We start from the raw sequence: 67,337 nt of genomic DNA on the forward strand, positions 1-67,337 counted from the left end.
GTAGTCTAAGTAAGGAAATTCTCTTTCCCTCTCAAGCGTACCTTGCTCCACAAGGGCTAATATTCCACAAGTCTTCCCCCATCTTGTGAAACTTTTATTAAAGGAATTCAAATATTTTAATCTCCCCCACCTTGCAAAACTTTTAAGCAAATTTTTAATCTCTGCCACCTGGAACTCATTTGTTTCCACACAGGGTGATGTCCTAAGACAACCTACCCCCTTCCCCTTTTTCTTTCCGTCCTTTATTCACATTAAAAAAAAAAAAATAACTAGCCAATCTTGAAAGAGCGTGAGGTCAGAACCCAGTTAATGGGGAACCAACATCACAATCTGTGCTAAAATAAAAACCAAGTGAGGCTGGTATTGCACAGGCAAACCTTTAATCCCAGCCCTCTCTGCAGGTTATCTCTGAGTTTAGGGTTGCTACAGAGTGAGTTCCAGGTTAGCCAGACTGCTTAGGAAGGCATTTTATCAAAACAAACAAACAAACAAAACAACAACAACAAAAAAGCCCCCAAAACCAAACCAAACCAAAACTTAAACCTCCTGCCTCAGACTCTCAGACTTTCCTTTTGTTTGTGTGATTCTTTGTGTGATGCCAAGTGTATTTGCAACGCCTAGAAATTAAGCATAAGTCCTTAGCAGAACTTTTAGGTCTTGCGGTGAGATCACTCTCCTCCCCCACCACCCCGCCCCTCTGATGAGTTCCAGGTTGTTTTAAAGCCTTACTAGCATTCTGTAGATCACAATTAAAGACTGTCAATGAAAAAAAAAATAGTATATTTAATAAGTGCACATAGTTTAGAGGGCAGAGAAGAAACCTGTAGAAACCAGGTCTCTTCGCCCTGGGATTAAACTCCAGTTCTCGGGTTTGGAGGCAGTCACTGTCTGCCTTGAGGCGTGTCATCAACCATGTGGATTTAACCCGTTAAATATCTTCTAAAGTAAACGGAGCACACAGACATTTCCCATCCGTTTCCATTTAAATTTCCCCAGATTTCTGAAAGTGTCGGTCCGTGGTCGTCATCGTTGTTGTCCAGTCCCCCGCCACCACCAATAGCCAGCAGACACTACAGAGCATAGCTTTTTACAATGTATCCAAGACCTTGTTATAAAAGTCTCCTTTGTTCAAATGCTCTAATGGAGGAGGAAGACACAAGGCCAAGAGAGTAACAATGAGAAGTGCTTGTTCCTAATAGGGTAGGAGTAGGATTTGTGATAGAAAGTCAGAGAGAATTTAGGAGTGTATTTGAGACACAGAAAAAGAATGTACAAGTATGTTGTTGAATAATAGTTAGAGAAGATCTTTGTTTTAGACAAGGCCCTTACACTAGGCTCCAACAAACGAACCAAACCAGAGGCACTTCCTGCTAAAGGCCTGTGCCTCTAAAGGCCAGCTGTCTCTGTTTCCACCTCTATAAGGAAAGAAACTTTGAAATGGCCGCTTTCCCCACTTTCTATTCTTAGAAAACACTTTGGATCCTCCTGCCTCCACTTCCCAAGTACTGGGATTTACAGGCATGCACAACCACACCCAGCTTGTAGAAATGGCCTTTTTAAAAGTTTATGCATTCATTTATAGTCATTCAATTATCCAATAATAGTTGTTTTAGGTGCAAAGGATATAAAAATCAAAGATAATGTTCCTGGGGCAGAGGCAGAAGGATAGCTACAAGTTTGAGGTCAGCCTGGTTTACGTAGCTAAATTCCAGGGCATCCAGGCTACATAGTAAGACCCTGTATCCAAAACCACACACACACATACATACACACACACAAACTGTGCGTAGTGGTTCATCCTGCAGCCCTACAATTTAGTAGTCTGAGGTTGTTTCAACACAAACACAATACCCAGTTGTAGCAAACACCTGTTACCACAGACCCTGTAGAATCTAGCAAGTTTCTGGCCAGGACAGTGTGTCTTGTTATAAATTATTTTTGTCAAATGCTAAAGTTTATAATGATGATTTATATTCTTTAGAAACATCAACTAATCACATTGCTATTGCTCTCTCTCTCTCTCTCTCTCTCCCCCCCCTCTCTCTCTCTCTCTCTCTCTCTCTCTGTGTGTGTGTGTGTGTGTGTGTGTGTGTGTGTGTGTGTGTGTTGGGACTGAACTCAAGCCTCCTGCTTGCTAGATAACACCCTCGCCAGTAACACCCTGGGCAAACAGTGGTTACTGTGTACCCCTCTCTACAGGCCCAGTATACCCCTTCTCATAGACTGTGAATACTTTTACTTATTTTGATACAGTATCTTGTTATGTAGCCCCAGTTTGCCTCCAACTCCAAATCTTCCCATCTCCACTTCCAAGTGCTGGGATTACAGGTGTGTGCACCACCTTACCTCTCCACACTTCCAGCAATTTGCGGGTCAGGGAAATGAGGACTTTCCTCTCTCTATGACTGCAGCAAGTGGAGTAGAAGGTGGCGGGAACAGTCTTTATTGGGGAAACATATATGTGTGTGTGTGTGTGTTTGTGTATTCATACACACACACTTTATATATATATAGTTTTTTGTTTTGTTTTGTTTTGTTTTTTTCAAGACAGGGTTTCTCTGTGTAGCCCTGGCTATCCTGAAACTCACTCTGTAGACCAAACTGGTCTCTAACTCAAGAGATCTGCCTGCATCTGCCTCCCGAGTGCTAGGATTAAAAGGGGGCTATACCACCTCCCCACATTTTGGAAAATGAAAATATTTCTAATGAATTACCAGCATGGAACATCTTTCAGACTGTTTCTTGGAAGTAGTTCAGTCTTTAATTATAGGCATTCATTTGCTGTGCCTGAAATAACTTTCTGGAATTAAAACTTTGAAGTCTTTTAATAAAATCGGTTCCATCTAGAAGTCGAGTTATTTGTAAAACAGAAAATTTAAGATTCTAAATTCTAAATTAGCCTAGCCAATTCAAAATTCAAGCCTGGCATGGTGATGCATGCTGGTAATGTGAGCTTTTGGGAGGTGGCACTTGGAGGATAAGGAGTTCAGTGTGAGCCTTAACTACACTGCAAGGTTGCGGACAATCTGGGTTAGACTATACTCTGGTTAAAAAATAAAAAAAGAAAAGAAAGAGAAAAAAAGGGGGAGGGATGGAGGGAGGGAGGGGGGAAGGAGAGGGAGGGTGGGAGGGAGGGGGGAGGGAGGGAGAAAGGAAGAAAGCAAAGAAAATCAATAAAAAGAAAAAAGAAAGAAAAAACCTATCTCAGAAATTTACATGCTGCATTCGCCCATAAATTATGTGCTCTGTGCAATCCTGGTAGGTGTTAGACTTCATTATTAAGGAAATTTTACACTTAAGTTCACTTAAGGTACATATGTGGTGAGTGAGAGCCTGGATTGACTTTGTAAGCGACTGGCTTTTCCCTTGCAGACCACAGCTGTGTGGACTATCGCATGCCCAGGCTCCGTCCTGGAGATCTACCCCTTTCTCATCTTGCCACCACTGGTCAATTGGCACGTGGCTTCCGGACATCAACCACACGAGACAACTCTGAAATTAGTTGCTAATTAATGATGTGAGTCGGACGATTCCGGTTGCTCGGCGATTCTTTACCTCATCCATCACGCCCCAGTTGATTTCCGGCCAATAAAACCTGCTGCTCCTGGGTCACCAGCCCTGCCTAGGACCGCGCTGTGGGCCTCACGGCAGCCCGCGGAGAACCCGGGCAGGAGACCCAGAGGCGTGGCTTCGGGGAAAGCTCCGGGCTGCGCGCGCGGCGCGGGCCTCCGTGAGCGCGCGGGGCGGGGAGAGCGCGCCAGGGGAGGGGCGCGCGGGGCTCAGGGCGCGCGCGGCGGCCGCTGCGGCCTGTTGGCGCGGTCGCCGGCAGCCTCGAGCTAGTCGAGCTAGGGGCCGTGGCGGCAGTGACGGGCGGAGAGCGCGTGTCCGGATCCATTCCCTAGCGGCCCGCGATCATGTCCCTACTGCAGCGGCTGGCCCTGCTGGCTGTCCGTCTGCAGGAGCCGCAGCGGGTGGCGAGCTTCCAGCGTCTGTGTGGGGTGGAGGCGCCGCTCGGCAGCCCGGCGGAGGGCGAGGATGCGGAGAGCGAGGTTCGCGGGGCCGCGGGGAACCCTCGGCGACGGGGACAGCAGCCGGGCGCGGAGTGCAGCCCCAGCCCCGCCAAGCCCGACTGCTGCGGCGCCCCCAACGGCGTACGCAACGGGCTGGCTGCTGAGCCGGGCCCGGCCGGGCCCCGCCGCGCGGGCTCGCTGCGCCGCAACTCGCTGACGGGCGAGGAGGGCGAGCTGGTCAGGGTGAGCAACTGGCCGCTCTACTACCTGTTCAGCTTCGGCACCGAGCTGGGCAACGAGCTCTTCTACATCTTCTTCTTCCCCTTCTGGATCTGGAACCTCGATCCGTTCGTGGGCCGGAGGCTCGTGATCATCTGGGTGCTGGTCATGTACCTGGGCCAGTGCACCAAGGACATCATCCGCTGGCCGCGGCCGGCCTCGCCGCCGGTCGTCAAGCTGGAAATCTTCTACAACTCAGAGTACAGCATGCCCTCCACGCATGCCATGTCCGGCACCGCCATCCCCATCGCCATGGTCCTGCTCACCTACGGCCGCTGGCAGGTACGCTACGCCCCTTGGCTCTCTGCACTTGTTTTAATTTGGCTCTTCCAGTCCTAAACCCCTACCCACGAGTTCGCACAGGACCCACAAGCAGGCCCTGTCATAGTTCTAGAAAATTAAGCGATGGAGGAAATCTTGGGATTTAACCACTAAACTGTATTAGTACAGTTAAATATAGTTTCTTAGACACCCCCACCCCAGGAAACACTTTCTGTGTCGTCGTGCATTTCCTTCAGCTTGGTGTGAGTTTTTAAACTTAGTTCGTCTCATGTGTAATGGTGATGCTTTTTGCTTTAAATGAAACACTTGGTAACTAAGACCCAGTCTCACTGCGAAACACGGTGTTTCCGATGTGAAGTCGTTAACTTTCTTACTAGACAGTGTTTTCGGAACGGTAGTGTAATTCCGACACAGGCAGGTTCCAGCAGTCAAGCGTGAGGGTTCAAGGGAAGCCGAGAGGGAAGGGAGCAGAGTCTAGGTGAGTTCATTTTTAAAAGATTGGTTGTTGATTTGTTGGGAGACCGACTTCACTTCGCTCTCTGATCTGGAGAACCAGTTGTCAGTTGCTACACTGTTTCTGGGGTGGTAACTGTAACCGCGCACCGGTTTGAAGTCGGAGGAGGGAGCTGAATCGGTATATGGCAGCGGGAGGAACTTGCAAGGAGTTTTTTAATGGTAGTCATTTTTATTTTTCCTGCTTCCTTTGGCTTCCCCCATTTTGAGCTCCCTAGGGTGTGCAAATGATACTTGAATCTAAAATCTAATTATCTATTATCTTTCACATAGAAGCAAAATGTATTAGAATACTGGTCTTGCTTTATGTAGCTTCAATTGTATGGTTTGCTAGTCTTTCGGACCAGTCTCTTAAGAATAACGTACATAGTTTTGGAGAATCTGAGGAAATTCATTTCCTCTTTTAACCTTTCAACGCACAAAATTGGGAAATGCCAACTGTCTTGTTAAACTCCACTATACTTAGCCCACATTGAGTTTCAATATGGGTAAATCTTGCCTGTGAAATCCCCACCCCCTCTACCGCGCAGTGCACATCTTTTATAGTAACAGAAAGCACACATGCACCCAGGGAGAATGACAGAATTGGGAGGAAGACTAACATAGAAAGTTCTTTCCTGTGTAATCCCTGGTGATACGTAGTCATATTTAGATTGCAAAGCTGCCTGTTGGGTGAAAAAAAATCTAAAAATTCCCATCTGATGTAAATAGTCCAGAATGGGAGATTGTCAGTGTTTGTCAGACTGTTTACTGTGTGTGTGTGTGTGTGTGTGTGTGTACACGCCACTGTTTGTCCTAGTGCTCTGAGAACTTTCTGCCGCCTCCTCCCTGAGTACTTTTGCTGCTAATACTGCTATCAGAGAGAGAGAATAGCTGTGTTTTTATCTTCAGTTATTCAGGACACATGCTAACAGGAAGTCTGAGAATAGTGCTGCTGAATGGGGTGTAGCTATCAATATTCTAACATTTCAAGGCCATTTGAAAAATCAGGCTAAGATTCTAACCTAGCGTGTGTTTTTTAGGCAGGGTCTCACTGACTGGCCTGGAACTCACTATGTAGATAAGGCTGGCCTCAAGCTCACAGAGCTCTGCCTGTCTCTGTCTCTCTAGAGCAGGGATTATACACAACCTACTGTATTTAATTCAACATCTGGATATCATGCAGGCTCTGAAATCGCAGCTGCATGGGGTGATAGATATCATCTAGTCTCAAACACAGCTCTAGGCCACCTCCATCCCACTATACGTATATAGATTTTCCTAGAGCAAGCATTTCATACTAGTGGAAACATGCACTATGTGGCCTGTTGTGGCTGGGTTTTTATTTTTTTTCACTTAGCATTTTTAAGATTCTTTTAACAGCTTCATACATGAGTACACATGTTTTACAGTTCACCTCCCCAGGAACTTTATAAAGTTTCTATTATAGCGTGTATATTTTTATTGTGTTTCATTAGATGCATGTATTGCCTTTACTTATTCTTCCATCATTTGGAGGCCATTCAGATTTTTTTTTGTTCACTGAATGATTGGTTGATTGATTATGTAGACTGGCTAGCCTGGAACTCAGTATAAAGGAGGCCACTTTATACTATAATCTTATTAGCCACCCAAGTGCTTTGATTATAGATGAACGTGTCACTGTGCTGGGGTGGAGCTATTTTTATTTTTAAAATGATGTTTTTATGTGTGTGTATGTGTACATGTGTGTATGCAGGTGGCCATGGTGGTCAGAAAAGGGCATCAGATGCCCTGGAGTTGGAGTTATGGGCTTCTGTGAACCATGATTAAGATTCTGGGATCTAAACTCTGGCCCTCTGGTAGGGCAAGAAGTGCTCCTAACTGCTGAGCCATCTCCAGCGCCAGTTTTGGTTGTTTTGAGGAATGCCGCTTCTAATAAATTTACATAAGTTTTTGCGTGGATGTATATTTTCATTTCCTTGGTCTGTTTATTGGGGTTGTTGTGGTTTTGAGTTGGGATCTTGCTGTCTCTCAAGCTGATTCTGGACTAGACTTGAGCATCCTCAGTATCTGGGACACTGGGTACACACCACTGTGCCTGGAGATTTACTCACTTATTATTATTATCACTATTATTATTGTTTTCAGACAAGGTCTTGTAGTATAGCCCAGGCTGGCCTGGAATGCATGGCCCTACTATCTTAACCTGTTGGGTAAAGGCCCTCACTGTTCCCAGGGCCCACGTGGTGGAAGGGGAGAATCTCTGATGGCAGGTTGTTCTCTAACCTCTATATATGCTTTCAGCACTGTCTCCCCTCATAGATAAACATAGTACAGAAAATTAAAAACTAAAATTATCATCATTATTGTTATTATTGGTAGTAGAAACTGAGCTATTTAATTTACCTTTCACTGGTTTTATTTGAGAAAGGAATCTAGAACAATTTCTTCCACATAATTAACTGCGCTATTATCTATTTTGAGTAGTTTATCTTGTTTACACTTATCTGTATTGCCACATCCATTCCTAATGAAGTTTTATTGTTGTTTGTTTTTTGTTTTGTTTTGATTTTCAAGACAGGGTTTCTTTGTAGCTTTGGAGCCTGTCCTAGCTCTTGTAGACTAGGCTGGCCTCGAACTCACAGAGATCATCTGCCTCTGCCTCCCAATTGCTGGGATTAAAGGTGTGCACCACCACCACCAGGCTAATTAAAATATCTTCTCTATTTACCTACCTTTAAGTCTATTGTGTCTAATTTGAATTTTTGCTTTCCATTTATTTTGTTTGTTTCATGGTACTGAGTATTGAAGCCAGGACTTTTGGCTGGGTCTCTTTAGTGTTGCTTGTATATCTATGTTTTTAATTTTAAGGTCTAATCCTTTTTTGTTATGAGATAGGGTCTTGCTAAATTAGCCAGGTTAGCCTTGAACTCACTTTGTACCCCAGGCTGGTTCCCAACTAGTAATCCTCCTGACTTACCCTCCCAAGCAGCTGTGATTACAAGTCAGTGCCACTATCCCCAACTCTCAGTGTGTGTGTGTGTGTATAAAATATTTATTGAGCTCTACATTTTTCTCTGCTCCCCTCCCTGCTTCTCCCCTCCCCTCTTCAATTCTCCCCCAAGGTCCCCATGCTCCAAATTTACTCAGGAGATCTTGTCTTTTTATACTTTCTACTTCCCATGTAGATTAGATCTATGTAAGTCTCTCTTAGTGTCCTCATTGTTGTCTAAATTCTCTGGGATTATGGTTTGTAGGCTGACTTTCTTTGCTTTATGTTTAAAAACCACCTATGAGTGGGTACATGTGATAATTGTCTTTCTGTGTCTGGGTTACCTCACTCAAAATAATGTTTTGTAGCTCCATCCATTTTCCTGCAAAATTCAAGCTGTTGTTATTTTTTTTTTCTGCCTTGTAGTAGTTCATTGTGTAAATTTACCACATTTTCCTTATCCATTCTTCGATCGAGGGGCATTTAGGTTGTTTCCAGGTTCTGGCTATGACAAACAAAGCTGCTATGAATATAGTTGAGTACATGTTCTTGTGGCATGATTAAGCATCCTTTGGATATATACCCAAAAGTAGTATTACTGGGTCTTGAAGAAAGTTATTTCCTAATTTTCTGAGAAATCGCCACACTGACATCCAAAGGGGTTGTACCAGCTTGCATTCCCACCATCAATGCAGAAGTGTTCCCCCTTCCCCACAACCTCTCCAGCATAAGTTGTCATCAGTAATTTTGATCTTGGCCATTCTTTCAGGTGTAAGATGGAATCTCAGATGGATGTTTTGATTTGCATTTCTCTGATGACTAAGGATGTTGATCATTTCCTTAAGAGTCTTTCAGCCATTTTAGATTCCTCTGTTGAGAGTTCTCTGATTAGGTCTGTACTCCATTTTTTTTTATCGGATTATGTGATCTTTTGGTGTTCAATTTCTTGATTTCTTTGTATATTTTGGAGATCAGACCTCTGTCTGATGTGGGGTTAGTGAAGATCTTTTCCCATTCTGTAGGCTGTCGTTTTGTCTTGTTGACCGTGTTCTTTGCTTTACAGAAGCTTTTCAGTTTTAGGAGGTCCCATTTATTAATTGTTTCTCTCGGTGCCTGTGCTGCTGGGGTTTTATTTAGGAAGTGGTTCCCTGTGCCAATGCATTCAAGTGTACTTCCCACTTTCTCTTCTATAAGGTTCAGTGTGTCTGGCTTTATGTCGAGGTCTTAGATCCATCTGGACTTGAGTTTTGTGCATGGTGATAGATTTGGGTCTATTTTCATTCTTCTACATGTTCATATCCAGTTATGCCAGCACCATTTGTTAAATATGCTTTCTTTATTCCATTTGATATTTTTTGCTTCCTTGTCAAAGATCAGGTGTTCAAAGATGTGTAGATTGATATCCGGGTCTTCTATTCGGTTCCATTGGCCCTCCTGTCTGTTCTTATGCCAATACCAGGCTGTTTTCAGTACTGTAGCTCTGTAGTAGAGTTTGAAGTCAGAGATTGTGATGCCTCCAGTAGTTCTTTTATTGTACAGTCTCAATGTATAGTCAACTCTTGAATTGCCACAGAAACCTTTGAACTTTTTTGAAGTTGCAATGAGCTTGTAAGTTAAGTTGAAGTGTATTAATATGATAACCTTACAATAGTGAATCTTCTGAGCTACAAATAAGGCAGATAGAATCATTATTTGTTTTCTTTAATAGTTCCCAAGGAAACTTCATAGTTTTCGTCATATAAACACTGAGGTTTATTTCTAGTTACTTCACATTTTTGTTACTATCATGAATGAAACAAAATGCAATGTATTATATTGTGCATTAGTCTCACCTACGATATCCTTCTTGAACTTTCCATTAATGATTTGTACAGAGATTCCCATGTGTTCATTACAGAGAAAATCATATCAACTGAGAATGTTTTTCTTTCATTACAATTATATATATATATTTATTCTCCTGTTGAAGAAAGAGCTTTAATCAAGATAATGCTTGATTCAACAAATAAAAACTTTTCAGTTTGTCATAATTTCTTTTCTTTCTTTTTTTTCCCTTTGATTTTTTGAGACAGGGTTTCTCTGTGTTGCTTTGGAGTCTGTCCTGGAACTCACTCTGTAGTCCAGGCTGGCCTCAAACTCACAGAGATCCGCCTGCTTCTGCCTCCTGAGTGCTGGGATTAAAGGCGAACGCCACCACCGCCCGGCTTAATTTGTCATAATTTCTATGCAGTGTGTATGAATGTGAGAAAACAAATATGGTTGTTATACCAAGAGGAGTAGATTGGTATTTTGAGAAGAGTCTTCTGTCTCTAGCCCTGGGAAAGTTCTAGATCACTGGAGACAGGGAAAACAACTCTCAGAGAAAGCTGTTTCACCAGCTCCAGAGAGAGGGATGGGAACCTGTGTTACTGTCTGTCCTCCCAAGCAGACAGCGGCTGCGGCCTTTGTTCTCTTTCATTTGGCTTTGAATGGTATTGAAGATGGAGCCCAGAGCCCCAAGTGCTAAGCGTGAACTTTCTGCTGTGCCCAGTTCTGCTGTCTGTTTTTTTAAATAGCCCGTGAAATATGAATGGATTTTTATGTGTTAAAGAATTAAGGGACCAAAAGAATATTTTATGCCATGAAAATTGTATGAATCTCAAATTTTTCTTGTCTGTAGCTAAAACTTGTAGGAACTGGTCACATCCATTGTTGTCGTTGGGGTTTTTGTTGTTGTTGTTGTTCCTACTTGTGGTTGCTTCTTGATATAAAAATTCAATAGTTGTAACAAAATGGACTGTGTAATCTATGAAGTATAAATGATAGACTTTGACTACTGGGCTATCTCAAATTTAATAGATTTGCTTCTGAGATAAGGTCTCACTGTGTAGCAAAAACTGGTTTTGAAACTCTCTCAGAGACCTACCTGCCTCTGCTTTGCTGGGATTAAAGGCAAATACTACCTACCACGCCTAGTGAATCTGATAGATTTTAAAGGTAGAATTGACGAGATTTGACGAATTGGATCTGTCATTAAGGAGGAAAAAAAGAGAAAGGATTATGCCCAGATTTCCTATCTAAGAAGTATAATTTGTGAATAGGCAAAAACAATATAATAATAATAATAATAATAATAATAATGGCCTACAACAACAAACAACAGAAGTGTCTTGTTTGTATTGAAAGCGTGGGCTCACCAAGGAGCTGGTACCTTTGATATCTTCAAAACAGTTACCTGCAGTGACCAAGAGGCAGCTCTCTCCATCAGAGATGTGGACAGATTTGGTGCTAGCACAGAACTGCCAAGTAGAATCATGAGACTGGAATATTGTCCTGAAAGAGGATACACAATGGGAAGAATGCAGGGTCCTGCAAAATACCTCTTAAGATAACCAGTATTTAAGGGCTCCGTAAAGTATGTGTCAAATCTGGGTGCAAGGGCTGGGAAAAATGGCCCCCTAGTCAAGAGCTCATGCTTACTGCTCTTGAAGGGGACCCAACATTTCCCAGATCCTCCAATGGGTAGCTCACAACCACCTGTAACTCCAGCTCCAGGGGATCTAACGTCCTCTTCTGACTCAGGCAGACATGTAATTAAAAAATAAATCTTAAAAAAATAAACACCCTGTCGGGCATGGTGACACAAGCAGTGACCTCAACACCGGGAAGACAGGCGAGTAGAACTCTGGAACTCCCTGGCCAGCCTGTGGCACACTGGTGAGCGACAGGCCACTGAGAGCCGCATCTCAAGAAAATGTAGATGGTTCTTTTGAAAAACAACATCCAAGGTGTCTTCTGGGCCTCCACAGACAGAGGTACATGCACACATACATGCAGAGAGAGACACACATCAACATTTAAAGACTAGATAAAGAGCCGGGCGGTGGTGGCGCACGCCTTTAATCCCAGCACTCAGGAGGCAGAGGCAGGTGGATCTCTGTGAGTTTGAGGCCAGCCTGGTCTACAAGAGCTAGTTCCAGGACAGGCTCTAGAAACTACTGTCTCGAAAAACAAAAAAAAAAAAAAAAAAAAAAAAAAAAAAAAAAAAAAGACTAGATAAAGAAAAGAAGAATCTAAGTGGCCATCTGAGAGATAAAGAGATATCTTAGGGGTTGCAGAGTCGGCTCAGTGTTTAAGAGCACTTGCTGAATAAGCATGAAGACCACAGCTTGGCTCCTAGCACTCACATCCTGATCATACCTATGCAGGGTTCCCATGACAAATGCATCTGGACTAGGTTCAGCAAAAAGAGGAAATTGATTTGTAGAATATCTAGTGCATTTTGTGGAACCCAAGATCCAGGAAGTGCTGCTGGGCCACTTGAGGGGTTGGGGCCGGGCTGTGGAACAAGACTGCCTCAAAGCCCATCTATACCTTCCTTCCTGCTCTTCTTCGCTCTTTTGTGCCTGGGCTTGCACACGGCTGCCTCAGCCTGTTCTCTGTTCTTTACAGCTTCTGTCAGATCAGAGACTGTCTTCAGCTTCCAGCTCCACCTAGCCAGGGCCAAGCATCCACACTACACTCATAATGATGGTCAGAGGAGTGGTGTGAGCATGCCCCTAGGGCCACACTGTGGGTGTGCATGGCACAGTTGGATGAGACGGTACCACTGAGAGACTATACCACAGACAAAGCCAGAATTGAAAGTAGGAGCGTGTGTTCTGGAGGAGCCATGGCACTGGTCCATTCTGCACAGCACTGAAACTCACAGGCTGGCAAGACTAAGACAAGATGGCTGACTGCTGACATGCCTGTTTCCTTGGATGTGGAAATGGTTGGGACCTTATTGTATATAGCAAGTTCATTGTTCTGTGTTTAATATCATTAAGATCATGTTGTGTGTCGTGCTTACTGCTTTTGTCTAATATTATGTGTGATGCTCAGTTTCATGTGTCATTTTTGCTATGCCACCGTGTACGGATTTTTCAACAGTGATCTGAATGTTCCTATAAAGATATTTTTAGGTAAAATTAATATTTTTATTTGAAGTAAATTTTCACTAAAGCAGGTTACTTTTTATTATAATTAGTTATATTTTCTGACAAGGCTCACTTTGTAGCCCAGGCTAACCCCAGGTTTAGAGACCCACCCGCCTCTGCTTTCTGAGAGCTAGGGTTAAAGGTGGGCATCACCATGCCAAGCTTCAAATTGCATTCTACAGTCGGGCTGGCAAAAGACTTACTTTAAATTCTTATTTTATTTATTGTGGGATACACACACACACACACACACACACACACACATATATAGATATGGTTTCTCTATGTAAACAGTCTAGGCTGGCCTGGCATTCACTTTGTAGACCAGACAGCAGGCTAGCCTTGACCTTCACAACTCACAGAGATCCCCCTGCCTCTGCTTCTCAAATGCTGAGAATAAAGGCTTGTACAACCACTACCTGGGTACTGGGTATTTATTGTTGTTGTTCTTGTTTTTTAAGACTGTGTTTCTCGCTGGGCAGTGGTGGCACACACCTTTAATCCCAGCACTTGGAAGGAGGCAGGCGGATCTCTATGAGTTTGAGGCCAGCCTGGTCTACAAGAGCTAGTTCCAGGATAGGACATGCTCCAAAGCTACACAGAGAAACCCTGTCTCGAAAAACCAAAAAAAAGGAAAAAAAAAAAAAAAAGAAAGAAAAAAAAAAAGACTGTTTCTCTGTGTAGCCCTGGCTATCCTAGATAGATCTCTTAAATCAGGCTGGCTTCAAACATAAAGATCTGCCTGCCTATGCCTCTTGAGTACTAGGATTAAAGGTATGCACCACCACTGCCTGACTTATTTATTATTATTATTTTATTATTGTGATTTTTTTTGAGGCAGGGTCTTTCTACATACTTTGATGGTCTTGATATTCACTATGTAGACCAAACTGGCCTTGAACTCACAGAGATCCGATGGCCTTTGCCTCCTAGGTGCTGGGTTTAAAGGAATGTGCCAATACACCTAGCTAAAATTTTTAGCATATATTTGTTTGATTGTTTGTTGTGTGTGTTAGTGTGTTGATGTGTATCCTTGTGTCTGTGGGGGTCAGTTCTCTCCATCTGTGCGTTCCAGGTCTTGAACTCAGGAAGTCAGCCTTGCCCTATAAGAGAGAATTTTGCCACCAGATTCCTTCAGGTTTGAGCCACATCTCATTTCCTCGGACAGCCCCCCCCGCCCCGCCCATGGGTTTGGAGTGTGTGAGCCTCTGCAGTGGCTGGAACTAGCTCCTCGGTGTCCATTTCTTTCTAGATATAATGTGCAGACACGCTCTGTAGGCTAGTTATTTCTCTGGAGAACCGTGCCTAAAGCATGTCATAAAACTTTAATTTTATTTCATTTAATTCCTACAGAGTGCTGTAGAGTAAACCAGGCCTCACATGTGCTAGGCAAGTGCCCTACCACTGAGATACCTGTGGCCTTTTGTTGTTGCCGGGTTTCCTTTTTAGTTTAAGTTTTTTTTTTTTTTTTTCTTGTGAACTTGCTCAGTAGATCAGACTTGCTTTGACTGTGCAAACCTCCTGCACCGACTTCCCAAGGGAAATTTTTTTATATTCCTGGAAGATGGTTTTATACTGGAGGTTCATTACTGTGCTAAATATTAGTTACCTCCATTTAGACAGGAGGAGCCTGAGATGGGAGGGTATTATGTGGCTACCCCAAGGTCCCACAGCTGCAGACACAAACACAGTCAGCCTAGCTTGCAGGCCTGTAAAAAGCCCTTGACTATCAGTCAGGTAGACAGACCCGTTTTCTCCAGGCCAGCTCTCTCACCTGGGCAGGTAAAGACGTGTAAGATGGTCGCTGCACCCAGAAAGAGGCAAATTCAGAAGCACTCCTCTGCCACATGGACTGGAGAACCCAGAAGCCCGTCTCAGGAAGAAAAAGAAAATGCAGTGTTTACTTGGGAGGAGGAGACAGTCCTGGGCCGTGCAGTACGCAGCTGGTGTGCCTTTCAAGCTAGGGTTCTCTGGGATCCTCTGTGGCTTTGCTGAGGCTCCTTTGTCTCTTCCAATGCGGTTTAAGTTGGTTTTCCATGTTCACATTTAAGACTTGCAAATGCATTTGGTAAATGGCAGGCAGTAGCCTATGTCCGTGACCAGTGAGTGCTGAAGACGCTGTTCCACATACAGAGATAATGAGCCCTCTGTGTCCACCAACTCCGCAGCATTGGGTGGTGTAAATCATCTCGTGACAGTTTGGCGATGTGAACTTACCCGCATTTCTGTCCGTAGCGTAGACTCCTAGTGTTGCCCAGTCGTTGCATATGAACGTGTAGATTGTGTATGGTCTCACATCCTGACATGCTTTCCACAGACTACAGCTTTCGTTTCATTAGCAGGATACAAGAACAAGAGAAATGTGTCCTCAATGAGCCACCATTGCCCTGTTGTATGATAGGCTGTGTATTTACTAAAATTCAAAACTGATTTTTTTCTTGCTGTCTGTTTTTGCCCCATACTGCAATTATTCTGGACAAATTAAATTGTACTTAAAAGGGTCAGAGTGTAATTCATCGATAGAGAGCTCCCTGGCACTCAGCCATTGGTTCAATCCCTGGTGTCTCAAAAAAATTATTTTTAGAGACAGGTTTTGAAATGGCTTTAATTGCAAGTCATTTTATTGGCTCTTTTCGCTCCCTCCCACAGAAGGCGCAGTATAGCAGACAGATCTGATCGTGTGTGATAAGCAGTCAGGAAAGTATGCCAGGCTGAATAAAACCATTTTGTAGAATAACTGAAGGAAGTGTTATCAAGGCCGTGCAATGAACAGGCTAGCGGAGCTGTGAGATGAAGTACCTAAGCCATGCTAGTGGCCAGCGCCCCCAATCCCAGCGCTCTTATCAGTCCCTACACAGTGAGTAAGACCAGCCAGGTCTAAATGCGACCCTGTCTCAAGAAAACAAAACCAACTAGACAGAAAGTGCATCTGGGAGAGCAAGGCGTGATGGTACATGCCCTGGCCTGGGCAAGGCCCTGGGTCCATCCCTAGCACCATAAGAAAAATCACTTAGGGTATCATAGAATTTGTTGGGCATCCATTTGTGTGCACTTGGAAGTGGTATACAGTGCTTACTGATGTACTTTTGCCGTTTCCCCCCTTCCCTCCCGCCACCCTGTTTAAAGACAGGATCTCACTGTGTAGCCTAGGCTGACTTCAGACTTCAGCAGTCCTCCTGCCTCAGCCTTTTGAGCACTCAACCTGTTTGCATTCTACTTCAACACCTACTGTTTGTCTTCAGTTACATTTAGGAACTTGAGATCATCAGGCACACCCCACCCAAATATGCGCTGCCCGGGTTAACTGTGCCCCCATCGTCCTGTTTGCCTTCCCTCTAGCCACGGGAGCACTGCCAGCTCTTTCCACAGATGCCACCAATTCCAAGAGCATCCTGCTTGTACTATAGCCCTGGCTGACCTGCAACTCACTATGTAGACCAGGTTGGCCTCAAACTCATAGTGATCCTTCCGCCTCTGCCTCCCTGCTGCTAAAATTACAGGCATATTTCACCATGCTTGGTTCCCACTAAAATTTGTCTCAATGGGATTGCCATTTGAAATTTAATGGAGAGCACAGAAGTAGAAAATTAATTTCCAGTGGGAGGGAAAACACCACACTCGGACTGTGGATTACGAATGTCAGCCACTCCGGGTGGGAGAGACTGAGAATGCCAGCTCCCTCCCCGGGAAGACCGTCAGAGTGCTTAGTAGACCCGATTCGGGCGGTGCTCAGAGCTCCTGCACATTGGCTAAGGTGTCTCCCACTGTTCTCCTGGAGCATGGGCAGCTACCAGATCTGGACAGTCAACCAGAACTGCTTTTTCACTTCCCACAAAGAGGGATGGAGCAACAGGAGCCGTCATTGACGAAGTCACCCTTGCAAAAGCATTTTGTTAACGTCTGCCGTGTGCCAGGCCTAGTTAGGCACTGGGAAGATAGAGGGGAGCTCTTGATAGGGTGTTATAGCAGGGTGATGTTTTTATTTGTTTGTTTGTATCTGTCTAACTTAGTTTCTTTCTCTCCTTTAGTACCCTCTTATGTATGGGCTGATTCTCATTCCCTGCTGGAGTTCTCTGGTTTGCCTCAGTAGAATCTACATGGGAATGCATTCCATCCTGGTAAGAAAAGAGGGTGTCGTCCTTAAATAGTTCTTTGTTTCTGGCACTAGTAGAAACTTTGCAAACTTAAGTCACGTGGTTATATGATCTGTTGTCGTACAAAGGAACACAAAAGCAAAAGTAGCTTGGCAGGGCAATATCTTTTTGTAGAAAGGGTTGCCACAGAACTCAAACCGTCTGCCGAGTTCACTTGGGTTCATCTGACACAGGTGGTGCCGGAGCTTTCCCCACTGGCTGGGCACAAGCTGTCTTTCTGGATGGGCTAGTCTTCAAACTGACTCAAAGAAAAAGAAGGAAACGGGTGAAGGGGTCAGCCCCTTCAGGCCATCAAGTTCCAGGAATGGAAGGGGGGGGGGGGACGACTTTGTGTAAACAAGAATCTTACTGGGTGTGGGAGATTAAAAGATTTACAGGAAATTTTTACAAGGAGAGGGAGATTAGTGGAACATTGGCTCTTGACGACCAAGCTACTTTTGATAGATAGGCAGGGAAAAACGTTTCTCACAAAGCCCGAATGAGAAAATACAGTTTGTAAGTAGTCCTCATTTTGCAAGACTCTCCCCATAATGACCTGTGAGGTGCTAACATATTGACCTTGTGGTTCTCTTTGCCCTCTAATGCTGAGACTGCTTCAGAAGCTCCAGGAATGCCTACCTTGGTCAGATGCCTCTCCTCTCTCTTGCCTGGTTCACTGTCTCATGTTCTGTACCCTGCAGCTGGTTCCCATAGCCTTCTTACCTTTCCCTTCTCCTCAAAGTGCTCAGCTGCATCTTCTCACTGGGATCGCCTTCTGCCTTCCTGTCACCCAGCCGACAGTGGCCTGTCTGTTCTCCACCCTCAGCATCCCATAAGACAGTCTAGGATTCATTGTGTGTTAGCTTGTAAACAGAGGACCAAAAAAGATGGCAAAACTGAACTAATTTATGGAATCCTAAATTTTCTGATGGGTTATGTTGAATTTTGTTGCTATTGTTGTTATTATTTTTATAATGTTTTGTATTAGGGCTCTACTTGGTGTTGTGAACCTTGGAGAGCTGGGCCTAAAAAATGAGGCAGACTACCTGGGGTGGGGTACTGTGGTGCATGCCTTTAATCCCAGCACTCAGAAAGCAAAGGCAGGGGGACCTCTGAGTTCCAGGCCAGCCTGATCTACAAAGCGAATTCCAAGACAGCCAGGGCTGTTACACAGAGAAGGGCCATCTGAAAAAAACAAAAACAAAAGCGAAAAAGAGACAGAGTAAAGTCTTAGCATCCCAACTTTATTGGGTGAGAGCGTCAGAGGATTAGGAAAAGTCACTTGAGTAATGCTTGCGTAAACTCAAGCTGTACGAGGAGGCATATGAATACCAACAGCTGAAGTAAACTCCCTCCTGGCTGCTACACCTGGGAGGAGCACGGACACACATTCCAAGGACAATTGGGTGTTTTGAAGAAACTGAGGTCACAAGACCCTTGTTTTCTCACAAACACTCAGAATTCTCACAAGACTCCATTGTTGGACTGCGTCTGACAACGTTCTCCGGTAGAGCATCTCACTAGCTTATTTCGTGGCTGTAGGAATGTTGGTATTCTCACCACTCTACCTGGTTTATAATCAGACTACACTTTTTTGTTTCTTTTTTTGTTTGTTTGTTTTTTAAGACAGAGTTTCTTAGCCAGGAGGCAGAGGCAGGTGGATCTCCGTGAGTTCGAGGCCAGCCAGGACAGGCTCCAAAGCTACACAGAGAAACCCTGTCTCGAAAAACCAACAATAACAACAACAAAAGAACAGGATTTCTTTGTGGATATTTCTTAGAGAAAATATACTTTCCTCTTTAAATTCCGTATCATTCCAAGAGAAATAAAAATCTTACTATTGAATATATGATCTCAAAACTACTGTTCTTTACAAAATGAAAATATAGCCATGCATAATACATCTTTAATCCTAGAATTAAAGAAGTAGAGACAGAAAGATCTCTGAGTTTGAGGCCATCCTGGGTCTCCATTGTGAATTAAAGGTCAACCAGGGCTATATGAGAAGACTCTATCTCAAAAAAAAAAAAGTTTAGTGATTGATCCAATATTTCTGCTGAATTTAGTTTACTCTTTATATACTAGATTACATCTATTCTTGAATCATCTGGAGTTAAAAAATGTGGCCATTAGTTCTTTTAAGATTTATTTTATTTTTTAATTATGTGGGAAGGGTATGTGTGTGCACATGACTACAAGAGCTTGCAGAGACCAGAGATCCCTGGAGCTGGAGTTACAGACAGTTATGAGCCGCCCAAGAGCTAGGAACTGAACCTGGGCCCTCTGCAAGAACATTACATTCTCTTGACCATTGAGCCATCTCCACTTTTCAGTTTGTGAATTGGCAGGCCTAATCCTTTATATATTTGATTTTACTTTATTTTGTTTTTATTTATTTCAGTAACAAGGATTAAACCTAAGGACTTCACATGTAACCAGGCTAGTAGCTACACGCCAAGATTTTTTTTTTTTTTTTTTTTTTGGTTTTTTGAGACAGGGTTTCTCTGCAGCTTTAGAGCCTGTCCTGGAACTAGCTCTTGTAGACCAGGCTGGTCTCGAACTCACAGAGATCCGCCTGCCTCTGCCTCCCGAGTGCTGGGATTAAAGGCGTGCGCCACCACCGCCCGGCCACGCCCAGACTTTTTGAGACAGCTGTCAGACAAGTTGCCCAGGCTGACCTTGAACTCCTTCTTGAACTGGCCTTGAACAGTCAGTCCTGTCTTAGCTTCCTTAGTTCACCCAGGCAGTTGGAATTGTTTTCCTGTACTACTGTGCCAGGCAACCCTAATTGTTTAATTGTTCAATGATCAGTTTGCCCCCAAAGAATATATAATTTGTCTTATTCAAAATAGCTTCAGGGGCAGATGGATTGCAGTGTGTTTGCGGCCAGCCTGGTTTATAGAGTGAGTTCCAGGACAGCCAGGACTGTTGTACAGAGAAACCTTGTCTTGAAAAACCAGAGGGGGGGGAGGGAGGGAGGGAGAGAGGGAGGGAGGGAGAGGAGGGAGGGAGAGAGAAGAGGGGGGAGGGGGAGGAGAGGGAGGGAGAGAGAGGAGGGGGAGGGGGGAGTGGAGGGAGGGGAGAGAGAGAGAGAGAGAGGAGAGAGGAGAGAGAGAGAGAGGCAGAGAGGAGAGAGAGAGAGAGAGAGAATAGCTAGAGGGTGGGGTGAACTGGGTCGATGACTCTGGGTGCAGGCACTTGCAAGGGGCTGTTATTCAATCCCAGCACCCACATATCCACCCACAACTGCCTGTAACTCCAGTTCTACACGATCTGTTGCCCTCTAATGGTCTCCAAGGGCTCCTACATGCATGTGGCACATGGACTCATACAAACACACACATACATATAAATAGGAATAGCTTCAGGGACCAGCAAGATGGCCCAGTGGGTAAAGGCACTGAAGGCATATGCCACCATGGCTGGCATTTTTCCTTCTCAAGAATACATCAGGCACAACTTTCAAGTACTGCAGATAATAAGTTCATGCAGTACTACAGCTGTCATTACCAGGCAATGATACTTTGCTTATTTCCAGCAGTTGATTTTTTTTTTTTAAAGATTTATTTATTATGTATACTGTGTTCTGTCTGCATGTATGCCTGCAGGTCAGAAGGGGGCACCAGATCTCATGACAGACAGTTGTGAGCCACCATGTGGGTGCTGGAAACTGAGCTCAGGACCTCCCTAAGAGCAGTCAGTGCTCTTAACTGCTGAGCCGTCTCTCTAGTCCGATATTTTGTTTTTGAGACAAGGTTCCATGTAGCTTAAGTTGGTTTTGACCCTTGAGGCTCCTGCCTCTGCCTTCTGAGTGCTGTAATTATAGACATGTCTCCTGTGCCTGGCCCAGTTTTGTAACATTGTGAATCTGATAATATTCCTTCAGTTTGTACTTTTCATATCTTTCAATATTTCCATGTATTTTGAATTATTTTGTATAACAGTTGGTGTCTTCACTGTTAACTATGAAACTAGTATGGACCATAGGTAGAGTGTCTCCCACAGAATGCTCCCAGATACTTAGACAACACTAAACTGCTGTTTTCATTAGCATTAAGGGCACTCATAATATGCTCTAATAATTTATAAGAAATATTTCATTCAGCATCTGGTATACTTTGTTATCGATATGAGTCAAAGAACAAATACTTTTTTTCTTCTTTTTGGTTTTTCAAAACAGGGTTTCTCAGTAGCTCTGGAGCCAGTCCTGAAAATCACTCTGTAGATCAGGCTTACCTCAAACTCACGAGATCTGCCTGCCTCTGCCTCCAGAGTGCTGGGATTAAATGTGTGTGCCACCACTGCTTGGCTGCAAATACTTTGCCTTAAAGTATTTTGTACTTTTAAAAGTATATGTACTTTTCTGTTTTTCCTAGTTCTCAAAAAGTACAGATTAGTATCTCTATTTTTTCAGTCATTACCAGACATAGCTTTCAAATTTTAATTTTCTAAAACATGCTTTTTGTAAAGGTTTATTTGTGTGTGGGTGGTGCTGGGAACTAAACCTGGGTTTTCTGGAAGAGCTGTAAGTGCTCTTGACCACGGAGCCATCTCTCCAGCCGTTTGCTTGTTTGTTTTGATACAGAGTTTTGCTTTGGTGTTCTGGGTGGCCTAGAATTCTCTATGTAACCTAAACTAATCTCCAACTCTGTTTTAAAAAAAAATAAACACACACACACACACACACACACGCACGCACACGCACACACGCACACACACGCACACACGCACACACACACACACCATTAGAAGACAGAAGAAGACTGATTCTAGGCTTAGCGTCACTTCTAGCCATCTAAAACTGTAATATTTATGTTTTCTTACTAATATTGCTATTTCAGTCTTTCCCCCAAATCATAAACTTCATGACAGCACACAACATCATTTCTTTGAGTAATAAAGTCTTTCTTCTGCATGTAAAATCACAGTAGCAAACATATTGTTCAGAGTCTGACTGTGACTGTACATACATTGTACATGTAGTAAATGGAAGAATAAAGCTAGGAAAAAACCATCTTTTATTAATAAGTCTTTTTCATTGACCAGGCTGTGCTGGGTGCATGCCTTTAATCCCAGCACCTGGGAGGCAAGGAGCAGATCTCAGAGTTTGAGGCTAGCCTGGTGTATAGGCTAAGTTCCAGGACAGCCTGGGCTACACAGAGAAACCCTGTCTTAAAAAACAAACATAACACTTTTTTATCATTAAAATAATTTTAGTTATGTATTTATCTTTAAACTATTTATTATCTATCTATCTATTTATCTATATTTAGACAGGGTTTCGTGTAACCTTTGAACTTCTGATCTCCTGCATCTACTTTCCTAGTGCTAGGGTTATGGGTATGCACTACTATGCCTGATTTTTGCGGAGCTAGGCACTCTTCCCACTGGGCTATATCCCAGCCCAAGTACCAGTACTATCCTGTGGTCGGTTTGTAAGGTTTATTTTAAAGTTAAACACCAAAATAGAATTATACTAATGTACTGTTATCTTTTTAGGATGTTATTGCTGGGTTCCTGTACACCCTTTTAATCTTAGCTATCTTCTACCCACTTGTGGACCTGATTGACAACTTCAACCAAACCTACAAATATGCTCCGTTCATCATCATCGGGCTTCACTTAGCTTTGGGCATCTTCTCTTTCACTCTGGACACCTGGAGCACATCCCGAGGAGACACAGCAGAGATTTTGGGGAGTGGTGCTGGAATTGCATGTGGCTCTCATGCTACTTATAACCTGGGTCTATTGTTAGACCCTCCTCTACACACATTACCTTTAGCCAGCCCCCCACTTACTGTAACTCTGTTTGGAAAAGCCATATTACGGGTCGTCCTAGGAATGATAACTGTGCTGATCGTAAGAGATATAATGAAGAAGATCACCATTCCTTTAGCCTGTAAACTCTCCAGTATTCCGTGTGATGACATTCGCCAGGCGAGGCAGCACATGGAAGTGGAACTGCCGTATCGGTATATTACCTATGGGATGGTTGGGTTCTCCATCACATTCTTGGTTCCCTACATATTTTCCTTTATTGGTATCTCTTGATGGAGAAACATTGTTTATTATAAGAAAGGAGGCTACCAGTTATATTTAAAACTATTCTCCAGGTAAAACTCGGATCAGAGGTTTTTGCAAGAATTTAACTTAAAGAAGTAAGTTCTGCAGCCAGTGCATTTTATTGCTGCACTCCAGATGTTTTGGGTGGGCTGAGCTCTTTCAGTACTGAGACGTGATGTGCCCGTTTAGAATGTTCACAAAATGTTCGGAGAGTCCTGTGCTGTTACAAATTGTAGTTATATATAATATATATCAAGGTATGCAGTTTGCAAGTGTGTATCTAGTATATATTATATATATATAATTATTTACCTAAGAACTGTGGGGTGTATTGAAAAATCAATAACAATATGCAGTTGTTCCCGCATTTTTGGAATTAATGCAGGCATGTTGTTATTAACAAATAGGTTTAACGTTTATTTCCTATGGGAGCCATTTCCTAGTTGAATTGATAATTACAGAATCCATACGCTACCACATACTGGTTCACTGCCTCTTTACACTGCCATCCCCTTTCCTGTTATCCATGACCTTGATCATGGGAGGCATTTTTAATGGACCAAGTTTTCGGGAAATTTTGTTTTGTGGATCTCTCTCTCTCTCTCTCTCTCTCTCTCTCTCTCTCTCTCTCTCTCTCTCTCTCTCTCTCTCCTACTTCTTCTTCTTTTGCTTTGTTTTGTTTTTTGAGACAAAGTTTTTGGAGCCTGTCATGGAACTCACTCTGTAGACCAGGCTGGCCTCGAAAATTTCTTTCTTTCTTTCTTTCTTTTTTAAGTTCTATACACTGTGTTGAATGTACTTTTTTTTTCCCTCGACTGTTTTGGTCATCAGTAATGATTCAGGTACTGATTTTGATTGCTTGCTAACTGTGCCTTTCTTTTGCTGAGTTAAGAGACACCATGTATACTGTGATGTAAAAGTTAGACTCAATTCTATCTTAAGCTACTTAATCAGGCAAATACTTCAAAAATGTATATCAAACTAACAGAGATAGGAGCAAATGACCCGTAACTCTTTAGTCTTTTTTAAGGAAGAAATGTGGAATAGCTAAATTTTCTCACTAATTTATTGGAAAGCTAAATGGATAAGTATATCCATTTTTGTAGGTATTTTTCTGTGTGTTGCAAGTTATAGGAACAATATATATCTTATGTACATCGTCTTGATTATTTATAGAACAGGTAAATATTTCCAGAGTGAGTGGGAATATAACTGAAATTTATAGATGAGACAATGTACACCCTTTCTATATTAAAAAAAAGCCATTTTTCTAAATTATTTGAGAAAGATTGCATTTCCCACTGGTAACTTTGAATACCCACTCTTTAGCAACCTAAGGTAGATTATAAAATTCACACGTGAAGTCCCAGTAGTTTAGACTCTTTTCCCAATGTATTATTTTTACAGTGGGAAATTTTAGTGTAGTAGTAAACTATTTTTTCTGTCTGCCTTTATATTTTGAAGTGTGATTGTAATTAGGTTAACATTGCATTTATTTATAGTGAGCTGTTCATAAAGAAGAGAATTAACTTCCCATAGAAATGAGCATCAGGTATGGAGCTAATGACTTTAGTGCACTATCTCTGATTATTCAGAAGGAAAATGTTTCTATTTTGGACAACATAAGCATTTGAGCTCATATTTTTATAATCCTGATGAAAATTTAGGGGCCTGGTAATTTTTGCCCAAATGGAATCTGATCAACTTAAGCTAGTAACTGTGGGCCCTTCAGCTAGCAGGAGAAGAAAGTGGATGCTTAGGAAGTGATTGGTACGCTGGGAGCTGGAAGGTGCAAGAAGGTGTGCTTAGCACACTGAATCATAAGGAAGACCCAGTGCTTTGGGTCTGTTAACCTATTAATTTTTTTGTGTAGCTTAAAAAGAATTTAAAAATATTCTATTTCTTTGTGTTTTATTATCTTTTTGTTTGATGACAGTTCTATGCTAAATGTATTTTAAAATAAAAGCCAAATTCAAGATCAAAAGGACCTCCATTTTGTTTGCCTCTTATGTACCTGTCTGTTTTGGGGGGGGGGGGCAGAGGACAGTGTGGTTTGAGACAGGGTTTCTCTGTGTAGCCGTGACTGTCCTGGAACTCACTCTGTAAACCGGGCTGGCCTCGAACTCAGAGATCTGTCTGCCTCTGCCTCCCAAGTGCTGGGATTAAAGGCGCGCGCCACCGCTGCCTGGTGACGAGTTTTTATATTACCTGGTAAGATTTTTAACTATTTCCAGTTTTCATCCTAGCAGTTTTTCCTCTAAAGGATTTTTTTCAAACAAATGAATTCTGTTGTTTTTAGACATAAATGACAGTGAAGACATTCTTAAGAGTCAAGCTTTCCCTTAAGTTTATGATCCATTATGTTTTTGAAGTAGTTTTATGTATCCAGGTTAGCCTTGAACTGCTGGCTGCTTCTGTCTCCATTTCCCAAGTGCCACCAGAACCACAGGCTATGCCACCATACTTGACTTTGCTCTGAGTTATTAAGCTTGCCGAAACTCTACAGATCTTATGAGGAAACATGTCTTCCTTGTGAAAAATACACAGAGGAAGACTTTGAAGAGCAATAAAAGATTTTCAGAAATGCTTAAGGAAGCAAACCTTACTTTCGTAGTTTCATGTGAGCTAGTTCATCCTCGTTGGCCTGTCCCTGCCTCTCCAGTGCTTCCAGCAGCAGCAGCAGCAGCAGGTGTGTCCTGTGACTGCCAGCCGACTGCTGGCCTACGTGGAGCACGTGGTTCTGTGGCTTACAGTTCCCAGCAGCCTAAAGGACCACAGCGGTCTGCTTCACCATTTCAGCCTTGGTGCATTTTACACAGATGTTTAGAAATCCTATCCCTAGTTACAACAAGGAACAAACATGACAGAGAATTTGTTTCCTAAGGCACCTCTTCAGTTTTCTTTAAGAAAATGATTTTAGCTGGGCGGTGGTAGCACATGCCTTTAATCCCAGCACAGGCGCTAAGATCATCAATTCATTATTTTTCCTCTAATGTCATCTCCCTGAAAAATAAAAAGGTACTTGTTCATCGTCTATTCTGGGATACAGCAGACAGTCAATGGATATAATCTGGACCGATTCATGCAGACCCTACACGAGTCTCAGTAAGTGCATGCATATGTGTGTGTGTGGTAGTGAGGGACATTTTAGCTTTCAGATTCTAAAAGATTTGATAAAAGTTTAAAATTGCTTTTTAGCATTTTATTTCTTCTTTGTTGGTTTTGTTTTTCAAGACAGGGTTTCTCTGTGTAGCCCTGGCTGTCCTGGAACTCAGAGACTGTCCTGCCCCTGCCTCTCGAGTGCTGGGATTAAAGGAATAATGCACCACCAGGCCTGGCTAAAAATAGAGCGTTTACATATAACATATTTTCCTAAAAGTTATTTCCACTTTATTGAGATGATGTGCAATTATAGAGTGATGAGGAGCTTTAGGGATATGTGGGATCTCAGAGCATCTTATGAAACCTTTAGAGTAGTACAGGTAACCACGTGCAGTATCCTAGAGACATGATCTTCCTGTTGCCCAGGCTGGTTGGAAACTCACTTTTAGCCCAAGCTGATCTTGAACTCAATTGTGCCTCTGTCTTCAAAGTGCTGGGATTACAGGCAAGGCATTCACCATCACACTGGGCCTGGCTTAGAACATAGGTTCAGTCAAGCCATTTTAGCTCTGGGATGAAATTACACTAATTTGAGGGCAATCAAAACTATTTTTTGATAGGTGTAAATGGAAGTTTCTCTGTCCCACCCTGTCCTGCAACTGCTTCTAAATAATCACTCAGAGGCTTAATATTAATTACAGAGTATTTGACCTATAGTTCAGGCTTATTATTAACTAGCTCTTACATTTAAATCATCCCATTTCTATTAATCTGTATACTGCCACATGGTTCTTGTTTCTTGGGCTTGCGTCTCTCTTGACTCTACCCTTCTCCTTGTATTCATACCAATCAATGAGAGCAACATATATCCACAGTGTACAGAAAGGTTATCCCACAGCAGATAAACATTTAAATATTTATTTTTCTGCTTTTTAAATCTGTACTAAACCAGGTGGTGGTGATGCATGCCTTTAATCCCAGCACTCAGAGGCAGAAGGATCTCTGTGAGTTCAAGGCTAGCCTGGTCTACAAGAGCTAGTTTCAGGACAGGCTCCAAAGCTACAGAGAAACCCTGTCTCAAAAAAGAAAAATCTACATCTCAAGTATTATATACTAATTTTTTATATTGGTTGTGGATTTGGGTAACATACCATGGCTGCTGTTCCTGCAGTTACTTAGACGAGGAGCCCCAGGGAGTGATGGGAAACTGATAGCCACCACTTTCCATACTCCTAGAAAGTTAGACAGCAACTCAGTGCCTCACCCATGAACCCACCCAGAGAGGGTAACCAGCTACAAAGGTCCTGTGTTCTGCAAAGGAGGCTCCCTCTGGGATTTACTGCCATGCCCTGGGAAGGATGTTCAAATTTATTTCTTACTTCAAAGACCACGGGACTTCCACGCATTGAAATAAAGAAAAGTCACACATCTGGCTGATCCTCATCCTAGAGGCCCGAAGATTCTGGTTGGGAAGGGTGTTTGCTGACTGAAGCACAAACATGAATATCGCTTGTGTGTATGAAGTGACCCACGACACACATCCTCTCTCTCTCTCTCTCTCTCTCTCTCTCTCTCTCTCTCTCTCTCTCTCTCTCTCTCTCTCTCTCTCTCTGTGTGTGTGTGTGTGTGTGTGTGTGTGTGTGTGTTATTTTTTCACTCTCTCTGTTTTGTTTTTCAAGACAGGGTTTCTTTGTAGAGCAGTCCTGGCTGGCCTTGAACTCACTGAGATCTGCCTGCTTCTGCCTTCCAAGGGCTGAATTAAAGGCATGAAGCCACCAGCACCCTGCCACTATTTCTCTTTAAACAAAAATTGACTTGCACTTTATTTATTGGAGTGGGGTGGTGGGCCTGTGGGGTCAAAGGGCAACTTGAAATCAGTTCTCTCCCAGAGGAGGTCCTGGAGATTGTTGGACTATGGATGGCCTGCCTGTCAGCAAGCATCTTTGCCCATGGAACCATCTCACTGGTCCTGTTGCTTCAACTTTCCTATGAAGACTCTTAGCTTCATTAGGTTTCCTGTTATTTAGAAAAGACTTGATGGCCACATTGTCATGTGTTGATCTTCTAAATAACCCACAAAAATTAACCCTTGAGGTCCTGCAAATAGTGACCCTGTACACAGTGCCACACAGACATCTGGAACACCAGTTCCAGGGGATCTGATGCCAAATTTATGCCTCTCTAGGCACTAGGGACTCATGCGGTGCACATACATAGACATGTGAACGTCACGTACATGTATAAAAAGTAAAATAAAAAAACCATTAGAAAAGAACTGCTGGGCATGGTGGCGCACGCCTTTAATCCCAGCATCCGGAGGCCGAGACAGGCGGGTATCTGAGTTCCAGGCCAGCCAACAGGGCTACACAGACAAACTTCGTTTCAAAGAAAAAAAATTTAACAATGTAATTAAATTGTATATGGAAAGCTGGAGAAGCTCATATTGCTCTTCTAGGACCTAGGTTTAGCTCTCAGCACACACATGGCAGTTGGCATCCTTAACTGTAGTTTCAGGATATCCAATATCTTCTGACTGCCTCAGGACCAGGTATTCATGTGGTAAAGATACACATGTGTAGGCAAAACACTCAAAAAATAAGATACATCTAAACAATAAGATGATCCATGATAGCCGAGTGGTGGTGGTGCACGCCTTTAATCCCAGCACTCAGGAGACAGAGGCAGGGGGATCTCTGTGAGCTTGAACTGGTCTGCAAGTGTAACACAGAGAAACCCTGACTCAAAAAAAAAAAAAACATAAGAAGAAAAAAAATCAAATAATGACCTAATGTAGAAAGAAGCGGCGGGCTGTGTCCCGCCACCCGGCTAGCTTTGCCCAAAATAATTACACGGAAACTGTATTCTTTTAAAACACTGCCTGGCCCATAGTTTCAGCCTCTTATTGGCTAATTCTCACATCTTCCTTTAACCCATATTTAGTAATCTGTGTAGCACCACGAGGTGTGGCTTACCAGGAGAGATCTTAACCTGCGTCCATCTCGGAGAGGAGCAGCATGGAGACTCACTATGGCGACTGCCTGAAGCGTCTCCCCCACTCTACTTCCTTGTTCCCACAATTCTGTTCTGTCTACTCCACCTACCTAATTTTCTGTCTCTTAAAGGGCCAAGGCAGTTTTCTTTATTAATTAACCAATGAAAGAAACATAGACAGATAACTCTCCTCCATCATTTCCCCTTTTTCTGTTTAAACAAAAAAGAAAGGCTTCAACTTTAACATAGCAAAATTACATATAACAAAACTGCGCCCATTTTCCCAAATATTGCTTATAAATGTTCTTTTACATTTAAAGGGGGAGATGATATAGATATGAATTTGCATTGGTATAGATTTTAAGGTCAATTTTGTTATATGTATATGTATTTCTGATCTTGATTAAGCTATTGTGATTGTAGTTCATTTTAAAAACTGTAATGTATAATTAGGAAATATAGGTTGTTAATGGATAATCATTGATAATAGTTAAGCTTGTAGTCATGTTATTAGATTTTCTAGATATGTAGAGATATATTTCAGTTAGATAGACATTCTTCATATCTTTCAAAGACTGCAGAATATGGCATTTAATGTTTTAATAACTTAGGGTTTTTCATGACAATGAGACACGTCTGCTCCTGGCAGCACCAATCTACTTCGAGAGGAAGATGGGCATCGAAGAGGCTACTTATGGAGTTTGTTAGCCATTTGGGCAAGAAACTGCTCTTGGCTGGACTGTTCCATAAACTGGACACAAAGAACCTGCAGAGAGAGGACTGCTGAACTTGCCTAAAGGTGAGATGGTCTTTCGGGGTTCCTGATTCATGAAAGAGTCTGCGAGACGTTCTGCAGGACACAGCAGAAAGTGACTGAACTGTCTTTGGAATTTCCTGCTTCATGAAAAAGTCTGCTGGACACTATGGGCCTGAAGGCTAAAGATGGATGCCCCAACGGTACAGAGGAACTTTGGGTGACTGTCTAGGCAGCGAGTTGTCTCTGTCATTTCTAGAGTTTGAAAGTTACAAATGACTTGTTTACTTAGGTAATATTATATCCTTCTGGAGTCTTTGATGGAGTTAAAAAATAAATAGTTATAGATTTCCTTAGTTATGATAAAAGATAAAATAGATTTAAATATTGTAACTGTAATACTTGCTTGATAACTGTTTTGTTATATGTAATTTTGCTATGTTAAAGTTGAAGCCTTTCTTTTTTGTTTAAACAGAAAAAGGGGAAATGATGGAGGAGAGTTATCTGTCTATGTTTCTTTCATTGGTTAATTAATAAAGAAAACTGCCTTGGCCCTTTAAGAGACAGAAAATTAGGTAGGTGGAGTAGACAGAACAGAATTGTGGGAACAAGGAAGTAGAGTGGGGGAGACGCTTCAGGCAGTCGCCATAGTGAGTCTCCATGCTGCTCCTCTCCGAGATGGACGCAGGTTAAGATCTCTCCTGGTAAGCCACACCTCGTGGTGCTACACAGATTACTAAATATGGGTTAAAGGAAGATGTGAGAATTAGCCAATAAGAGGCTAAAACTATGGGCCAGGCAGTGTTTTAAAAGAATACAGTTTCCGTGTAATTATTTTGGGCGTAAAGCTAGCCGGCGGCCAGGTGGCGGGACACAGCCCCGCCGCTTCTCACTACAACCTAATACCCATACCCCTGGACTGGAGAGATGGCTTAGAAGTTAAGAGCACTGGCTGCTCTTCCAGAGGTCTCTGAGTTCAATTCCCAGCAACCACATGGTGGCTCATGACCAGCTGTAATGAGATCTGTAATGAGATCTGATGCCTTCTTGCCTGCAGGCATACATGCAGGCAGAACACTATGTACATAATAAATAAATATTTTAAAAACTGCTTCTTAAAAAGCCTGGTCTACAAAAGCTAGTTCCAGGACAGGCTCCAAAATTATAGAGAAACCCTGTCTCAAAAAAACCAAACCAAACAAACAAACAAACAAACAAACAAACAAAAACCCAAAATCAAAACCCAACAACTAAACAGCCCCTGGACTGGATAACATGTCTCAAGTGAGCAAAATCAAAGGGCTTTTGTGTTGGGTTTTGGGGGTTTTGTTTGTTTCTTTGTTTTTGGTGTTTTTGCTTTGTTTTACTTTGTTTTCTGAGACAGGTTTTTTATGTGTTACAGTCCTGGCTATCCTGGAACTTGCTTTGTAGACCAGGCTGGCCTCAAACTAACTGAGATTCGTCAGCCACTGTCTCCCAAGTGCTGGGATTAAATGAGTGCTCCACTACCTCCCGGCTTTTGTGTTGTTTTTAACTAAGCATCTCTCCACACCGTCCCCACCCAAAAGACCGTGAATCTCGAAGTCCCTCCCCTCCTCCTTCCTGTGTGTCTCTCTGTCCATATTCCTGGCTCCTCCATACTCTCTTTGGCTAATTCCTGTCAACTAATTGTTGACTCTGACCCCTGATCCAAGTCTGATTTTACTAACACAGGCTCCAGTTTTATAGTGCAATCAAATATCCTGCAACACCTTCGTTTCCCCATCTTAGTATTTAATGCTATTTGGCAAGACATTTGGAAATGTCTTGTCTTATAAAGAATTAATGTGGGAGATGGAGAGATGGCTCAGAGGTTGAGAACACTTGACTGCTCTTCCAGAAGCCTCAGGTTCAATTTCCAGCACCCACATGATGTCTCCCAACCATCTGTTGCTTCCGTTGCAGGAGACCTGGGGCCCTCTCTGGCCTCTGGGCACTGCATGCACGTGGTGTACAGCTATCCATGCAGCCAAAATAAACACACACATAAATGTAAAAGAGGGGGCTGGAGAGATGGTTCAGCGGTTAAGAGTACAGACAGCTCTTCCAGAGGACTCAGGTTCAATTCTCAACACCCACATGGCAGCTCACAACTATCCACAGCACCAGTTCCAGAAGATGTAGGACCCTTACGCAGATGATATATACACAGGCAAAACACCAATGCACATGAAATAAAAATAATTTTAAAAAATCATGTGCATTGGCATTCATAAACATCTCGAAACTATATAAAAGGGTAAAATTCTAATAACATTTCCATCTTGTATATGTCAGAAAACTATTACACACTATAGAAGATATTGTATCATGAGTCTAAAGATGGGGGTGTAGTATATGAATCTAATGACTCAATAGACACAAAGGTCTGGATATCCTTTCCTTTCTTCCTCTAGACTGGCTTTGAACTAATGGGCGGCTGTGACTTTAAGGATAATCTTAAACTCGAGCCAGCGCTAGGATTTCTGGAGCTACAGAGCTCTGGGATCACAAACATGCCCCACCGCACTTAGCAAGCTCCCTACCAGAAAAGCTGCATCAACCCAGAAACCCAAAATCTAACATTTCCTTTTTCTGACCAATGCTGATTTTATTTTAATAGTTTTGTAATGTACATACATGTAAGATTAGGGACTAAAAAACTAATATGACAAACTACAATATATTAGGTAAGCACTTTATTATCATTTTAATAATAAAATACAATTATTTTATAATAAAATATAATAAAAATAATAGTTAATAAAATATGTAATAAAAATAGCCCATCTCTCTTTTAGTTTTTCTTTTTCTTCTGTGTGCGTGCGTGCGTGCGCACTCCTGTGCGCATGTGTGTACATGTGGAGGCCAGAGCAGGATGTCGTGTATCTTCCTCTATTGCTCTCTTTCTTGTTGCCTTGAGACAGGGTCTCCCACTGAACCGGAAGCTCATTGTTTAGGTTAGGCTAGCTGACCAATGAGCTTTCAGTATCCACTTGTCTACCTACAATTTTGCAGTTACAGGCTCTGGCAGCCATGTTTAGCTTTTTTTTTTTTTTTTTTTTTTTTTGGTTTTTCGAGACAGGGTTTCTCTGCAGCTTTTTTTAGAGCCTGGCCTGGAACTAGCTCTTGTAGACCAGGCTGGCCTCGAACTCACAGAGATCCACCTGCCTCTGCCTCATGTTTAGCTTTTTATGTAGGTGCTGGGAATTCACATTCAGGTCTTCATGCTTGCAAAGTAGTTTTTTATACATAGTTTTATTGTATACAGAGGAGCATTTGAGTGTTTTGTCTGCATGTATGTATGTGCACTGTGTGTACCTAGTGTCCTCGGAGGCCAGAAGAGGGTGTCGAATGCCTGGAAACAGGAGTTTATAGATGGTTGGGAGCCACCATGCAGGTGCTGGGAACTGACACCAGGTCTTCTGAAAGAGCACTCAGTGCTCCTGACCACTATGTCACCCCTGCAGCCTGCCGTCCTCCAATTTTCTATCATCTTTTACTACTGGGGGATGGGGGTGTCAAACTTCTTTGAATTACCTACTTGAAGAAAAAAAGCTTGTATCAAAGTCTACATAGCCAATACAAATTTTTGTAACTCAAGGAAACTTATGAGTCAACATGTTATTTTTGTAGAAACTATATATCGCAGGGAAGTGGTGACGCATGCCTTTAATCCCTGCACCCAGGAGGCAGAAGCTGGTAAATCTCAGAATTTGAGGCCAGTCTGGGCTATAGAGCTAGTTCCAGTACATCCAAGGCCTCTCTATCTCTTAGCATTCTATTGCTGTGGAGAGACACTGTGACCACAGCAACTCTTCTAAAGGAAACATTTCATTAGTGCTTGCTTACAGTTCAGAGTTCATTGCTATCATGGCGGGTCATGGTGGCATGCAGGCAGACACGGTGGTAGAGAAGGAACTGAGAGTTCTCAACCAGATCAAGACACAGCAGGAAGAGTGAGATACCAGGCCTGGGCTTTTGAAACCTCCAAATCCACCCACAGTGACACACTTCCTTCAACAAGGCCACACCTCCTAATCCTTTCAAATCGTGTCACTCCCTAAGATTTCAAACAGATAAGCCCATAGGGGAGCATTCTTATTCAAACCAACAGTATATTCTCACTAAAATTTGTCTGTGGGATGCTTTCTGCCGCTCTAAAATGTCTGCTTTAGAGGTCAGGTAATGAGATCAGAGATCAATTAGTGGTGTACTCAAAGCATTTCATGTACTAAGAAATACATTCAACAGACACAAATATATTCCCTTTTTTATAGCTTTAAACAAGGTGAAGCAGAGCTGGGTGGGCAGTGGTGGTGCAGACCTGTAATCCCAGCACTCGGGAGGCAGACACAGGAGGATCTCTGAGTTCCAGGCCAGCCTGGTCTACAGAGCGAGTTCCAGGCCAGCCTGGTCTACACAGAGAAACCCTGCCTCAAAAAATCAAAACCAAACCAAACCAAACAAACAACAAAAAAGACAAGGTGAGACAGTACAGGTTTACTGGGCCTTTGAAGATGGAGTTGAGTCCAGTTTGCATTTATGGCAGAGTAAATGAGTTTCAATTCTAGCCCTTTGTGATAACTCACTTTTGCCGTCTCTGCTGTAAAGAAGCAAGATTTCTCTCCCTCCCTACTTCCCTCCAGGATTGACATTTGAGAGAACCAAATCCATTAACCATTTGATCAGGAGAAAGCTCAGAACTGAATGTCGGCAGAAGGTTAGGCCAGGCTGAGATAAAGATCATGAATAACCAGTTTTTCAAGAGATAAAAGGAGGAACCCTGTGACAATTAACCTTATCAACTTGACTGTGTTTTGGAGCAACACAGAAACACTCCTCTGCCTGTGTCTGGAAGATTTCCAGAAATATTTAATTAAATGGAAGAAGGCCCACCCTAAACTTGGGTGGAGCCATCCCATGGGTTGAGGGTCCTGGAAAGAATGAAAAAATGAAAGTCAGCTGAACACTACTGTTCACTCTTCTGCTTCCTGACTGCATTCAACAAGCCACCTTACACTCTTGCTACAGTGTTCTCCCCATGCTCTGGATGCAGTGCCCTCCCCCATGCTCTGGATGCAGTGACTTCCCCGCCATGATGAACTATATCCTTAAGCTGTGAGTCAAAATAAACCCTAATCTTCTTTAAGTTTGTTTCCCCCCCCCCCCAGGTATTTTATCATAGCAATGAAATAAGCAGCACAGGAAATTGGTACCCACAAGTGGATCTGTTGTGATGAAGCTCCGACTGTGTAACCCGCAGGTTTTTAAAATGGATTTATTGACCTGTTAGATATTAAAGCCTTAGTATGCAGTTAGCAGATCTCACCAGGGAATTCTTGCAGGAGGAGTCTGGAAGACCAGAATGCCAAGAGAAACAAGAGAATGGAGTGGACCCAGAATTTCAATTTCAAAGCCACCAAGGATTCTATCAAGGGTCAGGCTAGACGCCATCTCCACTGGGACAATAGGAAAGGAAGCCAAACGCGTTAAGACGCAGACTCATTTTAAAGAATCTTAAAAATTCTGAGTATACGGGGTGTGTGTGTGTGTGTGTGTGTGTGTGTGTGTGTTTAGGGGTATGTGCATGTGTACCAGTGTTGGACCCTAGTGTCCAATCACTGAGGAGGAGGAAGTCGCCCCAAGAGACCATCTCTCAATATCACAGCTGATGTAAAAGCATGAGGATTTTATTAATTCTGTCATGACAGGGTCTTCCAGCAGTCGGAGGCTAGAAGACCCTGAATGTCTGGTACAGGCTATTTTTAAAGGGAAAAACCACAGAAGGAAGGGGTGTCTGGGGGTTGTTCTTTAACTATTATGATTGGCTTATTCAAAAAGGCTATTACCAATAATTGGCTGGAGAGTGGTTGCCAGATCAGATGAGGAAAAGGGAAACTTCTGAGGGTCACTTTGCCCCTTCCCAGGGCCTAAGTCAAAATATCAGTCACTGAGTCAACACCTAAGGGTTATCTTGCCCTGTTCAGGGAGATGGAAAGTTCCCAACATCTCAGTAGGTGCACGCATAGCTGTTGTGTCCTTGGTTCCCAGGGGAGGGGGGGCAGTACTGAGAGTTGCCAGAAATGGCTTCAGAATTGTCTTAAAGTTCTACAGCAGGTATTATTCTTTTTTAAAGATATAAAGGGGAAAGGAGGGAGAGAGAGCAGAAGTTACCTCTTCCGGAGAGAGACTGAAAAGGGGTGAAGCAAGAAGGAAGTGGAAGGGGAGGGTTGGGAGTGGGCGGGGCTTATCTCTTAAGGGACAGGGTACCCAGGTGACAGACCACCAGGTCAGTAGATCATAACACCAGAGTGTGCACCTGGAGGACCGAAGACAATGTGGGAAGTGGTTCTCTTCTGCCATGTGAGTCCTGGGGATTGAACTCAGGTATGCAGTGCTATGCCCAGACCATGGGTGTTAGCACACATTGGCCCTGCTCCGTATGTCATGCCTGCTGCATGGCAGACAGTACCCTGTCCCTTTAAGAGACGAGCTCTGCCCAGTCCCGCTTTCTTCCTTTCTGCCATTTCTCTGAGGAGGCAGCTTTTTGTTCCTCTCTGTCTCTCTCTTCTTTCTCTTCCCCTCTCTCTCCGCATCCTTCTGTCTCTATCTCTCCTCCCCCATCCCCTTTATCTCAATAAACTCCACACTCTCTGTCTGTATGGCGAATTTGTCTCCTGGCTGCGGTCCTCACTTGCCAAGGGACCCACCAAGGTCCCCACTTGTGTTGTAATCATAACAGCAGGGACCTTCAAAAGATCACCATAGAGACCAAATCCCATATGTAAAAGCAAAGAGCCTTTATTTCAAGATTGAGCTCGGACCCTCCTGTGGGTCCTAGAGCAGCCTGGCCACACATAATGGAACTCAGGCCATGTGGTGCCTGGACAGCCTGTCCACCCAAGAAGCCCAGGCTATACTGCTGCCATGGCAAGCAGCTCCAGGTTCCAGGAAAAACCATAAGCTAGTACCACCCAAGGAGGGCCAGCATCTAAAGGGAAGTACCTGGCATTCCAACCATTAGGTAAGATTAGGCAAGATCACCAGATGTCCCTGAATAAGTATACACATTTATTCCCCGTTTTCTAAGATATGATACCCCTAGAAAACTGCCATCCAATCAGGGCCCTGAACCCTAGAAATCCTCTCACACCCAACCTCTACTATGATAAAAAAACAAAAAACAAAAAAACCCTACCCTGCCTGATTTTGGGACTCTGCTCTGAACCGCTGTGTTGGACAGACTGAGAGTCCAAGCTTAAGCTTGAATAAGTACTCCTTGCTTTTACATGTGAGTGCAGACTCTGGTGATTTTTAGGGGACCCCACGATCTGGGTATAACACCTCCATGTGTCCTACGTAGTGGTATAAGATAAGATTGAAGAGTACCCAGCCTGGGTGGGGTAGGGTATTTATCATAATAGAGGTTGGGGGTAAGGAGATTTTTCAGGGTTCAAGACCCTGATTGGCTGACATTTGTCTAAGGGTGTCTTGGTAAAAGGGAAATAGATGTGCACTGGGCTCAAGGATATTTGGTGTTCTTATCTAACAGGTGGGTTGTTTAAAATGTCAGGTACTTCCCCTAGATGCTGGCCCTCCTTGGGTGTTATCGGTTTATGGCTTTTCCTGGAATCTAGCGCTCCCTGCCAGTAAACCAAGAAACTCAGAAAATAAAAATAAATGTAAGAGTTAAAGTTATACTTTAAATTTTAATTACTGTGCTTTGGAGATCCATGAAACAAAAATGCCTCTGATCTGCAAGCCCCTTACCCAAGGACAAACAGTTCCTGAAATGCTGGAGGCTGTTGTTTATGGGAGATAACAAGCCACATGTTTTCACTCCCCTACACAAGCTTGTCTGACCCATCTGCACCGGATGTGCTTGATCACATGTGAATGGGAGGTTCACAGGCAGGAAACATGTCAGGATGTAAACTTGTCCCTGATTGGACCTGATGGGAAATACTTAACGTTGTTGCAAACTGTGTTCAGGACCATTTTCCAGGAACCTGGGTATGGACCTGGCCAGAGTCCACCCACCTGGTCAGTATTTAATTAAAGTTTGCTTTAAATTTGTCTTTAAATTGTGGTAGTTGTCTTATTCTCCACATGTGGGATTAGCATAAATAAATCTAACTGGGCATGGTAGCTGTGGTGCTTTGAAAGAAAATGGCCCCCAAAGGGGGTGGCACTGTTAGGAGGTATGCCCTTGTTCTAGTAGGTGTGGTCTTGTTGGAGGAAGTATGGAGTTGGGCTTTGAAGTCTCATATGCTCAAGATACTGCCCAGTGTCTCAGACCATTTCCTGTTGCCTACAAAATGTAGGACTTTCAGCTCCTTCTCGAGCACCATGTCTGCCTGCATGCCATCGTGTCCCACCATGATGATAGTGGACTGAACCTCTCAACTCTAAGCCACTCAATTAACTCTTCCTTTATAAGGGTTGTCATGATCGCCAGACAGTGGTGGCACACACCTTTAGTCCCAGCACTGCACTCAGGAGGCAGAGGCAGGAAGATCTCTGTGAGTTCAAAGATAACCTGGTCTACAGAGTGAGTTCCAGGACAGTTAGGGCTGTTACAAGAGAAACCCTATCTCAGAAAAACAACAACAACAATAAAAAAGAGTTCACGTGGTCATTGTGTCTCTTCACGGCAATAGAAACCCTCACTAAGACAGAAGTACGTGCCTTTAATCCCAGAATTTGGGAAGCAGAGGCAGGTAGATCTCTATGAGTTTGAAGCCAACCTGGTCTGGTCTATGTAGTGATTCCAAGACAACCAAAGTTACATAATAGAGAGACCCTGTCAAAAAACAAATAAATGAAAAACAAATAATAAATAAAATACTTAAAAAATTTAAGCTAAAAAAAAAGAACTTGGGTTCTAGAAAGATGGCTCAGTGGGTAAATAGACTTACTGTGCAAGTCTAGCAACCTGAGTTTGATTTCTGAAACTCACATAGGGTGGAAGGAAAGAACTGACTGAAAAGTTGTCCTCTGACTTCCATATGTGAGCCACATGAGCTCCCCTCTTGTGGGAGCCCCCCCAATAATATGCAATGAAGTTTTGTTTTAATTGTTGGACTTGAAATATTTGAATTTAGAAAATTTTCTGGGCCTAAAAGGTCACTCCTATTGTAGAATAAAAGCATACTAATTAGTTAATTAAAATTATAAAATGACACTTCTGTCACACTATTGCGTTTAAGACTCCGACAAAATCTCATCTGTTCAAGGGCTGTGCAGAGGTGAGGGCCATTGGTCCAGGTCTGAACTGAGTCAAGGAGGGTGACTTGTTAATTATTAGCTCCCAGGTCAAATACTAACAGCCTCAAGTATTCTTTCCAGCTTGGAAATTAACCTTTACTGTCAGACTTCAGCTTTTCCTGCCCAGAGGGCACAGACAATGAATGCTGCCATGGCCCCTTCCCATTGTCAGTACAGTGTATGCCGAACATGCTCATAGGCCATTAACCAGCATCTCTACCTTCTCCCACAATATCATTAAAAAAAATTCTCAAACAGGTATTCAATAGAAACTCTTTTTGATAGATGCTGGCATGTCTTAAAGAGTCCATTCAAGCTGGGCAATGTTGGCATACTTCTTTGATCCCAACACTAGGGAGGCAGAGGCAGGCAGATCTTTATGAATTTAAGGCCAGCCTGTTCTACAGAGTGAGTTCCAGGACAGTCAGGACTACACAGAGAAACCCTGTCTTAAAACAAAACAAAACAACAAAATTCCATTCTATTTCTGCAGATGGTATTGATAGACTAAGAATCTCAGGCTTGTGAAGACTGTTCTTGCTGTTCTTGATATAATAAAAGGTACATTTACATTTTGCAAAGTCAGTGTATGTGCAAGAGGAGAAGAGCCATAGTTACTTTTCTCAGAGAACCAACTTCTGAGCTGGGCGGTGGTGATGCATGCCTTTAACCCAAGCACTTAGGAGGCAGAGGCAGGCGGACCTCTGTGAGTTCGAGGCTAGCCTGGTCTACAAGGGCTAGTTCCAGGACAGGCTCCAAAGCTACAACGATCATGGCATGGTCTTACAATCCTGGCACTTGAGAAGCTTGAGGCAGGAGGCTTGCCATAAGTCTGAAGCCATTTGAGCTACAGCGTGAGTTCCAGGCCACCCTGAGCTCTGTCTCTGAAAACAACAGCGATGGGTAGGGAGAAAACCTGTTCCCTCTCTCACCCTCCACACCAGTTGGCTAGCGTTAGACTTTCTCATTGTTTTTTTAAATCTGAATAAAAATGCCTCAGGCTAAAAATCGTTATTGCCAAAATTTTCATCTTTAATTTGCTTTGTATGTCTACATTTACACTAGTTTTTTAAAATTTTACTTTAAAAATGTTTCTGTAAGTGCATGCACAGGGGCACATGCATGTGTGTGCATGCATAGGTGCACATGTGTGCACATGGAGACCAGAGGTCAAATGCTGGTCTTTCTCATCACTCCACTTTAGTTTTTGAGACAGGGTCTCTCACTGAACCTGGCACTCACCGACTGGCAGGGACTCTTCTGCCTCTGTCTGAGAACACGAGGAATAGAGATGGGCACTACCATGCCCAAACGCAGGTTCTCACGCTTGCAGGGCAGGCAGTTTACTGACTAAGCTCTCTCCAGCCCCAATAATTTTTTTATGCTTATCTTTCCTTCTTTCCCTAATTTCTTTTACTATCCCTTTGTATATGTTATGTATTATATAATATTATTCCAAAGGGACATTTTCTTTGTTTTGCTATTAAGGCAGGGTCTTATGCTTCTCAAATCAGTCTAAAAATCACAGAGAGAGGACCTTGGACTCCTGACAATCCTGCTCTTCCTTCAAAGTGCTGGGATAACAACTGTGTGCCTTCATGACCAGTTAGTGCAGCATTGGGAACTGAACCCAGGGCCTTATGTGTGGTAAGGCTCTACCAACTGAGCTATAGCTCCTGTCTTTTTTTTTAAGACCAAATCTCACTATGTAGCCCTGGCTGTTTTGGAATTCATTATAAATAAATCAGGCTGGCCCAAGAAAGCCTTCTACCAAACACACCCAGCTTCTTTGCTTTTTTTTCTTTCTTCCTATTTTGTTTTTGTTCTTGTTTCTATGAAGGCTAATCTTGAACTTTCTCCAGTGTTGGAATTACAGGTGAGTGATATCTCACCAGGCCAAAGGACTATATTATTTATATGTAGCCAATCACAACGAAAAGGGGACAAATATAAACAAATTTCCACGGAATTAATTTCTAAGTGTTTCTAAGGAAAGGGGGGGATGACCTACTTGGTTCCCCAACCCGCTGTGTATGTCTACATCACTATAAATGTTCATTCTATAATTTGTATCTGTGCGTATATACCATAGCGTATCCCTGGAAAGAGAGCCAAAAAACTGACCATTAGGAGTGCCTCTGAGAAGAATGGATGATTAAGTGAGAGGGAACTAATTGTTGTTGTTGTTGTTGTTTTTCAAGACAGGGTTTCTCTGTGCAGCCCTGGCTGTCCTGGAATTCACTCTGTAGACCAGGCTGGCCTGGAACTTGGAGATCCACCTGCCTCTACCTCCCAAGTGCTGGGATTAAAATTGTACACCACCACTACCTGGCTTTTTTTTTAATTTTCTTTTTTGAGGCAGGGTCTCATGCAGCCCAGGCTGGCCTCAAACCCCCTAAGTCCTAGAGGATGACCTTAAATTTTGGATCCTTTGGCCTCCACCTCTCAAGTGCTGGGATCACAGACACTTTTTTTTTGTTATTGTTGCTGGTGTTTTTGTGTTGCTGGGAATTTAACCCAGGCTTTGAGGATATTAGGCAAACAGTCTACCAACATAAAGTTTCGTACTGCTTTAATACATGTTGCTGTCTACCACAAATTTGAATCGACTATCCAGGCTGAACAACTTTTTACAAGAAGTAAACAATTCAAACCCAGCCTTTACTTTAAAAATGATTGTTCTGTTCCTGGAACCTCCAGCTCTCTCCTGCTTGATCCAGAAAGTCCCATCATTCCTCTCTCCCTCTTCCTCTCCCTCTTCCTCTCCCTCTTCCCCTCCCCCTCCCCTCCCCCCTCCTCCTCTCCCTCTCTCTTTCCAAACAGTGCCCTCTCAGAAAATCTCTGAGCAAAGGGAAGGCACCAAAAAGCCCAGTTTCACATTCTTGACAGCTACGGCAGCTCCTCACCTGAAGTTGCCAGAATCCCAATTCCCTGTCTAAAGCCGTCAGCTTTTGACCATCCTTGGGCACAAACCCAGCTAGTGTCAGACACATCATCACCCCTCACCTATAACCTATATAATCTCTCTGCTTTATTTTAGGTGTGTGACTTCTCCTGCCTCGCTCTCTGGAATTGGAGAACTCACCCAGGAGTTGTTTTGCTCAAATATACCTGTTCTTTTACTTTTTCAGTTTGCCTTGATCTGGCTTATTGCATCATCAGAGAAACCTATTATTGAGGTACAGAAAACCTATTAATGCTTTTTTAGAATTATTTATTTTATATTTCTTCTCAGCCTTTTGGCTAAGATCATGTGTAGAATTATTTCTTTTATGTTTGTGTCTTGCCCACATGTATGTTATGTGCACCACTGACTGCCTGGCGCCTGAGGAAGTCAGAAGGGGGCATCGGCTCCCCAAGACTAGTGTTTCAGACCATTGTAAACTGACATGTGGGTGCTGAGAATTGAGCCTGGGTCCTCTGGAAGAGCATCCAGTGCTCTTCACCACTGGGCCATCTCTCCATACCCTCCACCTTTTCTTTTATGACTATCCCGTTCTCCCCAAACTACTTGTTGAACCATCCATTTCCCCTCTGATGTGAAATAGCATTTTTATCATGTATTAAATTCTCATTAATATTGCTTTATTTCTAGACTTTTAATTCGTCTGGACTTCAAGCTTCAGGTACTGTAGCTTTGCAGTGAGCATTGGTAAGGCTCACCCTAAAAATTTCCAACTATATTGTGGATAGTCTCAGATTTCTAGATGATTCTTTTTAGTCAGACTTATCTTTTGGGGATGGGGTGGGACTAGGGCTGGGGCAAGGTCTTGCTATTTAGCTCAGGCTAGCCTAGAACTCACAGTGTAGACCAGAAGGAGAGAGAATTACAGGTGTGTGTCACCCTGCCTGGGATATCAGTCAGCTTTTGAATTCATTCATTTCAACCAATGTGTGGCATTCACATTATTGCACAATCATCACCAGCATCTAACTTTATAGTCTATGTAACTCCTAATAACATGTTGTCAAATTCAAAAAAGAAAAGAAAATGATGCTGCCTGGTTTCTTGTATATGGATACATCTACATAGTCATAACACATTTACAATATGAAACTTCCTCTTTTTTAACGTTTTATTTATCTTAGGTGTATGAGTACTCTATCTGCATGTACACCTTTATTCCAGAATAGGGTATCAGAACCCACTATAGACGGTTGTGAGTCCTCATGGGGTTGCTGAAAATCAAACTCAGGTCCTCTGGAAGAGCAGCCAGTGCTCTTAACCCCAGAGCCTACCCCCCCCCGCCAACCCCAATATAAAACCTTCTAACTCCATACGATATATATCTTTCTTCCTCATGCATTTACTTGTTTGTTCATTGGGTAAATATGTATTACCTAGCACACCAGGAATTCTGCTAGGCATGGAAGAGCTCATTGTGATTCATGTGTCTGTCACTATGCATGCTAGATAATCTAGAAGATGAGACGGAACATAACCACACAAACATAAAATCGTGAGGCTATGAGTGCTAAGAGAGAGAGATGGAGTTTCACGGTAGGCTTAGATGACCTTGCCATCTCAAAGGGGCCCAGGCAGTGTTCCCTGAAGAAATGGCACCAGGGTAGACTGCTACTTCCCCAGGGCCCTTGCAGTCTCACTGTTCAGGCAAGGAGATGCTGAGGGATTCTGTCTAGGACCACTCCATGGTGTTGCCAGAGGCTTCTCTGCCCCAGCTCACTCTGCCTTCTCTGGGAATCTTCTCTTTCTATCCAGGATCCTTGGAGGATTGGGTTGAGTCTTTGGAGACTCTGTTTCAGGCTAGAACAATTTTTCAGTGAAATCCAAAGGCCACCCTGTTCTCCCAGACCCAGACAACACTGACAGTCCTGAGGAGTGAGGAACTCTGCCTCTTTAACAGACATCTCTGGGAAAAGAGCCTCTCCCTGGCCAGTTAGGGTCTCTGTCTGAGGCACCCCTGTGGTATAATAAGAAGACCTGGGACAAGCTGGCTCTGTCACTCAGCCTGTAAGAGATAGTATCGTTTTCTTTCTGCTGGGGTCTGTCCCCAGGATGCATCAAGCAGCCGCAGCTTCCGGGCCCACCTGCTCATGTTGTGGAAAATGCTTTCTATTTCTCCCCCTCTTTTCTGACTGGCTCTCCTGAGACTGACTGTGTTCATCTTGTTCAATGGACATCAACTTGGGACATCAATTGTGACTACTATGCCCAGATCATGGGGACCCCCCCAAAAGACCATCACAGAGACCAAATCCCATATGTAAAAGCAAAGAGCCTTTATTCAAGTTTGAACTTGGACTATCTGTGTATCCAACACATTGGCACAATCACAGAGCCTCGAGCTCAGTTGGGGTGGGATTTTTATCACAGCAGAATTTGGGTTGAGGGATTTCTAAGGATCAGGACCCCTAATTGGCTGACATTTGTCTAGGGGTGTCTTGGTGAAAGGGGATGGGTGTGTGCTTGGCTAAGAGACATTAGGTGATCATATCTACAATGGTTGGAACTTTAGGAATTTCCTTGGGAATGTTAGGTATTTTTCCCAGGAATGGTCCATTCTTGGGTGGTGCCTGGGTGGTCTTAATTTGTGGTCTTTCTTGGAACCAGGCATTGCCTTAGGGTAATCTGAAACTCAGACCTCTATTGAGCTTGTCACAGCTAGGCCCCACAGTGACATCATCCAACAGTTCCATTTCCAGATTGTCTGTGCCAAGGCTTGTAGACCCTTCCCCCAGAAATCCCATTTTCATTAAGAGCCCTGAGCCAGACAACACAGATATGCCTGCTCAGTTGTAACTGTTTGGTCAAAAGTGAGACCCCCCAGCCCCCTGACACCCCTATATCCAAGGACTCTGGGGTGTTTGGGTGGGAAGCATCACCCCAGCCCCTGGCATTCATCCTTGGGGCGCCAATGGAGCAGAAAGCTCCATCTCAAGTTCCCTCCCCCTGGAAGTTGCTTTGGTCTAGACTCCACCTCTGGAAAAGCCCACCAAGTGCTGACCCCTCCCCAGGGAGAGTCAGGATCACTCCCACAGGCTCTTTAGGCTGCCAGTGAGAAGAATAACACAGGGGTCTTTGGGTTTTGTGTGCCCCCCCCCATCTCTCCCCGCCATGCTTTCCCGGCCACCCGGGAGCTGCAGTAAACATGGGCATTGATTTGGTCTAATTTGGTCTGACTGGAACTATTTGCATCTGCAGAGAGGCTCGTTTTAAGATTATTTCTAACAGTAACCTCCAGCTGGCCCTTGCATGATGTAGAAAGCCCCATTCCTGTCTTTCTTTCACTCTCTCTAAACCCCACCCTTTCAGAGAATCTCCAGCAAAGAAAGGACACCAAATCCCAGTTCCATGTTCCTGGCCATCTATTGCAACTCCTTTCCCCTGTTACCTCTAGCAGTCCAAGTCCCCGGCTAAGCAGTTCAGCTTTTGATCCTTGGGTACAAACCCAACTGTGGCCAACACACCATCGGCGCTCACCTGCAAGCTGTGTGACCTCCCTGCTTTCAGAAGTTCAGGTTCTCTGCTCTCTGGGACTGGAGAACTCACCCAGGAGTTGCTTTTCTCAAATAAATTTGTTGTTATATTTTTTCAGTTCAGCTTGATCTGACTTGCTGTGTTGTCAGAGAAACCTATTATCAGGTTACAGAAAAGTTATTAAGGTTAAGGCCCACTACTAAATCCCTTCCTATGTATGGCTCTCGGTTCAGGGACACCTGCCCCCCTCCACAACAGCTATGGTGAGTGCACTCCTACGCAGCTTGAAGAACTTACTGGAGTCCTGCGGCCGACTCCCAAGACTGGGTCTGCTGCTCATTAGCAGAGAGTGCTGTGGGAAAGCCACGAGTGAGAGCAGAGAGGGGCAGCTCCAGTGCAAGCATGAGGCTGCCTTCAGTTCTCCAGGCAGAAAGAATTAACCAAGTTCACCTAATGCCGGTCCACAGAGTTGTCCTCATTTGCATGGTGGGAAATTTCTAGCACCGTGGGTCATTCCCAGAAATAAGCAGCCATTAGCCAGGACTGCCTCATTCCTGCAAGAATAACACACTGAAGAAATGGAAACTGTATGCGAAGTGGCTCACCCTGACCGACAAACTGACTCACCCCAAGACCCACATCGTACGTGGGTGGTTCTGTCCCTGCCGTGCCTGCAGTATACTCTTAAGCTCTTTCCCTTTTCTTTTTTCTTTTCTTTCTTTTGTTTTCAAGACAGGGTTTCTCTGTGTATCATTGGCTGTCCTGGAACTCATTCTGTAGACCAGACCGGCCTCAAACTCACAGAGATCCACCTGCCTCTGCCTCCCATGTGCTGAGATTAAAGTTTACCACCCAGCTGCTTTTTCCTTTTCAAGGCAAAAGTCACAACTGAGCAGACTTCAAACAATACACCAACTCTTCTTTAGTGTTCTCCAAGAGTCTCCAGGATGACCCTTCCAAGAGTTAGCCCAGAATGCCTACGTCTTTCTGCAATGGTGTGCTTTATTTGTGTTGGTTTCTTTTCTCTTTTGTTTCTTTTTTATTATTGAGACAATTGGGTTTTTGAGACCTAATTATAAATGCTCAGCTGAGAGCTGAGGTGAAATACTAATAGCTCTTACTACTTAAATTAATCCATTTATATTCATCTACATTCTGGGAACACGTGCTGTTATTTCTCATCTTGCAACTCCCAGATCAGGGAAAGAAAATAGTAAACTAAACCTGGCCAGAAGATTTGACCACAAGGGGTCTGTCTGCCTCTGCATCCCAAGTGCTTAGATTAAAGGTGTGTGCCGCCACCACCACCCGGCCTCCTTTTTTTTTCCTATTCTCCAAAGACTATCTATTCACTTGTCAGATCTGGAACAGTCAGGGCTAACTAGAGTATAAAGCACCTTTTATAAAAGGAAATTGCATAACATACTCAAGTTGAAAGATTCTTAAGTATGTTAATACAACATGCCTGTAACCTTTGTTTTATGCAAACAATTTAGTCTGACTTTAACATCAGATTAAAAAATACTGCAAAATAGTCAGCTGGGGTGAGGGGTGGTTCAAACTTTTAATCCCAGCACTCAGGAGGCAGAGGTAGGCTGATCTTTGTGAGGCCAGTCTGGTCCACATATGGACACTGCTTCAACAAAAAACAAACAAACAATAAAGTACTAAAAAATGACTCTGTCAAATTTTAAAGTATTGTTTTCATTCAAATAAGAGAGATGGCCCCATGTTGAGTACTGGCTGCTCTAACAGAGGACCCAGGTTAGATTCCCAGCACCCAGAATAGGGCTGCTCACAACTGTCTGTAAATCCAGCTTTAGATCTGCTGCCCTCTTCTGGCTTCCACAGGCACTGCATGCAAGCAGTGCACAGTTGTACTTGCAGGCAAAATACCCACACATATAAAATAAAAATAAACTTGCTTTAAAATTAAAAAAAAATAGCTCAGTGCTATTAAAGGGAAGATTTGGCAGTCTGGCTTCACCCATCATGTTATAATCTGTCAATGTAGACAAATTAGTATTAACACAACTGTATATTAAACAAAACTAGAGTTTTGATTTAGATTTAGAAGTGTTAACAGCACTGTAACTGCATCCCCAAACTGCACTTACTCTAGTGGAGTGAACCACACTGCAGCACGAATTCTAATTGGTCTTAATAAATAAAAACCCAGAGTCAGATATTAGGGGGTGAAAGTTGAGAGATCAGAGAAGCAGAGGAGCCAGCCACTAGAGAGACCTTTTACCTCTACCAGTGCTCAAACCAAAAGGGTGATCCTGTCTCTACTAATCCTCAGACTGCTTCCTCAGACTACATCTCTCTCACCTGTCTCCTCCCACCTTATATTCCTCTCTCTACCCAGTTGTATCCCTTCCTATATCCACCTCCCAAGTGCTGGAATTAAAGGCATGTGACTACCAAGTATGGGGATTAAAGGTGTGAGCCACCACTGCCTGACCTCTATGGCTAACTAGTGGCTTAGCTCTGCACTCTGAGCTTCAGGCAAACTTTGTTAGATTTACAAACAAAATATCACTACACCACACCACACCACAATTTTTCTTCTTTCTGTATTTCTTCTTTCTTCTCATCCCCTCTCTGGTTGAGACAGGGTTTCTCTGTGTAGCTCTTACTGTCCTGGAACTCTCTCTGTAGACCAGGCTGGCCTCAGACTCACTCAGATCTGCCTGCCTCTCCCTCCCGAGCACCACCACCGCCTGGCTGTACATCCCTTCTTTTCATCCTGTCATTTCACCGTCACAGTCAACCAGCTTAAAGCCTTACCATGTGTCACCCTCAACCTAATGAAGTAATCACTTGAGAAAAATACAGACAGCCATGCCAGTGAAGCTAATTAAGAGTATGAGAGCTAATTAAGGCAGAGAGATGTCTCGGTGTTTTAGAGCACTGGTTGCTCTTCCAGAGGACCCAGGTTCAGTTTCCAGCACCCAGATGGCAGCTCACAACCATCTGTGACTCCAGTTCCAGGGGACCTGACACCTTCTTCTGATCTCTGTATCACCTGGAATGCACATGGTGTGTGTGTGTGTGTGTGTGTGTGTGTGTGTGTGTGTGTGCAGGTAAAACACTTATTCAATAAAAATTCTAAAAAGAGAATAATAGTCCTTTAATTTTGGCTGACAACCAAGATTGGGCTAATGTCTCAGAGTCTTGGTGTCAAACCTCAGGGGTACAGTGTTTTCAAAGGCTAAACCCACAAAAATCATAACTACATCAATGTTAGTTGAGGGTCAGAGTAACCCTGCAACATCTATTTAGACAGAACCCATTAGTTATTTCAGACACAACATGACAATTGTGATTTGTACCCTTTCAGCTATTTTAGTTTATGTTTAGTTTGTGTAAACATTAATTATTTTTTTATTACTACATCTAGACTATGGTCAGGATTATGGAAGTCTCCAATGTGTTGTCAAAGCCTTGGTGGGTGTGGAGGGGGTGTTAGGGGTGGGGTTAAGGGCAGGGGAGCTCTAAGCATGCACAAAATGGAGTCGGGACAGGATGGCAGTGTCTTGATCTCTTTACTCTCTGCATTCAGTCCCCCAAGACTGAGCAGAGGGGAGGAAAAGCATTTTCCTGTATTCACACTTTCTCCACTGGCATTACTCAACCCCCTCCCCCATCAGGGCCTCACTGTAGTCTACTTGGACTTGGGAGTTTTTAGACCACCTCTACCTTCATCTTCCGGGCACCAGCATTTTCTTAGCAGTCGCCAATGTCTTACAAAGGCGTGTGAGAGAGAGAGCCCTTAACTCTCCTCCTTAACTAAACCTTCAGCAAACTTTTGGTTATAGAATGAAGCAGGGGCTACAGATGTAGCTCAATTGGAAGCCCTGGGTTCAATCTCCAGTGCTGCAAAAACCATCTGCAGCTCCAACTTGAGGGCATCTGAACCCTCGTCCTGTCTTTTGTGGAGACTCCTGTAAACACACACAAACAAAAAATGAAATCTTTTCATTTTTAAAATTATTTTTTGTTTATGTGTATTGGTGTTTTGCATACATACATATCTGTGTACCATGTGTGTGCAGTGCCCACAGAGGCCAAAAGAGGGCATTACATTTCTTGAAACAGGAGATACAGAAGGTTGTGAGCTTCCATGTAGGCAATGGAAATCAAACCCAGGTCCTCTGCAAGAGCAGCCAGTACCCGTAACTACTGAGCCATCTTTCTAGTATTAAAAATAAAATCTGAAGAATGGGAGGAGGAAAAGGAGGAAGAGGCAGGAGAAAAAGCTATACATACAGTTCCTAGGTCTTAAAGAATAGAATTTTAGGTAAGTAACATGGAAGGTTGTGGATCCATTCAGCAGCAGCCAGAGAGGTGTTTTTAATTTTTCATTTTGAAAGGCTTGGAATGAGATCAGGGGCCTGACACATTCTAGGTAGGAACCCTATCACTGAGCTGTGTCCCCAATGAAGGGCTCTAACAGGCCCAAGCATGGCAAACTTTGTAGATAGGTTCTGCCCTTTTCTCCCTTTCTCTCGGCCTTCTAAAAACCACTAGATTACATTCCTAAAGCTAACCCCCAAGGTCCATTCCATTATTTGGCTACTGACTCATTCCTGGTCCAATGATCAAAATTCATTATTTGATGTGTCCAATCAGAACTTACCAACTCACCCGAGCACGCGCGCGCGCACACACACACACACACACACACACACACCCTTTCCTCTTAAAAACCCACTCCTGCAAAAAAAAAAAAAAAAAAAAAAGCTTGCTACTGCTGCTTGCTCTTGCTCTCTGCCTTTGCAGTGCCCCACCACCCAAACACAGACATACTTGCTTTTCTGGGGTAATAAATCCTTTTGCTGAGAATTTGGTGTCTGGCTGAGTCCTGTACCAGTTCCAGGGTGACATCCTCTTTTACATCCAGTACCTCCTTCTTTCTTTTTTTTTTTGTTAAAAAAATGTACGTCAAACCCATGTTTCAAAAGGCATAGATTAAAAAAACAAAATCTCCCTTCTATTCCCCATCGTTCATCAACCAGACTCCCTTTCAGGAGACAGGTAACCGCAAGGCCGGTTTCTTCTCGTTGCTTTCAGAGACACTCTGGTTACACTAGCTAGCATTGGTTACACTAGCTAGCACTGGTTACACTAGCTAGCATGTGGCACACAACAAATGCTTTACGTTTGCTTTTCTTCAGTTACCATTAAACATTTGCTTATATACACACAAAGCACGTGTTCCTTACCACGTTACCAGCTGTTCATAAAGCATAGTTGCCTAATCTTTCATCTTTCATCATGGCAAATAATGCTACCTGTTCCTTTAGCATATTCTCATTTTTTTTGCAAGCACACAGTTATAGTGTTTTGTAAATTATTAGAAACAATTTTGAGCAGGCAGTAGTGGCGCACGCCTTTAATCCCTGCACTCTGGAGGCAGAGGCAGGAGGATCTCTGTGAGTTTGAGGCCAGCCTGGTCTACAGAGTAAGTTCTGGGACAGCCAGAGCTACATACAGAAACCCTTTCCTGAGAAACAAAAGAGAGAGTTGAGAGAGGGGGGGGGAGGGAGAAACAATAACTGTCAACTATGAATTTGGGTTGGAGAGACGACTAAGCAATCACAAGGATGCACTGCTCTTCCAGAGAACCTGAGTTTGCTCCTAAGCAGCACATGGGAGGTCTCAACCGTCCTGGCACTCCAGCTCTAAGGTGATCTGAGACTCTCTTCTGGATTCCAATGACCCTGCATGCACATAGCCCCCTCACCACCACCACATACATAATTAAAAGAAAATTCTAAAAAATCTTTAAGGAAATAAAAAACATGCATTTTGTATTTGGTTAGTTACTGCCAAAATTGAACTCCATAAATTATTCATTCATCACAATGGATTATGAAGCTATTTTTTTCATCTGACAAATGAAAATGGTATTACATTATAGTTTTGTTTAATGTTTGTATTATGAGTGTTTTTCTGTCTCAATGAACTATTGCTCGCATGTTTCTTTTTTTTTCTCTTATTGTGGATCTTTTTTTTTTGGTTTATTTTTATATATTTAAAAATTTCCATCTCCTTCCCTCTTCCTCCCCCTTCCCTCCCCTCCCCTCAGCTCGCATGTTTCTTTATTGGGTTATTGTTTTGTTGTTTTTTTAACTGATTTTGGAAAACATTTTTGTTTGGCTTCTTTTAAGATTATTTTTGTTACATTTATTTATTTGGGGGGAGTGGGGAAAATATGCCACATGTGAAGGTCAGAGGGCAACTTTTGTGAGTCAGTTCTCTCCTTCCATCTTGTGGAACTCAGGGATCAAACTCGGGTTATCAGGCTTGGTGGCAACTACCTTCATCCATGAGCCATCTCTCTGGCCCTTGTTTGTTTTTTGGAGACAGAGTCTGTACTGGCTGGCTTTGTGTGTCAGCTTGGCACAGCTAGAGTCACCAGGGAAGAAGGAACCTCAGTTGAGGAAATGCCTCCATGAGATCCAGCTGGAAGGCATTTTCTCAATTGGTGATCAATGAGGGAGGGCACAGCCCATTGTGCCATCCATGGGTTGGTGGTCCTGGGTTCTACAAGAATGCAGGCAGAGCAAGCCAGGATAAGCAAGCAGGTAAGCAGCATTCTCCGTGGTCTTCCCATCAGCTCCTGCCTCCAGGATCTGGCTCTGTTTGAGTTCCTGTGCTGACTTCCTTCAGTGGTGAGCAGCAATGTGGAAGTATAAGGCTAAGAAACTCTTTACTCCCCAAGTTGCTTTTTGGTCATGGTGTTTTTGGTATTAAGACAGGGTCTCACGTAGCCCAAATTGGCCTTGAACTTGTTATGTAGTTAAGTATGACCTTTAACTCCTGAATCTCCTGCCTAAACCTCCCTAGTACTTCAGTCACAGGCATGGACCACCACCACTGGCCTGACTGTGGGCACACTGTGTATAGGAAGACAGTGCTGACAGAGGGGACTCTGCTAAGTGTGGCAGTGTCCATGGATTGTGGGGAAATATGGGTGCAAGGGCCAGCTACAGAGAAAGACATTAGAGGTGGAATAGAAAGGTGTAGACCAGTGTTCTCAGTCTCAGACTATTTTAGTCTGTACTTCCAGAGTATTAAAGAATGGTGTCGTGACCTTCCAACAGGGTTGGGAGATTGACTTGCAGAGATTCAGCAAGAAAATATTAGCACTTCAAGGTGGGCAATGGCGGTGCACGCCTTTAACCCCAGCACTCGGGAAGTAGAGGTAGGCAGGTATCTGTGAGTTTGAAGCCAGTCTGGTATACAGAGCTAGTTCCAAGACAGTTAGGACAGTTAGAGAAACCCTGTCTCAAAAACAAAAACAAAAAAATTAGAGCTTCTATTTGTGTTTCCTGTTTAAATTTAAAAGGAGAAAGTTAAGCCGGGCGGTGGTGGTGCACGCCTTTAATCCCAGCACTCGGGAGGCAGAGGCAGACGGATCTCTGTGAGTTCGAGGCCAGCCTGGTCTACAAGAGCTAGTTCCAGGACAGGCTCCAAAGCCACAGAGAAACTCTGTCTCGGGGAAAAAAAAAGGAGAAAGTTAATTTTCACTAATAGTATATAGATCAATGCCTACATCTGTCTTCACTGGTCCGAAGGCTAGACAGTTATGCAAGTTGGGGGCATCCAAGGGCAAGACTGTGAGTTTTGAGTGCTTGTTTCTTTTCATCATGTTATGGGCACACTGCACGGTGGTTAAGTAAAAGATTTACCAATTACACTGTCTAGCTTTAACTAACCTAACCTCACAAACCAATGTTAGCACCCTGCCTAGACCTCATTACCCAGCTGTCACAGGCTATGACCCTTGACTGGCTGTTAGCAATTCCTGCTTTCCTCCAGTTGGGTGAACTGACCTTGAATGTTGGAAGCTACTCAATTGGAAGGTTTGACGTCCCACTACTTTTCTACCTCCTTGGCAGATTATAGGTTGATGACTGAATGATTGTAGATTGCGAAAGGGTTGCGTCAAGGCAAGACAAATTCCCCAGGTCTAACCAGGACCAGAGCTCTTTCTGGGGTCAAATTTAGCATAGATTTGGTGGTAGTTTGAAAAGGAATGCATTCCATAGGCTCATATATTTAAATGCATGATCATTAGGGAATGATACTACTTAAGAGAGATTAGGGGGTGTGGCCTTTTTTGAGGAAGTGTGTCACTGGAGGTGTGCTTTGGGGTTTCAGAAGCCCAAGCCAGCCCCAGTTGCTCTCTGTCTCTCTTCCTGCTGCCTGCAGAACTGGATGTAGAATTCTCAGCTACCATGTCTCCTTGCATGCCACCATGCTCCCGCTATGAGGATGATATAGACTAAACCTCTAAAATTGTAAGCAAGTTCCAATTAAATGCTTTCCTTTAAAGGAGCTGGTGATAGGGAAGTGATGAAGACAACTTAACTGACCTTGCATTTTTGCCTAGTCTTTTCCCCACTCTATTGTTCTCCCTCTCCCTGGGTTTGCTGTTTTGAGACAAGGTTTCTCTTTGTAGCCCTGATTGTCTTAGAACTTGCTCTGTAGTGCAGGTTGGCCTCAAACTCAGAGATCCTCCTGCCTCTGCCTCCCGAGTGCATCTTGTTTCCTCTCAAAGGTTTCAACTGAGATCACTCTCAAGAACTTCTCGGTCATAAGAACCCCCATCTCTGGCTCTGCTGCCTGAGAACTGGGCTAAAACAATGAACACGTGGTTTTCACAGAGTCACATAGAGAAGACGGCTGCGATCAGTGCCACCAGACAAAGCAGGGCGGGCAAAGCAGAGAACTAACTCTTCCCCAGATGCTAGTGCCAGAGTATGTGACAAAAGAGGTAGTTTAGTGAGCTCCAGGAAGAAGACAGCAAAAGGCATTAGAAGCCTCAAAGAAGACTAACTGGAAGCTGGCGTTAGAGGCTATAGCAGTTTGAAGCTGATGTTAATGTCTATAGTGGTTTGACGTAGAAGCTAAAGATAATATAAAAACATCGCATTAGCAAAGTACTGGATATGCATATGCAACTGGGTAAAGTTTCACTAAATTAAATATTTACAGTACTGATACTTTTATTTTCTCTGCCTTTGGTCTTTCGAGACAGAGTTTCTCTGTGTAACAGCCCTAGCTGTCCTAGCACTGCAGACCAGGCTGGCCTCAAACTCACAGAGATCTGCCTACCTCCGCCTACCCAGTGCTGTGATTAAAGGAATGCACCCCCACCGCCCAGCTATAGTTTAATTTATATTGTCATTATCATGGCTAGTAATGAATGGACAAGGAAACCAACTAAATAGAAAACATCCAGCCGGGCGGTGGTGGCGCACACCTTTAATCCCAGCACTCGGGAGGCAGAGGCAGGCGGATCTCTGTGAGTTCGAGGCCAGCCTGGTCTACAAGAGCTAGGTCCAGGACAGGCTCTAAAAAAGCTGCAGAGAAACCCTGTCTTGAAAAACCAAAAAAAAAAAAAAAAAAAAAAAAAAAAAAAAAAAAAAAAAAAAGAAAACATCCATAATCCTTAGAGACATACTTCTTCATGGTTCAAATAGCTATGCTAACAGAATTTTAACAAAGAGACTGACAGAGCCAGGCATTATGTGGTGCATGCCTGTAACCCCAGAGCTCAAATTCACTGCCAGCCAGTTCTAGTGCAGTCAGGCCTTCAACTCACAGAGATCCACCTGCCTCTGCCTCCTGAGTGCTGGGATTAAAGGTGTGAGCTTCTCCACCCTGCCTGAAATATTTTAAATGGAACACATTTTATGCAAATGCCTGGCCAAAAAAATGCGGTATTTTAAAACCAAGAAACGAAAAGTGTTAGTTTATGTTTCCTTTGCCGATTGGTTTCTGTTCCGTGTTTTTTAACCTCCAGCTTCCTACTTCTGAGCAGAGTCCTACTTGTACACAGGAAATGAAGATCTGGGGCTGGGTGTGTATGCATTTATTCACAGGTAGAGCTTAGGCAATGGGCTCCATTCCTAACAGCAAATAAAACAAACAAAAGAGAAGGCCAGCCATGGTGGCACAAGCTCAGAATCCCAGCAGTCGGGAGGCAGAAGCATGATTTTGAATTCAAAGCCAGCAAGGGCTACCAAGGGAGAGACTGTAAACCCAGAAACAGTCCTGACCATTTGCTGTTCCATACTGATTGCTCTCCAGGACCATCTTCAGCAATTCTACGACTCAGCAAAGCTTTGAAATCCTTCCTTTTCCTTGACTCAGCTGCTCAAATGAGAATATGGGGTTTGTTTATCTCTGTCCAGAGCGTTTTTCCCATGGGCTGGGAGGAAAGGGTATGACGTAGCCCATTCACACTTGATGTTTATTTGTGATTTTGTTTTCTGTTCCCACTGGAGTTACGGGTGAAGCAGGACCTCAGCACATGAAGTCCCCTGTCACTGAGCTACCCCCAGCATTATGATTTGCTTTGAAGGAAGCCCTTCTCTTTTCCTTGAAGCTTTTTGTTCTAAATAGTAAGCAAATGAGTTTTTCAACGTGGAAGAGTATTTCTTGAAAAAAAAAAAACATTACATGCTGTGAGTTTACATGAGAAATGATTACCAAAGGTAAGAAATTTTGTAGTACAAATCCATTAATTACCATTTATTAATTTTTAATAATTAAATGTAAGGGTAGGGAATGCTAATTCATTAGATAAATGTTCAAGATTGAGATACACATCTATTTAGTGGTTCCTTTATCTTCTCTCACACCTAGGAGTAATTGCACTTCATGAGCTGGACGCCAATCATCTGTAATCACTTGTGGTCTTCTGATTACAAATTTATTCAAGTTGTTATTTTATCCTTCATCATCATAAGACTCACTTTTCCGTGTGTTTTTTAAAATGAAAGCAAGCACAACTTGGCTACAATCTTGAGATTGTTGTTATTGTTCCTGTATTAGACTCTTGGCAATCAGGATCAGATCCAGGCTTGTGAAGCTCGGGGCATCTTAGGATGCTCTGTTATCTGGCAAACAAATTTATTTAATATAGGGCTTAGAAAATTGCACCCAATAATTACTTAGTGTACTACTCCAGAACATAAAATAAGAACGGAATACTGCTTGACTCCCAAAAGAAGGCAGCAATCACAGCCACCAGTCCTGGTAGCCTATGCCTGTAATATAGAATTTAGGAGGTAGAGGTAGAAGGGTCATAAACTCAAAGGCAGCCTAGGCTACATCAAGGTCCATTCTTAAATAAAATAAACCTGCAAAACCTGCAGCAGCAACCCCCAAAACCAGCTAAACAAACAAACAAAATCCTCTAAAATGAAAACTAAAATAAAGGACTGGAGAGAGGGTTCCAGTTTAAGAGCACTGCTGCTCTTCTAGGGGTCCTGAGTTCAATTCTCAGCAACCGCACGGTGGCTCACAGCTGTCTATGATGGGGCCTGGTGCCCTCTTCTAGTGTACAGACCTACAAGCAAACAAAGCACCCATATACATAAAATGCATAAATAAAATAATCTTTAAACCAGATGTGCTGGCCATGCCTTTCATCCCAGCACTCTGGAGGCAGAGGCAGGTGAGTTTGAGGTCAGCCTGGTCTACAGAGTGAATTATACAACCAGGGCTATACAGAAAAATCCTGTCTTGAAAAAACTAACTAAATAGTGGACAATGGGTAGTGATATCACTGATATCTGACTCTGGGGCAAAATGTACCAGAAATTCTGAAAATATAGAGCTGGATAAATGGGAGACGTTAAGAGTACTTGTTACTCTTACAGAGAACTCAGGTTCAGTTTCTTAGTAGCCACATAGCAGCTCACAACCATGTGTAACTCATTCTGGCCTCCTCAAGGCACCAGGCATGCATGTGATACACATACATATATGCAGGCACTCACACATACACATAAAATAAACTAATTTTTAAAATAAATCTTGAGCCATGTGGTAGTTTGAATAGGTATGGCCCCTATAGACTCATGTGTTTAAATGCTTGGCCCATAGGGAGTGGCACTATTAGGAGGCTTTGCCTTATTGGAGTAGGTATAGCCTTGTTGGAGGAAGTATGTTGCTGTGTAGGTGGGCTTTGAGGTCTCAAATATGCTCAAGCCACACCCAGTGTGATAGTCTCTCCCTGCTGCTTACAGACCAAGAAGAATGCTCAGCTCCTCCTCCAGCCCTGTGTCTGCCAGCACACCACCATGTCCCTCCATGATAGTGGACTAATCCTCTGAAACTGCAAACCACCCATTACATGTCTTCCTTTATAAAAATTACATATCTTCCTTTATAAAAATTACATGTGTTCCTTTATAAAAATTACATGTCTTCCTTTATAAAAATTACATGTCTTCCTTTATAAAAATTGCCATGGTCATGGCATCTCTTCACAGCAATAGAAGCCATAGACAAGCCAGTTGTGGCATATACCTTTAATTTCAGCACTCGGAAGGTAGAGGCAGGCATATTTCTGTGAGTTTTAGGTCAGTAGCAGGGTTAGATAGTGAGATCCCATCTTAAAAAATATGTTTCCAAGGAAACAGAAGGCTGGGATTGAAGGCATGCACCACCATGCCCCGCATGCTCACTCTTCGTCCACTCCATTTCTCACTCTTTCTTTTTTTTTTTTTTTTTTTTTTGGTTTTTCGAGACAGAGTTTCTCTGTGGCTTTGGAGCCTGTCCTGGAGCTAGCTCTTGTAGACCAGGCTGGTCTCGAACTCACAGAGATCCACCTGCCTCTGCCTCCCGAGTGCTGGGATTAAAGGCGTGCGCCACCACCGCCCGGCCATTTCTCACTCTTTCAAGGCAGCTCTTGGGCTAGAACTAAACTTTCTTTGCTTTTTTCAAGGGTAACTCCAGAAGATAAACTTGGCAAACATGAGCTTGTTTTTGACATCCTAGCTGTGAGTCTGAGTCAGCCCTTCAGTAGGAATAAAGGTTGGAATTTGCCCTCATAATCCTGAATGTCTCCTTTGTACTGGGTATCTTATTTACATTGCTATTTAATATTCATAGAACTCCTGAATGAGAGATAGTCACCTGACTAGTAATTTGAGGTTTAGAGAGATAACTTACTCATAATGACATTTTGAATAATAGTCCTTATTTAAAAGAAAAGCCTGACTATTCTGTTACCCTTTACAAATTTTTAAAAAATTACATTTATCTAGTGTGTGGGTGTATGCACACATACGCAATGGCACACATGAGATATCAGAGGACAATTTGCAGGAGTTTGGTTTTTTCCTTCCATCATGGGAGTTCCAGGCACTGAACTCAGGGTTGCCAGATTGGCAGCATGAGCCTTTACCTACTTGAGCCATCCCACTGGCCCTGCTCTTTTTTGTTTCCTTTTCTTCCCAGCGTTGGAAATTGAACCCTTGTGAATATTAGGTAAGGTTCTACCACAATCTCAATTCCATATACTTATTATGGAAGTCTCTACCATTTAGAGATAGAGAGTGTATGTGGCAAGACACACATGCTATGTCACACCCAGCACACAGGAGGTGGAGATCGGAAGACTGCCATAAGTATGAGGTCATCCTGGGTCATAGAGCAAGTGCCTTTCTCAAGAGATAAACATTTCAGATTTGTTTATAAATGATATGATAGGAAACATGGGAATGTAGGCTGAGATATAAATAGATAAGGTAGGCTGTGAATTAAAGTTGAGTTAGGATTTAAAATAAAGCTATGGTGTTTTTGTTTTGTTTTGAGACATGGTTTCATTACGTATCTCTGGCTGGTCTGGAACTATGTATGGCCATGGAACTATGTATCAGGGGTCCTCCTTCTTTTGCCTCTTGGGTACTGGACTTAAAAGATATACCCATAACATTTGGTTCTAGCTCCTTTTTGTTCAGACAGGGGCTCAGGTAGCCTAGGCTGACCTCAAGCTTCCTGTGTTGTGGAGGATGGCATCTCCATCCACCTTTTTTGTGACTGAGTCTTACTATGTTCACCATGTAGACCAGGCTGGTCTTGAACTCCCAATAATCCATCTGCTTCTGGGCCCCAGAAGCAATACTACAAAAAAAGATGATGCTGAATTCCTGGCTCTTTACTTCCAAGTACTGAGATTACAGTATGTAGTTTTGCCTAGTTCTGATTCTTTTTCTAAAACTTATTATTGTGCATGGGGTGGTCATGCACCTACCACAGTATGCATGAGGAGGTCAGCACACAGCTTTTGGGAGTAACGACTCCCCTTCTATGGTGAGTTCTGGGGACTGAATGCTCCTTAGCAGGCCTGTGTGGCAAGTGCTTTTATGTTCTGAGCCATCTCTCTGTCTCTGGCTGATTCTCTCTCAGGATTTGTGTGTGTGTGTGTGTACGTGCATCAGATAACTAGGAGCTGGAGACAGTTGTGAGGCCTGACATGAGTGCTGGGAACTGAAGTTCCATCTTCAAGAGCAGGAAGAAATCTTAATTGCTGAGCCCATCTTTCCAACCTGACTCTTTTTTGTTTGTTTATTTGTTTGCTTTTGTTTTTTGAGACAGGGTTTCTCTGTAGCTTTTTAGCCTGTCCTGGAACTAGCTCTTGTAAACCAGGCTGGACTCGACCTCTGACTCACAGAGAACTGCCTGCCCTCTGCCTCCAGAGTGCTTGAATTAAAGAGTGTGCAACCACTGCCCAGTCCAACCCCAATTCTTAACTAGATTAGGCAGTACTAAACATTTAGTGTACTTAACATGCTCTGGTCTGACGTCTCGCAAGATAGACCAAGCATGCTCGATTGTCCCGCCCGCCCAGCCAATACGTGAAGTAACTACATCCCTAACACGCCCCCCTCCTTCCCTCCCTCCCTCCTTCCCTTTCTCTGTCTCTGTCTCTTATTTTTTTGAGACAAATTCTCTCTGTTTTGCCTTGACTTGCCTCAAACTCACAGAGATCCACCTGCCTCTGCCTCCCGAGTGCTTGAATTAAAGGTGTTTACCACTACTGCCTGGCCCTCTTGTTGAATATCTATCTCGGGTTGAGAAAAAACCAAGCTAGCTAAAGATAGATTAGTTATATTTTTCTTTATTATAAGGGGCACACTCATGAAACAGGAAGGAGAAGTCCAAGTTCAGCTGTGTAGAACAGGAGCCACAGAGAGAGCGAGAGAGCACCTGTAAACACCTTCCCAAGGACCAGGTAAACATCCTGGAGTTCTAGGAGTACAGTCCTGGAAATGAAAACAAGCCTCACTGTTATTTATGATAAAATAAACCAAGGAGCCGCGGGTGGGGGTGGTCAAACACTGCATTACCCGAGTGGCAATGGGCTCAAGGGGCAAGCAGATCCCGTGGGTTAGAGACAGAGACATGCCATGCAGAGAAAGTGGGGATTTATTAGTGGGGTATGGAGCGGTGAAATGGAAAGGGTGGGAAGGGAGAAGGGGGGAAGAGAGACGAGAGAGAAGCGATGGATGAGAGGAGAGGAGAAGGAGAGAGAGGAGAGAGAAGGAGAGAGAAGATGAGAGAGATGAGAGGGAAGAGAGGAGAGATTGGAGAGAGAGAGAAAAGAGGATGGGGAGGGAAGAAAGGGGGGAGAATAGGGAGAGAAGAGGATGTAGAAGCGCCTCTTCAAGGAGGATGGAAAAGAAAGGACGATCTGCCTGCCTTGGTGGTGGAGGGTGGGGGAGTGGGTGGGGGGGCTTATCTCTTAAAGGGACAGGACAGACCATTACACTCACCCCATGGGAAAGTGTGGTGGTCTCTGGGTTTTGTCCATATATGCCCTGCCAACACATGTCTGGAGGCCACTCTTAAGAAAGTTTCCAGATGGTGGTCTTGACCAAATTCCATCTTGTTCAGTATTTAATATTTAAATAAAATCTTACTTTAATTTGATCAAAATGGTGGAACTGGTTTTTCCCCAGCAAATTTCAGGATTAAACCTGGGGGGCCTTCAAGGGGGAATTTGGGGTACATATGATCAAAATACATTATTTACAGGTTAATTTACAGTCTACAGCTCTGGGAACCACCAATTCCTGGCTTCTTATCTTGAAAAGAACCTTGCTACAAAGACTAGTACACAGCAAGTAGGCACAGGAGACGTTCCTACCACCTAATCTCTAGTTTCAAGGGCAGGCCTATTGACATTACCAGGAGCTCCACCCCCACAACTCTAAGGCAAAATGTGAACCATGGTTCTCTGAAATGACTTCTAAGACCTGCCCTTCCTTTTGACAACCAGTGTCAGCATGCCACAGTCCTCAATCACTAAACACAAATCTACATGTCACTGGCCAGATGGCTGTAATGTCATTAAATCTCAAACAATTGAGATTTAGGAAAATATCCTTATTTATGCGTGTAGGTGCCCATTGAGGCCAGGAAGGGATAGCAAATCCCCTGGAGCTGGGGCTACATGTGAGTTGTATGACATGGTACTGAGAAATGAACTTGGATGGGTAAGCGGTACATGCTCTGAATTTATGAGTCATCTCTTCAGCTCCTCATTAGTTGTAATTTTACACAGAGAAGATTATCTTACATATCTGAGTGAGCATGTATCAGTTATCTGAGAAGCTTTAAGGGCAGAACAAGTGAAAGACCTTCTTCATGGACTATTATCCTAGTTAGCTTCCTATTGCTGTGATAAACACCATTTACTAAAAGCAACTTGAGAGGAAAGGCCTACATGTCTGTATCAGAGTCCATCATTGAGAGAAGCTAAGACAGGAACCAGGAGACAGGAACTGAAGCAGAGACCACACAGGAATGTGGGTGCTGCTTTCTGGCTTGCTCCTCGGGCTTATATTCAATCTCCTTTATCTCCCAGGACCACCTGCCCAGGCACTGCCAACAGTGAGCTGGGCCTTCCCACATCAATCATTTACCAAAATAATGCTCTATAGACAATCTGATGGAGGCATTTTCTCAGTTGAGGTTACCTCTTCCCAGATGACAATAATTTCTATCAAACTGACAAAAAAAAAAAAAAAAACCCTACAAAACAGTACAACATGGAGCGACCTAAGAGAATTCAACAGGCCCTTCCTCATGGCTGCTCTGCCGGTTTGAGAGGTGACAGCATGCCCAGCTTCTTGTACGTCATTCCTTAAGCAGGTAAACACACTGTCTAGTAGGCAGCACACACAGGTGCTTCAGAGATTCACACTTAAACCCAAAATTGTGCCCATTTTAATTTCAACTTTGAAATTCTCAACAAACAAAATGAAGTTTTCTTTAAGATAGAGCACTCTCTGGTTGTTTGATGAGATGTCTCCCACAGTTTTGGACATTTGACTACTTGGTTTTCTGTTGGTGGCACGGTTTGGGTAGGTTTAGGAAATATGGCCTTGCTGGAGGAAATGTAAAAAGAAACCCTTCCTTCTATAAGCTGCTCTGGTCAGAGAGTTTCATCACAGCAATAGAAAGGTGACCAAGCTGGACAGTGGTGACACACGCCTTTAATCCCAGCACTCGGGAGGCAGAGGCAGGCAAATCTCTGTTTGAGGTCAGTCTCGTTTACAGAGTGAGTTCCAGCACAATCAGAGCTACATACAGAGAAACCCTATCTCAAAATAAAAATAAATTTAAAAAGATAACCAATACACGTTTCAAGACTCTGAAGCACAGAGTCTCAGGGTCACTATTGCAGGGATGGAACACCATGGCCAGAGCAACTTAGGGAGGACGGGTTTTTTTGGCTTTCACTTCCACATCAAAGGAAGTCAGGATAGGAGCTCAAACAGGGCAGAAACCTGGAGGCAAGAACTGGAGAAGTGGTGCTGCTTACTGGTTTGCTCTCCATGGTTTGCTCAGCTTGCCTTCTTACAGAACCCAGGACCACCAGCCCAGGCTCTGGGCACTCCCTCATGGATTCCTAACTAAGAAGATCCCTACAGTCTTGCCTATAGCCCACCTTATGGAGGCATTTTCCCTGCTGAAGCTCCCTCCTATCCAGTGACTCTAGCTTCTGTCAAGTTGACATAAACTAGCCAGCATGCCAGTGCTTAGTATTTAGGACAGTTCTACTGAATTCTCTCCTCCCCTCAATGTAGCTTTAATCTTATAAAGTAAACTTAAAATCTAGAAGCACAGGGGTCTTACATATCCCAAATTATGTATTTTTACACAAATGAAATCTTTGTCTTACATGTTGTTCTGGTGGTTTTGTATTTGCTTTGTTTCAATTTTGCTTTGTTGTTGACTAGACACAAGCTAGAGTCAAATGGTATGAGAAAACTCTATTGAGAAAATGCTTTCATCGGATTGGTTGTAGACAAGTCTGTGGGGGCATTTTCTTAATTGCTATATTGACAGAAAAGGGCATAGTCTACTGTGGGTGGTGTCGCCCTGGGCAGGTGGTCCTGGGTGGGATATGAAAGTGAGTTGAGCAAGCCATAGAGAGTAATCAGTCAGCAAACAGCGCTTCTTCTGCTTCAGCTCCTGACTCCACTGGCTTCCCTCAGTCAAAGACTGTCCTGCCCTGGCTTCCCTCAGTGAAGGACTGTCCTGCCCTGGCTTCCCTCAGTGATGGGCTGTTACCTCTAAGTATAAGATGAAATAAACCCATTCCTCCTCATGTTTCTTCTGGTCATGGTCATTATCACAGCAAGAGAAACCTAACTAAGACATATATTAAGTTAAAAAATTAAAACTTGTGAAAAATTCTACATAAGTTTTTTAGTATTCATAAACTGGTCTTTACAATTGCTAGACTCAAAAACATCCCTAAAAGGGTTCACAGATGTTCATGACTCATTAGATGCAGGGAAACTCCCCTAAACTATCTTTTAAAAGTCTAAAAGTGGTATTCAAAATTCCATCTTTAATTATGCACAATGTGTGCTCCTCCCAACAATGGTCTTGCTTAGCTTTTTCTTTTCAATTATTTTACTTTATTTGGTGTTTTATTTTTGTTGTTGAGACATGGTGTCATTGTCTCTATAACAACCGAGACTCAACAGAAAACAGAAGGCTTTTCAAGTCCTAAGAAAACTCTAGGCCTGGCTCCCCGAGACATCAGCAAACCTTCCACCTGTATGTGGATGAGACCGGGGAAGAGTAAAGGGAGTCCTCTCAATCTCAGTGGCCCCTTGTATCCAGGTCATGGCCAAAACTGCTCTTCTGGGAAGGCAGCTGATAAGCAGACTTGTGGGGCAGGACCGTTCCTCACTCTCCACATTCAGTTGAGACCCTGTGATGATGTGAATGAAAATGGCCTCATAGGCCCATAAGGAATGACACTATTAGGAGGTGTGGCCTTGTTGGAGGAAGTATGTCACTGAGGAGTGGGTTTTGAGGTTTCAGATGCTCAAGCCACCCTCAGAGTCACTCTCTTCCTGCTGTCTGAGGTTCTAGATATAGAACTCTCAGCCGCTTCTCCAGCAACATGTCCACCTGCATGTTATCCAGTTTCCCTCCATGACAATGACGGATTAAATCTCTGAACTACAAGCCAGCATCAATTAAATGTTTTTCTTTATGAGTTGCTATGGTCATGGTATCTCTTCACTGGATTAAAAACCCTAAAACAGGCCTTCCTATGGGGCACTTCAGAAAGATGGATGTCAGATACCCAGGTGCTCCTGAACCAGCCCCCATATCTGGTTCTGCATAATATCAGCCCTCAGTGCTGCTAGTCTGTTACCAGATGATGACCCTGTGTTCTGCACAATTGCCTAGAAGTAGTGTCGCTCATTCAACCTGTCAGGCCTGACCTGACTAATGCCCCACTGCAGGAGACAGGGTATACTGATGGGAGCAGTTTTATCCAGAAAGAAACTAGGTACGCTGGGGCTCTGGTGATAACCCAGGAGAAGACTATGTGAAGTTCAATCACTTAACTGAGGAACACACAGCTAACAAGCTGAGTCCTGGCACTAACTCAGGGGCTCCGCTAGAAGAAAACCAAGGTCACCCCATATACGCTGATAGCTAGTATGCTTTTTGCAATGCCCACATACATAGGGCCCTGTAATGAAAGAGGGCTCTTCACCCCAACCAATAAGGAGACCAAAAATGAAGAGGAAATCCTACATTGTTGGAAGTCCTCTGACTACCACCCAAAATGGTCAATGGATACCAAAAGGGAAACTCACCCAAAACATGAGGTAATAGGGTAGTGGAACTGGCAGCCCAGGAGGAAGCCTTAGAGCCACTCCAGATTTGGTGACATTGCCTGAATCTAAACTGCTTCAGTGCTCAGACTATATATTGGAGGAGATTGACTGGGCCAAGTGAGAGAGTACCAAACAAAATTAAAAGGTTTGGTGGATGTTGCCAGACAAAAGGCCTGTACTCCAATAGTTATTGAAAGACAGCTGGTAATAGAGGGCCACCAAGCCACTCACCTAAGGGCCACCCAAACTACTGAGCTCCTTAGGCCCAGATTCTACATCTCTCAGCTGGAGTCTTGTCAATGACATTATTTCTGGGTGTGTCATCTGTGCACAGGTAAACCCCAAAGGAGGGGGAAATGTCCTGGGTGGGGTCCAGGCCCAGGAACACCACCAGAGAGGACCGGGTACTGGACTTAACTGAAATCAACCCGACTGCCACTTAACCTCTGAGCCATATCTCCAGCCCCTGAAGACACCTTCTTGGGATGAGAAGAAACCTTCCCCAATTATGACAGAGACTGCCTCAATAATCACCAAGAAGCTTCTCCAGGAGTACTCCCTAGGTATGGATTGCCCATATCTCTGGGGTCTGATAATGGCCTTGCCTTCATAGTTAAAATATCCCCAAATCTAGGAAAGGCATTACACATTAATTAGATAGGCTACAAAGCTCAGGACAGGTAAAAAGGTTAAAAACAAAAAAACTTGGGCTGGAGAGATGGCTCAGAGGTTAAGGAGCACTGGTAGCTCTTCCAGAGGTCCTGAATTCAATTTCCAGCAACTATATGGTGGCTCACAACCATCTATAATGAGATCTGTCGCCCTCTTCTGGCATGCAGACATACATACCATAAGCATAATAATAGATAATAAATCTTAAATAATAATAAATAATAAATCTTTAAAAATAACAATAAAAACAAAACACCCTTTAAAATATGGCCTTGATAATGGCAAAAATTGGGCCAGTCCTACCTTTTGCTCTCCTAAGGACCAGATGCATCTTGTATCAAGAAGTTCATGAGACAGACATTACTAACCATCCTCTCCCCAAGTCCTTACAGGCCCTGCAACAGACCCAGAGGGCTATTTGTCAGACAGTTAGACTCTGTGCCCTTCCGCATGCATGAGCTGGCCCACAAGTTCCAGCCTGGTGACCTCATATAGGTAAAGAGAATCTGGATTGGAACAGCAATGAAGGCCATTCCAAAAATCCACCACATCTAGTGGGAGGAGGCTACAGAAGGTAATGATAGATGCGTCATCACCAGGTCCTCTGAACTGCTGTCCTAGTATCTTTCACTGTCCCTGTGGGAAAGGCCCCAAACCTTCATAAGACGGGGACTTGAGTACAAAAATTTAAAAAGACCAGAACCAGGGAGCACTTAGTCAATCTATCCACCGAGACCCAACCTACCTGACAGGTAGATTTCTGTACAATATTCATTCCATCCAGATGCTACCGTGGAATGGTTCACTTGCTGCTGGGAGGAGCATGCCCCTGGGGCTGTGGGTACACCAGTAAAGAGAAAGGGCTCTGATCTATACATTACTATGCCTGCCTGGTTGACACCCCCAAGGCACTGTGCTTAGTATCACTGC

General features: G+C 43.4%; 1 protein-coding gene across 1 annotated transcript; it reads left to right on the plus strand.

The window, feature by feature from the left end:
• Window positions 1–3,830: 3,830 nt before the first annotated feature.
• Sgpp1 (sphingosine-1-phosphate phosphatase 1) lies at window positions 3,831–23,835 on the plus strand. Its single transcript, XM_038337051.1, has 3 exons — window positions 3,831–4,571; window positions 17,024–17,113; window positions 22,628–23,835. Exons 1-3 carry the CDS (start codon window positions 3,915–3,917, stop codon window positions 23,177–23,179), a joined length of 1,299 nt encoding a protein of 432 aa, XP_038192979.1. The 5' UTR covers window positions 3,831–3,914; the 3' UTR covers window positions 23,180–23,835.
• Window positions 23,836–67,337: the final 43,502 nt, after the last annotated feature.

Source organism: Arvicola amphibius, chromosome 7 (assembly GCF_903992535.2).
Source record: "Arvicola amphibius chromosome 7, mArvAmp1.2, whole genome shotgun sequence".
NCBI classification, from domain to species: Eukaryota; Metazoa; Chordata; class Mammalia; order Rodentia; family Cricetidae; genus Arvicola; species Arvicola amphibius.

What these genes read in the sequence shown, in the direction of transcription:
- Sgpp1 (XM_038337051.1), top strand. Translation starts at nt 3,915, where the DNA reads ATGTCCCTACTGCAGCGGCTGGCCCTGCTGGCTGTCCGTCTGCAGGAG. An exon ending in TCACCTACGGCCGCTGGCAG is followed by an intron (nt 4,572 to 17,023) that starts GTACGCTACGCC and finishes TCTCTCCTTTAG; the next exon opens with TACCCTCTTATGTATGGGCT. An exon ending in TGGGAATGCATTCCATCCTG is followed by an intron (nt 17,114 to 22,627) that starts GTAAGAAAAGAG and finishes TTATCTTTTTAG; the next exon opens with GATGTTATTGCTGGGTTCCT.